At 48.1% G+C, this 70,935-nt stretch overlaps 1 protein-coding gene across 1 annotated transcript; it reads left to right on the forward strand.

Moving 5' to 3' along the window:
• Window positions 1–5,284: 5,284 nt before the first annotated feature.
• ASAH1 (N-acylsphingosine amidohydrolase 1) lies at window positions 5,285–43,800 on the forward strand. Its single transcript, XM_043972484.1, has 14 exons — window positions 5,285–5,482; window positions 13,712–13,758; window positions 29,028–29,118; window positions 33,100–33,186; window positions 35,255–35,333; window positions 37,678–37,752; window positions 38,397–38,442; window positions 38,987–39,131; window positions 39,312–39,366; window positions 39,469–39,550; window positions 40,414–40,545; window positions 40,823–40,946; window positions 42,710–42,766; window positions 43,219–43,800. The coding sequence occupies exons 1-14, from the start codon at window positions 5,396–5,398 to the stop codon at window positions 43,306–43,308; spliced, it is 1,197 nt and encodes a 398-aa protein (XP_043828419.1). The 5' UTR covers window positions 5,285–5,395; the 3' UTR covers window positions 43,309–43,800.
• Window positions 43,801–70,935: the final 27,135 nt, after the last annotated feature.

Genomic DNA, 70,935 nt, shown 5'->3' on the forward strand with positions numbered 1-70,935 from the left:
AGATGCCACACCCTTTCTTCAGTACCACGGACTACTACGTTACTCATGATCTTCTGATATTGGACCAAAGCCTGAAGTCAGCAGGATGTGTTGAAAGGTACTGACGTACCTATGCCAGTTTCTTCTACTTCTCCGCTTTTGTCCCCTTGGGTTGTACAAAGAACAAAGAGGTGACTGGCAGCCAGATAACTGTGCCTCTGGGACAAAGTAATAACCATATAATGGCCGAGATTGCATATGCCGAATGGGACTGTGGGGTGTCAGGCCAGGACGAAGAGGTGGCCAGAAGCCAGCCGGCCTTGGAAGGAGGGAACCACCGAGGAAAGAGGGATCGGGAAGGCCTGCCCCGTGCCAGGGGATCCCGGGCCTGTTCATGTGCAGGTCATGGTGAAGTCCAGACGGTCAAGCCGAGGCCACCCAGACCTTTGCCCCAAGAAAAGGACGGTGCTGGAGTGAACAGAGAATGACAGATTAAAGCTGGGGGCCTATGTTGTTCACACAGTCTCGTTTTCAGAAAATTGAATTCCCCATGTCTCGGCTGTGTGTGTCTTGGGGAGGGGATGTGGATTGACCGGGACCCTCATCCTGGGAGTTTTTTTGAGAAGGCTGATGTAGGCTCTGCCCAAGGCAATTCTCTAAGGGGCTCATCCTTGAAAGTACAGTTATCCCTTCTGCATGTCAACTTTCCTACCTGCGGCATAAGAAATTAAGCGGGAATTGGGGGGATGACACCTGAAAGCCAGCAGATGACACAGAGCGTATGACCAAATACTTAACCCAAATTCTAAAATAAGGTAATGTAAACACCCCATCAAAGAAAAAGGAAACATTCAGACTTCTTCTCTGGTGCAAAGGGAGGGCCAAAAACCTTTGCCTGGATTTTCCAGCTCTCGAGGGCGCTGTGCCCCTCAGCCCCATGATGTGGAAGGGATAACTGTATGATGAAGGCCTCTGGGAGAGCTCTGCTGTTTCCTCTCTGGGGACCTGGGCAAGTCTCTGAGGTCCCTGTCAATGCTGGCTCTCTGATCTTCTGCATAGGTGTATCCTGCTCTCTGTAATAGAGCAGGCATCCCAGCCTCCCCTCCATAGAGCAGCCAGGGACCCTGCCTGAGGGAGAGACGGCAGGCAGCCACCCCACCCCCAACCTTGACCACCATCTCCCCTCAGACCCCGATGGGGGCAGCCCAGGACCCTGAACCCCAGAGCCCCGAGAATAGCCATGCTCTCAGCCAGTGGCTGCAGCCATCGTCCCGGGAAGCAGCCCCTGTGGAAATGCCCCCCAGCCACGGCTAATGAAGTCCTAGGAAGAAAAGTTCTGGCTGCCAGTCCTTGGCCCTGTCGAATGGTTCCATGTCAGAGGGTGACATGATTTTATTATTGGAAATGACATGGAAGAAGAGGCAGGATCATCTGCTTCGCCCCTGCTGCCCAAGGTCCAGGGCACTCTCCCCTCTGGCTGGCAGCCCTAGCCTTCCCTGGGTCTCCCCATTAGAATGGGACTTCCCAGAGAGTTTAACAAATGCTTCTTTCATTCATTTATGCCTGAAAAGGCACGGAAATCAAATTTTGGTTGACTTGACCCTGTTTTGGATGCAGATTTTGTTGGTGTGTGTGTGTGTGTGTGTGTGTGTTACTTAAAGAGACCTATGACTATACCTTCTGTAAACCCAAGACATTGCACAGACTGAATATTTATCTCCTAATTTACCTAATTTTTGCTGGGCTTATGAGAAACCTAGCCACACCTGCTCTAGAAAATGAGCCAATCTAAGGTGGAAATTGTTTGCATGACTTACCAAATATAATGGGTAGCATATTTCAGGTCTTCTCAATGGTGGGGGAGACGGTGGAGGGAAGGAATCGAACTGAACTGAAAATAAAAAACTAAAAGAAAATAGAAAATGAGCTGGTGGCCAGAGTGGCTGCTTGCTCGGTGACAGTACTCCTTCCACTTCTGACTCAGGGATTCTGCATGGGTGTTGGTGGGGAGGTCGCCAGCCAGCCAGCCAAGAACTTCAGCTATTTTGATAGACATCTTGATAACTTAAGCTGACTTTCTTGTTGAACAAACTGATTACCCAAGTGATCACTTGCCTTCTTGTGCAGGTCACTTCTGAACTGCCTTCTCCACTGGGGTTCATTCCAACACCGTGTTTTCTGAAATAGGTCATTCTTCTCCAGCCTGCATCCTGGCCTGGCCCAGCCAGATTCCAAAGGTCTCTTCCCTTCCCCTGGCTTCCAGGGTCTCCACACCTTCTTCACATTTCCAGGGCAATCAGTAATAACAGGTGCACGAGAAGACCTGCTCAAGGCTTTCTGAAAGCTACCAGTTGAGGGTGGTAATTGTAAAGTATCCCAGTCAACACGGCAAACAGAAGAAAAAGCCAGGTGCACCTTTATGGAAATCAGGGTTTGAGCCCAACAGAATGCTTCCATCTGCCCCAACTCATGTGTCTGTGACCAGTGGCTCATCTGGAGGCCAGGGGACTCAGAGCTGTCTCACCAAAGAGGAGGCTGGGCATCCTTCTCTCACAATGCAAGGCCGAGAGATGCCCATGCCGGCCAGGTGCATTAGTGCCTCTCGGACAGCTCTAGGATCATGAAGCCATTTCTTTCCAGCTTCTGTGGACTTGGGTTCAGGCCAAACTGTCACAGCTGGACTTGTCTGTCCAATCCAGGCCTGATGGCACACACGTGTGCGTGTGGGTACAAGCATGAGCGCACCTGTGTGTGTGCTGGTGTGTGAATGAGTCATGTGACACAGAAGTAGATTTTTCAAACGTTCCCATGGTCAGAATTCCTCTATAGAGAAAGCAGCTAATGGAAAGGGAAGAACTTCCCCTCCTCAACACACGCCAGTGGTTATCCTAGATAAGAAATAGCTGTGGCTAAAATGTAGTTTTTGGAGAAAAGAAAAGAGAGTTTTGCTGAAAGAACGGAAACTTCCTCATCCCTTCCGATGTATTTGTTTTCCCTTCCAGGTTCCCTCTTGTCCAAACCGACCACAAGGCCAGTCCAGCATTCCGACAAGTTCACTCAGTCATTCCTGGGCTCTTGCCCTTGGCCTTCCCCTCCTCCACACCCTCCTCCTCTTCTTCCTTCTCTTCCTCCCATTCCCCTCTCCCTCCTGTTCCCCTTTCCCTTCTTCCTCCTCTTCTCTCTCGCTCACCCTGTCTAGCCCCTAGACTGGCACCCAGTGGATATTCAGTGGTTTTTAGTCTATCAAAGGAAGGGTTGATTGTCCCCAGCTTCTGGATCTGACTCATTCCCTGATCCTTAGCATGGGAGGGGGAAGGCTGCTGTTGGCTATCTGAGATTAATGTGCACCATCACCAAAGATAACTAAGGACATTGTCTGACAAAACTGGACTGCTCGGGCCTCAGCTGCCTTTTTCCAGTAGCAGTGGGCCCAAGGAACCTTGACTGGGCTGAGCCTGTGGTCCAGACTTCTCCTTTGCCCTGTTCCTGTGCCCTCTTCCCTTCTCGCCAACTCTCCCCTGCCCCACCCCCACCACAGCTCTTGGGGATCACATTCTGTTTCGTAAGACTTTGTGCCCAGTGCCATCTTGGCTCACATCAGGTGCTCAACGCTTGTGTGTGGAGCTGAATCTTGAAGGCACACAGCCCAGCACACAGCCTGTGACTTTGGGGGAGTCTTCAAAATCAGCTGAGGAGGAAGTAGTGAGGGGGTACATGCCATCACATGCCTCTTCCCTCACCCCCAATAATCTTTCCTCCCACCTCCCCAATCACAGACAGCATCCAGGGCAAGGGGCACTCCTGAATCTCTTGCTCTCTCCTCTTTCTCTGACTCTCCCTGTCTCTGTCTCTCTCCTCTCTCTCTCCCTCTCCCTCTGTCTTTCCTCTCTGTCTGTCTGTCTCTCTGCTCTCCTCCCTCTCTCTCTGTTACTGTCTCTCCCCTCTGTCTCTGTCTCTATTACTGTCTCTCCTGTCTCCTCTCTCTCCCTCTGTCTTTCCTGTCTGTCTCTCTGCTCCCCTCTCTCTGTCTGTCCCTCTCCCTTTCTCTCTCCTTTCTCTGTCTCTGTCTGTCTCCCCCTGCTCATCTGTCTCTGTGTGTCTATTTCTAGCTGTCTTTATCTTTTTTACAAGTCTATTTCCTTCAACTATTTTGACCTATTAAAAGGTCCACATCTCGGTCACTCCTTTAAAAGCTCCTACTCACCTGGATACCCCCTCAAGCTAGTCTCTCTCCACTTCTCTTGGAAAAAGCTGCTTCTATTCGTTGCCGCTCCATGGCCTCACCACCCACTCCCTTCTAACCTTACAAGCTGCTCCCCGCCGCCCCCCACCCCCCTCTCTCGGAGGTTATCGGCGATCTCTGGATTGCTTCATCCAGCCAGCTTGTTCTCATTCCTCATCCTGACCTCACCACAACCTATGATTCTGGTGATTATCCCACCTTTCCCGGGTCCAGTCTCCTCCTCTTTTTGGTTCTCCCCCTTCCTGTTTGACCCCTCCTCAGTCTCCTCCTCACAGTGGGTTCCCGAGGCTCGAGCCCGAGCCCTCAGCTCCCCGAGTGAGCCATGCATTCATTCATTCGTTCACCGGCTCTGGCCTCAGGACTCTGGAGCTGGTAGTAGCTGCCCCCATCCTGTGGGTGTTTGGTTGTGTAGCCCCCGTGCCGGGTGGATCTAAGTTTTCTGTTTAGACCTGTGTTTTCCCTGGTTTGGGGTACTCCCGGCGAGGAAACTGCCTCCCCCAGTGTGGATGAGCCCGTGGTGCAGCTGGAGGTGCCCGGGGCGCCCCGAGATGTCCCCGGAAGGCTCTGAGGGGAGGGATGAACACGAGGAGGGATCACACCAGCTGTCTCCAGCTCCAGCTCGCTCTTCCCCCCTCCCCGTTCCCGTTTGGTGCTCCCTTGCTCAGGCTGCTTCTTTCCGTGGACACAAGGACCAGCTCTGGAGCCGGATTCAGAGGCAGCATCTGAACCCAGGTCCTCAGACTGCGGAGCGCCGGGCAACCCACGAGGCGCCTGGGTCCAGACCAAGTCAGTTTCTCTTCTTTAGCTCCCTCCCTCCCTCCTTCCTTCGGTAGGCGGGGCTCGAGCCTGGATGGTCCAATGACTTCGCGTCACCCCTCTAAAGCCCCGCCCTTCGCGTTAGTCAGGTCAGGGCCGTACCATGGAAGGCGCGATAATGGGGGAGGCGGGCTCCCGTTGGGCGAGCGGAGGGGCCGCTTCCTAGCGGGGATCGGGGCGGGGCACCCCCGCGAGGTTCTCGGGTGGCGCGTCCTGGGGCGGGGCCTTGAGGCGGGCGGGGCGGTCGTAAATTGCAGACCGCAGGGCTGGTGATGCTGTCCAGGAGGCCCGGCAGTGACTGGCGGAAGGACGAAGGGCGAAGGGCGAAGGGCCGGCGGCTGTGGCGAAGGCACCAGCATGCGGTTCCCCGAGCGCTTCTCCTGCGCCCTGCTGGCGGCGGCGGCCATGGCCACGGCCTGCGTGCTGGCCCAGCGAGCGCCCCCGGTGAGGCCCGCGCCGCGGGGGGCGGTGGCCCCAGGGGCTGTGGAGGCTCGGTAGCTGGTCCGGCCTCGCGCGTGGGGCCCTCGCGGCAGGGCGCTGCCACTTTGGGGGGGAGGGGCTTAGGCCGCGGGCAGGGGTAGTCAGGTGGTCATCCGCGGGGGCTGCCCCCCTGCCACAGCACGAGGTCGCTCTCTCCGTGGTGATTGTGGCCCAAGGTCTACCCGGTTCGGGACCCGGACGGGCGCCTCATTCGGGGGTCTCCCCCTCCCCTCTCGGCTGCTGTGTTGGGTCGGGGGAGGTGAGTGGAGGTGGGCAGTGACCAGTAGGGGCAGGTGGCAGGAATCCTTTTTTAATTTTCCGGCGTTTGGGTCTCCCTCCCTAGCTTGCCCAGGCTGCAGACCACTGGCACGCCCGACCCCTGCTGCTCGGCAGGACAGCTCTCCGGGGGCCCCCCTCTTCCCGCCCCCCCCCCCCCGCCAGTCCTCGCCCTCATTGAGCCGGGCCATGCCCCACCACACCCATCCGGGTGAGGATTCTTCTTCGAGGATGGGTCCTAGCACCCTGCACCCTGACCCCATTGGCTGCTGGGGCAACGACCCGACTGGTCCATCAGGGCAGTGCAGGAGACCCGACCCAGAACTGGCCTTTGGGGGAAGATGGGGAACTGGCCAGAATGCTAGACCTCCGTGGGGCTCCAGGATTTGGGATGGGGGAGTGAGGCAGGGTCCCCAGTACTGTCCATGGTCCTGCAGGGACTGGGGCTGATGTGTGCATTGAACAAATTGGGGTCCAAAGAGAGGGTCCTCCCGGGGCCAGCCCCAAGTTCTTCCCCGGGGCAGACTTGTTTTTAGCAATAAGTCTACCCCAGGCCAGTCCTTTGTACTCCTGCGTGTTTTACCATGTGCATTCTGAGCAGGGTAGACCCCACGCAGAGGTCAGGGAAAGGCTAAGCCCCTGCAAGGAGAGCGCTCCGGTGCCCTCCCCAATGCCAAGGCAGAAGGGCCCCGGGGTTGAAGTGCACTTTTAAAAACCGAGGGGAGATTGCAGGCTCACCCTGTGTGGCAGAAAGAACACTGAACTGATCGTTGAAAGGCCTCAGCTGCTTCACATCCAGTTGGCCTTGGGCAGGTCATAGCTCCGGGCCTCAGTTTCCTCCTCTGTAGAAGATGGGGTTTGGCCAGATGCCTCCTCATTCTCTGGGGCTCTTGTCCTACGAATCATGGAGTGGGGCTCATCCTTTAAGTGTCCCTACCATTCCAGGGACACTCACCTTGCTTGTGGGCATGCTTCCATCTTCCTGCTGCCCAACACCAGTGACCCACGGGACATTTCCACCCAGAATCCTGAGAGGATCTCAAACTCATCATGTACAAACATGATCAGCTCTCCCCCCTGCACCTACCCCTCTGGCTAACCTCCCTGCCTCTGTGGGGGGCACTCCCATTCCTCCAGTCAACCTCACCCCACCAGGAACCAATCAGCAGGCTTTTATGACATGCCCACCATATGCTGGATACAAAAGTGAGACGGGGACCTTGTATGCTAATGGGGGAGGACCTTTGTGCATATATGAATATTCAATATGGGTGTATGGACACACATGCGTGCAGGTGGGTGGCATGGGTAGAGAGATATATGATAGCCAGCTCGATGGCAGAGGGGGCACACAGGGCACAGGAAAGCCATGCCCGGGCATTCTGTCCTGTTGTCTCCTTGGCCTCGGGGTTCCATAAGGCACTCAGAAGCAGGGCCACCTTCTCTGACTGCTCTCACAGGGAGGATGGCAGCTTCCTGGTTACACCACAGACATTTTGAGAGCCTCTTGATGACCCTTCTTTTAAACAAGGCAGAGAGGTGGGGAGAGCTGCAGAGGAAACACCAGGTCATTTTTTAATTTAATTTAATTTTTTTTGGTGAGGCAATTGGGGTTAAGTGACTTGCCCAGGGTCACACAGCTAGTAAGTGTTAAGTATCTGAGGCTGGATTTGAACTCAGGTCCTCCTGACTCCAGGGCCGGTGCTCTATCCACTGCGCCATCTAGCTGCCCCATCACCAGGTTATTTTAGGGGGGTTCCACGGGCGAATGCTGAAATAGATCATTGATTCATTGATGGATGGACAAGGCTTTGATGAGATCTCTGGAATAGCCCATCTGAGGGTCTCTTTCTCTCAATCCCACAGCCCCCAGGTCCTCACCAACCTTGTGTCCAGCTCTGTGCTGGGCACTAAAGACACAAAGACAGCACGAATAGCCCTTGTCCTCAAAGGGCTTACTTTTCTCTTTTTAAACTGGAAACATGTTCACATATAAGCAAATACAAGGTAATTGGGTGGGGTGTGAGAGGGGGTGCATCTAGGGGGTGTCTCCTGCAGGAGCTGGTGCTGGAGCTGGGCTCTGAGCGAGGCTCGATCTCCATAAGTGCCCTCATCCTTTGGTCTTGGGGGCCTGCTGCCTCTGGGGAAGGACACTTCAAGGCTGCAGCCTGTGCCGAGGATGGTAGCGAAGCGGCTCAGATCCTTAGCAAAGGGCAGAGGATTTGCAGGCAGGGAGGGCGGTTTGGACTAGGGCAGAGAAAACGGGGCCCTTCTCAGGTACCTGCTGCCCGGGGTCACTGAGAGGACCGCCCTGGGAATGTTGCTTCTTACGGGACCCATAAAGCCCAGGTGTGTGCGCCCCACCTCGGGCCCTGCCTGCATTTGGTAAAGGCAACTTTCCTCTTTTCTTAGGTCTCTGGCCTTCCAAGGTGTGTTTGGAGGGTGCTCTCTCTTGTCAGTTCTTGGTCCTTAACCTAGGTTCCTCAGTAGGACTAGATTTCTGGAAGACACCTTCAGCTGGCTGTGAGGGTCCTGGATACAAAATACATTTGCAGCCCAGGGAAGCCTTCCGCAGCTTGCCCTCTGCCAGGGTCATCTCTGTAGCACGTCGAGGCATCAGAGGGGGCCTTGGTGGGGAACCAGGACCCCCTGACCAGTCTGCCCCTGAAGAGTCCAGGGGGCGGCTCACTACTTCCTCTCATCCACACCCAAGCCATCACCTCTTCCCCGCTGCTCCTTGCTCCCCCCTTCGGGGCCAAGCTGACCAGTCTGTTCTCTCTTCCCTATGATGGCCTTGTAGACTCTTGTCTGTTCCTTCCAGGTGTTCTCTGTTCTAAACATCCCTAGCTCTTGGATGGCGTGTTCCCTCTTCTGACCTGCCATCTTGTCTGGAGTGCCTATGTGGCAGCTGGAGAGGCCACTCCTCTTCAGTGTGACCTTTTCTGGCCATCTAGTGGACACTTCTAAACCCCCTGCCCTGGTGTTTTATGGGAACTGATGTCTCACTGTGGCTCCGCCATCTTGCATTTGTAAAGTAGATTCTTGGGATCCAAGGGTAACATGGTCCCTGTACCCCTCTTAAATTGCGGGGTCTTGAGTCTGAGATCCGGCATCCTTGCTTTCCCACCGAGTTTTATGTCATCTACAAATTTGATAAGTATGTCATTCATGGAGAAAAATGTTGGCTCTTCTCAGTCTTCCCCCATCGACTGGTCCCTATAAAAGCAGGACCGTCCGGTCTGCAGCCACGCTGGCTGTCGCTGATGACTGCTCCCCTTGCTCCCAGCCTCTTTTCTCTTTGTTGAACATGAAGCATCAACTCTTCAGCACTTGGGGCCCCCGACCGTGGCTCAAGAATGCCAACTGCCTCTTCTTTCCACTTGAGGGTGCATTTTGTCCGGTTCCAGTGACTTGAACCCATGGCAGACTGCTTGCTGGTTTCCCAAGTTATTTTGGGGGTCCCTGTCCTGTTAGCTTGGGCAGCTGGGTGGCGCCACAGTGGGTAGAGCATCAGACTTGGAATCAAGAAGACCCTTTTCAAATCCAGCCTCAGATATTTACTAGTTGTATGACCCTGGGCAAGTCACTTCACCCTGCTTACCTCAGTTTCCTCATCTGTAAAGTGAGCTGGAGAAGGAAATGGCTGACCCCTCCGGGACCTCTGCCAAGAAAACCCCAAATGGGGTCACCGTGAGTCAGACAGGAATGAAAAAGGACTGAACGACAGTCCTGTTAGCCAGATCATGAGCTCATTGTCCTCGGAAGGGAAGACACAGAGAGGCCCTCAGGGTTGTTCCTTCATCACAGCCCCATCCACCCTGTCCCTGTCCCGGGCCACATCCTGACAAAGCACTCTTGTCCAAGGCGCCAGGACCCCCACCGGGCTTTATCCCTGAGGGTGCCCCATCCCCCTTGGGAGCTGGGGGCTTCCTTCTCTTTGTCTTCTGAACTCTAACGCGCGGCCTCCACACGAGAGTCCTGGTCAGTTTGTTCCCGGCTCCCCTCTCCTTTCCTATTTGAATCCTATGATGGACCGGTCACTTGCCCTTTCCCTCGCTGCCCTCACTTCTCTTTGGCCGTTTCTTTGGCTGTTCGGTCCTGTGTCGGACTCTCTGTGACCCCATTGGGGCTTTCCTTGGCAGAGACTCTGCAGTGGTTGCCACTTCCTTCTCCAGCTCATCGGACGGATGAGGAGCTGAGCCAAACAGGGTGAAGGGACTTGCCCAGGGTCATCCAGCCAGGAAGGATCTGAGGCCAGATTTGAACTCGAGAAGAGGAGGCTCCCTGACTCCAGGCCCAGCCCTTTATGCACTGGGCTACCTCACTGCCCCTAAGGAATGGATAACTGCCCTTATTTTACAAGATGAAGAAACTGAGGCTGAGAGAAGTGAAAGTCCTTCCTGAGGAGGCTGCTGTGGCAGAGCTGACTCATTCAGGGCTTGGCTGGGGTCACAGGTCCTCAGCCCAGGGCCCAGCACACAAAGCTCTTTTTTTATTGCTTCCGTTTGCTTCTCTGCGTGAGCCCTCCCTTAGCTGGGGCTCTGCCCAGCTCTCTTCCTCTGCCTTTCCCGGGCAACAGTGCACCCCTCCTGACAGGCTGGATCTCTGGGGGGCCTGGCCTGCCTGGCTGGCTGCAGCTTCAGTGAGCAGTCTGGAGACCACACCCACCCCGGGGAAAGAGCTTGGCCCAGGACGGAAATCATTCTGAGCGCACTGCTCTGATAATGGGCTGCCCTAGTGCCTCCCCTTATATAGTAGGCATTGGGAATTTCATCTGAAGCAGCAGCCCCTCAGCCCAAGGCCTTAGGGGAGTACTTTGGGGTGTTGTTGGGTCCCAGGGAGAAGTGACTGACCCTGGAATTGAGGAACTGAGAGATAATAGTTTAGAAGGGTGGAAATCACCAGACTTCCAACCGGGAAAGGGTTGGGTTTAGGGGGACAGAGCAAAGGGAGCAGGGGGTCAGCCGGAACAGGAGCAGCCCTCCTGCAGTGGCTGGTGAAGGAAGGGGTGTCAGCAGGGGGAGGAGAAGTAGGCCTAGGATTCCTCAGTGAAGAGGGAGGATGTGGCGGAGGTCCCGAACTGGCCCCAGTCCGGCTCCCCTAGGATGGTCAGGCTGAGGAGAAATGGGCTGGGGAGGGCCTTGTCCACTGTACCCAAGGGAGGGTGCTTAGAAGCCCGGCCACATTGTAGGCCGAATACGGTGCTTCTGGAGTATTGGTGGGGGGTGTAGGCAGGACTCCTGGCCAATTGTAGCCTGCTCTGGGGCCTCCCAACAGAACATGGCCCTCGGACCTCACTTGCAAGTGCTCATAAATCATACACTATCAGCTCCTTTGTAGGTGACCTCATCCACACTCTCAGGAAAAAACCCCAAACCTTCTCAGATGGAATTGATCCAGGGACTTGTTTTTTGTTCAGTTTTGGGGCGGTCAGCCACTTCCTTCTCCAGCTCATTGGACAGATAAGGAAACTGAGGCAAGCAGGGTGAGTGACTTTCCCAAGGTCACCCAGCCAGAAAGTTTCTGAGGCAGGGTCTGAACTCAGTGTGGTGGAGGGATAAAGACTTGCTGCTTGCTCCTGTGCTGATGGCTGTGCCTTCTTGTTCCACCTCAGCCAAGCTGTTTGTCTAGAGGAAAGAACCTGAGTGTGCGCGCACACACACACACACACACACACACACACACACACACACACACACACGCCTGCCTGTCTGTATACACGTGTGCATGTCTGCGTCTACCTGTGCTCTACGGCCTGGTTGTTACTCTGGAGTGTGTAAATATCTGGCACCTCCCCCGGGGTCTCTGGCTTATTTGGGGCAGCTGGGTGGCTCCATGGATGGAGTGCTGGCCCTGGAGTCAGGAGGACCTGAGTTCAAATGCAGCCTTAGGCACTTCCTAGCTGTGTGACCCTGGGCAAGTCCTTTCACTCTGTTTGCCTCAGTTTCCCCATCTGTCAAATGAGCTGGAGGAGGAAATGGCAAACTGCTCCAGTGTCTCTGCCAAGAAAACCCCCAAAGGTGTCACAAAGAGTCAGACACAACTGAAAAACTGAACACCAACAAAGTAAGGACCCTGAAACTTTGCCCCCGGCCCCAAACATATTTATGGAGCATACGTGTGATGACTTTGGGTAAATCACCTCTCTGGAGTAATAGAATTAGAGCTGAAAGAGACCCTCATCTAGTGTATTCCCTGCTGCCCCCCTCTTCCCTCTCCCCGCCCATTTTACAGGTGAGGAAACAGGCCGATTGTTGCGGGTCACATAAGCGGTCAGGAGCAGAGCCAGGATTCAGGGCCGGGCCTCTGACTCCAAGCCGACTGTTTTTTGGGCTGTAGTGTGCTAGGGCTTTAAAGTTTAAGAAGCACTCGTCATATGTGCTTTCATGCGCTCCTCACAACAGCCAGAGGAATGGTTACAGTCAGGCTTTCCTTGTCCCCATTTCACAGTTGAGTAAAGGCCATGCCAGTGTCACTAAGTGTGAGCTAGAACACAGACCGAGACCTTCTCCAAACCCAGGGCTCTGACCACTGGAATGTATGTGGTAGCATGTGGGCCAGTCTGTTATTCACTAATGCTCAAGACTTCTCAAGTGTCCTCTGAGATTCCCTTTATGGGTCTCGTTCTGAGTTAGAAAGAACCTGGCTGGGTTCGAATCCCACCAGAAGAGAAAAGCACTAGACTTGAGACCCTGCCTGTTTCCTCATCTGCAAAATGGGGCTAATGCCGCCGCTTGGAGGCCTTGGCAGCTCACGGGGCGTGTAAATCACCTTGCCTAAGGCAGACGTCTGCTGTAGGGATTGGGGGGCTCTGGCAGAGCAGAAAGGAGCTTCCTCTCGCAGCTAATAGAATCTGAGGATTCTCAGCCAGAAGGGTCGAAGAGGGAATCGAGGGATCCAGATCTGAACTCAATTCCTGGTCCTCAGGCCACCACAACCGGCCAGAACAGGGACTGGGCTCCCTAACCAGTCCAGTCGGAGAGACCGAAAGCACTTTGTCCTTTTGCACGGCCATATAAAGGAAGGCCAGGGGGGGGGGGGGGCCGGGGGCCCAGCAGGCTTCTGTTGTCATGGGAAGGAGCTGTCTCCTGGACCAAGCCCAGGGAGAGCCGGCTTCCACTCCAGGCTGCCTTCAGAGCCCACCTCTGAGCCCCCTGCCTCTGTGGCTGGCCTCCAGAGAGGAGGGGGCATTTCCTTCTAAGAAGTGAGATAATGGCGAGCGTTGTTAGCAAAGGTGTCGTTGTTGTATCTGTTTCCTGGTTGGCCCAGCCGGGGAAGGTGGGGAGGGGATGTTCTGATACCTTGTTAGAGTCACTTAAGGATCCTTGAAAGAACGTTGATTTTCAGTCGTGTCTGACTCTCTGTGACCCCATTGGCAGACACCGCAGTGGTCTAGCCATTTCCTTCTGCAGCTCATTGACCCGCAAGCACACTGGGGCAGACAGGGTTGGGTCACTTGTCCAGGAGCACATAGCCAATAAGAGTCTGAAGCCAAATTTGAACTCAGGAAAATGGGTCTTCCTGACTCCAGGCCTGGGGCTCCATCCACTGTGGCACCACCAGCCAAAATAAAAAATAACAGTAATAGCAAAGACCGGGTGTTACAAATGCTGTCTCACTTGATCCTCTCAACAACGCTAGGAAATAGGTGCTATTATTGTCCCCATTTTGCAGATAAGTAAACTGAGGCACGCCTGCCTCACAGTTCAGTGACTTGCCCAGGGTCAGCAAGCTAGTAAGTGAGGTGAGATTGGAACTCAGGTCTTCCTGACTCCTATACCGCCCCTCTGTACTTGTTCAGGCGGATCTTGGTAGGAGAAGGGAAGGGCTTCCATTCTGATTAGTGTAGTCTTGGCATCTGTTCGGGAGCCAGTGAGAACTCTGTTCTGAAACAATGTTTTCTTTTGTTTTTAACAGTGGACAGAAGACTGCAGAAAATCAACCTACCCTCCCTCGGGGCCCACGTGAGTAAAGCAATGCTCTTCTGGGTCTGGGCGTGGCCTGCTGTCCTGTGGGCCGTGGTGTCAGGAGGACTGGGGTTCCCAGCCTGTCCCGGACACTTTCTGACCTGTGAAATGAAGGGGTTGGACTCCGGGGTCTCCGAGGTCCATTCCCCCTCACAATCTCTGTTGCTGTGAATTTTAGGATCCTGTCAAGCATCTGTGCCCCCAAGATCTTAGGGAAAGGACAAGATGTTAGCAAGGAACTGCCCATACTTAGGAGTCAGGACCCTTGCGCACGAGTGGGACACCCGAAGGTGCCAAGAATTAGACAAACCCCACGTGATTCTTATTTCCAGGCCTCTCCAGGGCATGGGCAGGCGGAACCCCAGCCAGAGAACCTTGCAGGGCAGGGCAGAAGAGGGCCGTTGGTGGTCAGTAGGTTCAGCAGTGGGGTGGCGGGGGTGGCGGGGTCCAGGCCTCCCTCCCTGGCTGCCCACACAGGTCCGGGAGCCTCCTTCCTTGCCCGTTCCCAGGCTGGTGGATTGCGAGCAATAGGGTGTCATCGTTTCCTTCATCTCTTTCTCTTTTTTTTTCTTTTTTTTTTTTTAATGTATGAGGTATTTTATTTTTTCCGTTACATGTAAAGATAGTTCTCAACTTTTGTTTATACAAGCTTTACAATTTCAGATTTTTCTCCCTCCCTCCCCTCCCTCCCCCCCTCCCCTAGACAGCAGGTAATCTGATATAGGTTATATCTATATATCTCTATACATATACATATAGATATATATACACACACATATATATACACATAATAACATTAATCCTATTTCTGCATTAATCCTGTTACAAGAGAAAGAATCAGAGCAGTGATGCGAAACCTCAAAATAGAAAAAAAAAACAACAGCAGCCAAAACAAAAGAAATAATATGGTTCAATCAGCATCTATACTCCACAGTTCTTTCTTTCTTTTTTTTTCTTGGATTTGGAGATCCTCTTCTATCATGAGTTCCCTGGAACTCTTCTGTACCATTGCATTGGTGAGAAGAATATAGTCCATCACAGTAGGTCAACACTCAATGTTGATGATACTGTGTACAATGTTCTTCTGGTTCTGCTCATCTCACTCATCATCAGGTCACGCAAGACCCTCCAGGTTTCTCTGAACTCCTCCTGCTCATCATTTCTTACAGCACAATAGTATTCCATTGTATTCATATACCACAACTTGTCCAGCCATTCCCCAATGGATGGGCATCCCCTCAACTTCCAATTCCTTGCTACCACGTAAAGAGCAGCTATAAATATTTTTGTACATGTGGGTCCCTTTCCCCCTTCCATGATTTCTTTGGGCAAAAGACCTAAAAGTGGGATTGCTGGGTCAAAGGGTATGCACAGCTTTATCGCCCTTTGGGCATAATTCCAAATTGCTCTCCAGAATGATTGGATCAGCTCACAGCTCCAACAATGCATTAGTGTTCCAATTTTCCCACAGCCTCTCCAACATTTATTATCTTCCTTTTTTGTCATTTTAGCCAATCTGATAGGTGTCAGGTGGTACCTCAGAGTTGTTTTAATTTGCATCTCTCTAATCATTAGAGATTTAGAGCATTTTTTCATATGGGAATAGATAGCTTTGGTTTCTTCATCAGAAAACTGCCTGTTCATATCCTTTGACCATTTCTCAATTGGGGAATGACTTGGATTCTTATAAATTTGATTTAATTCCCCATATATTTTAGAGATGAGGCCTTTATCAGAAGCACTGGCCTCAAAAATTGTTTCCCAGCTTTCTGCCTCCCTTCCAATTTTGGATGCATTGCTTCTGTTTGTGCAAAAATTTTTTAATTTAATATAATCAAAATCATCCATTTTGTATTTTATAATATAATCTATCTCTTGTTTGGTCAAAAACTGTTTTCCTTTCCAAAGATCTGATAGGTAGACTATTCCTTTCTCTCCTAATTTACCTATGGTATCACCTCTTATGTCTAAATCGTGTATCCATTTTGACCTTATTTTAGTATAAGGTGTAAGATGTTGGTCTATGCCTAATTTCTGCCATACTATCTTCCAGTTTTCCCAGCAGTTTTTGTCAAATACTGAGTTCCTATCCCAGAAGCTGGAGTCTTTGGGTTTATCAAACACTACATTACTAGTGTCATTTACTACTGCATTTCCTGAGCCTAGCCTATTCCATTGATCTACCACTCTATTTTTTAGCCAGTACCAAATAGTTTTGATGACTGCCGCTTTATAGTAAAGCTCCAGGTTTGGTACCGCTAACCCACCTTCCTGTGAATTTTTTTTCATTATTTCCCTGGATATTCTTGATTTTTTGTTTTTCCAGATGAATTTTGTTATTATTTTTTCTAGCTGTATAAAATAATTTTTAGGTAGCCTGATTGGTATGGCACTGAATAAGTAAATTAATTTAGGCAGTATTGTCATTTTTATTATATTAGCTCTGCCTATCCATGAGCAATTGATATCTTTCCAATTATTTAGATCTGATTTGATTTGTGTGAAGAGTGTTTGGTAGTTGTGTTCATAGAGTTCCTGGGTTTGTCTTGGCAAGTAGACTCCCAAGTATTTTATATTATCTACCGTTACTTTAAATGGAATTTCTCTTTCTATCTCTTGCTGCTGGACTTTGTTGGTCACGTATAGAAATGCTGATGATTTCTGTGGATTTATTTTATATCCTGCTACTTTGCTAAAGTTGTTAATTGTTTCAAGTAATTTTTGAGTTGATTCTCTAGGATTCTTTAAGTATACCATCATATCATCTGCAAAGAGTGATAGTTTTGTTTCCTCCTTGCCTATTCTAATTCCTTTAATTCCTTTCTCTTCTCTGATTGCTAAAGCTAACATTTCTAGAACAATATTAAATAATAGGGGTGATAATGGACATCCCTGTTTCACCCCTGATCTTATTGGGAAGGCCCCTAATTTATCTCCATTGCATATAATGCTTGCTGATGGCTTTAGGTAGATACTGTTTATTATTCTAAGGAAAGCTCCCCCTATTCCTAAACTCTCTAGTGTTTCTATTAGGAATGGGTGCTGTACTTTGTCAAAAGCTTTCTCTGCATCTATTGAGATAATCATATGATTTTGGTTGGTTTTCTTATTGATGTGGTTGATTATGTTAATAGTTTTTCTAATGTTGAACCAGCCCTGCATTCCTGGTAAAAATCCCACCTGGTCATAGTGTATTATCCTGGTGATCACTTGCTGTAATCTCCTTGCTAATATCTTATTTAAGATTTTAGCATCAATATTCATTAGGGAAATTGGTCTATAATTTTCTTTCTCTGTTTTTGTTTTGCCTGGTTTTGGTATCACCAGCATAGTTGTGTCATAAAACGAATTTGGTAGAACTCCTTCTTCACCTATTTTTTCAAATAATTTGTATAATATTGGAATTAATTGTTCTTTAAATGTTTGGTAAAATTCACCCGTAAACCCATCTGGCCCTGGGGATTTTTTCTTAGGGAGTTCATTAATAGCGTTTCCTTCATCTCTGTAGCCCACTTGGCATACCCTTTGCTAGCAGGGAGGCCTGGTGTGGCCACTGGCAGGCCCTGCTCCGGTAGGAGTGGGAGTGGGTCCGGATCAGCCTTCGTGCACTACAGAGAAATTAAGCACCTCCTGGGCTGCCCACCGTGCAGAAGGAGTCAGTCACCTGTGTGTGCCAGGCCCTGGGGGAGGTTACCTAAGAGAGCCCAACCCCCCAGAACTGTAGCCGCTGATAAGAGCTGGGGAGGCTTGGAAGAGGGTGGCGTGAGGGCTGGGGGGGAGGGGAGTCAGGGGAGCTTCCTGGAGGAGAAGGAGGGGGAAGAGGCCTGGGGACCCCCAGGCAGCTTGTGGTCACCTTATTCTCCCTTCCCTTCGTGTGTCTGGGCTTCCTTGGGCCTCGACATTCCCTGAGTGGCCCCCAAACTGAACAGTTTGTTCATTTGTTTGCTTTTTAATCAGGGGATGGTCACAACCAGGCGGGTATGTGGGGAGAAGTTTTCTATTAACGATATGAAGGATGGGACGAAGGCATTTAGCCCAGTGCCTGGCACCTAGTAGACACAATAAATGTTTATCACCTGAGTGGAGCGGGGAGAGCAGAGGAGAAAAGGCCTCTCCCAGGATGCCGGCTTAGGAAGCCGAGAGGAGGGGATGGACGTGGGAGAGCCAAGGCCGAGGCGGTGGCCCTTGGTAAAACCAGATTCGGTCTGAGAGGGGAGGGGAGCAGAGGAAGAGAGCTCACGCGGGCTCACAGACCCAGAAGGGCCACAGGCAGGAATGGTGACATCAGGAAGGAGGAGCAGGGCTTGGGGGACAGCTTGGTTTGGGTCAGAAAGTGCCTGAGAAACCAACTTTGGTGTTGGCTGAACTGGAGATGGGGGCGCAGTGTGCAGGAGCTGAGGTGCTGAAGGAGAGGCCAGGACAGGCTGGAGAAGCAGCTGGTGGTCCACCATTTTCTCCTCCTCTTCCTCTCCAGTTAGGTGAAGCTCTGGGATTGAATGAGATTGCTGAGGGAGAGTGTAGAAAACCAAGAAGAGCCAGTCTCTTGGGAACCAGCCCTATCTGATAGGGTTTTAAGAACAATACCCACGGGTAACAAAGTGACATGGGTCACTGGCCTCCCTTGGAGGGCGAGCCTGCTTCTTGAGCATTCATTCTCATTAACCTGAGTTTAAGGGTTAGCCAAGGAGTACGTTTAGATATTTTCTCATCAATTGATAAAATTGCAGCCTCTTATTAATCAGTTATTCAGAGCTCTCACTCAGTTTCATCAAATTATTATTATTCATATGACCAAATATTAATATCACCAAATATTAAAGAGAAATCTCTTTCCAATAGTAGTTTCTTATATCTCTCTACACTAAAACCCTTAATTTCCTAGGATTAAATAAATCTTAAAAATTACTGAATATAACTTGTTAACAATGAAATCAATGATAAAACAGACACATTTAATTAATTTTATATTAATTTTGTGTGTGCTTTCTGTGTACTTGCTAATTCCCCTATTTGCATGTAAACTCCTTTGAAATAGAGGCTGATCCACTCTTTCTATTTCTCTCTTCAGTGCCAACACATAATACATACTTAATAAACACACTGATTGAATAAATGATTGATTTCTGAAAAAAAATGATAAAACAGACACAACCGTTGACAATATTTTGACTGTGAGATGAACACAACCAGAGTTACCCCAACCCTCACTGTCAGGGCTTCTTCACTCTTTTTTTTTTTTTTTTAATCATAGCTTTCAGGTAGTCCAATAATTTTCAAATGATCTCTCCTGGATCTCTTTTCCAAGTCAGTTGTTTTTCCAGTGATATATTTCACATTGCCTTCTATTTTTTCATTCTTTTGGGTTTTTTAAATCATAAAAGTATTTTATTATTCTCCAGCTATATGTAAAGATAGTTTTCAACATTTGTTTTCATCAGATTTTTACTTCCAAATTTTTCTCCCTCGCTCCTTTTCCTCCCCCCCTCCTCAGGACAGCAAGTAATCTGATATAGTGCTGGGCACTGTAGAAAGCACTAGAGATGCCCAGACCCCCCAAACAGTGCCTGCTTTCACGGAGCTTACATGCTGTCGAAGGGAAGGGAAGCACAGTGCAGAGTGATTTCCAGGGCGAGGGTCCTGGCCCCTGGGGATGGGGCTGGGTCTCATGGGGCTAAGTCCTGAAGGGAGGCAGAGCCTCAGAGAGGCAGGGGTGAAGAAGGGCGCATTCCAGGTGTGGGGAGCAGTCTCTAAGTGTGTGCAGACGGTAGATGGAATGCTGTATGTGGAGAAAAGCAAGTCAGCTGGTACGGCTAGAACAGGGTGCGGGACAGAGAGGGAGGAACACGTCAGGATGCTGGATGAGGTTGGCAGCACCCAGCTTGGCGAGGCCCATACATGCCAAGCAGATGGGTCTGTGGTGGATCCTGGAGGCCATGGGGAGCCACAGGAGGTTTACTGTACTGTGAAGAGAGCCGGTCCAACCCAGAGAAACCAGCTCTGGCACTGTCCCGGTGGGCAGTGGCCTCCCTCCCTGGGAGTGGAGAAGGGACAGACTTGAGAGACGGTGGTGCCCCCAACACTTAGTGGCTGATGGAGCTGGAAGGAGGATGGAACCAGGAGGTTCTGGAGCCAAGAGGCGTGTTTTGGGGAAAAGAGGAGGCATTCTGCCCTGACCTCTTGGATGTCCCATGTTCCTCACTGGGGCATGGGAGTCTTTGGACTGTGGAGTAAGGAGGGAATGAGTGTGTTCCATGTGGTCCGCGTGGTGGGACGGTCCTCTTGATGTTTGTCTCAGCTGGCCTGGGCTTGACTGGGCCCCCCCACTCCCTCTTCCCCCAGGCCAGAGAGCGGCAGCCACCCACCGTCCTTTGGCCCTTCCCACATCCTTCTCTGACTCAGAACTCTGCCTGCTCTCTACACGGACAAGTGTCGCAGTTTTGTTTGGGGGTGGGATAGGAAGTGCCTACTGGACTTGGGGCTCGTTTCCATCACAGGGCCATGCAGATTTGAGCCCCTCTCTGATGATTCCCAAGTGATGCTCCCAAGGCCCACGGGCAGTAACCATCCAAAGTGGGTTGCAGAGCTGGGAAGGGGGATTCCTCACCTTGCCCCATGCTCCACTGGGGGAGAAAACACGCCTGTGATCATAAATGGATCCATGGATGGAGAGTGAGACTCAGGGCCAGGGAGACCTGAGTTCAAATGCCGCCACGGAATCTCTCAGGGAGGGTCCCCTAAGAGACGAGTGCTTTGTCATGTGGGTCGAGCCTTCTTCCCGTGGAATTGATCCCAGGTCTAGTCCGAAAGGTTTAAACAAAAGACCAGGGAAGTATTGGGGGCAGGCTTTGTGCAGAAGATGCCGCTGGAGTTGTGTTCTGAAGGACCCCACGGCTCCGTGAGGATGACATGAAGATAGAGACCCCAAGCTGGGCTCAGGAGATAGTGGCTGCTGAAGGCCTTCACTGAGGCCAGACTCACCGTCCCCTGGGGAGCACCCCTTGGGAGGAGCATGAGCCGTCTGTGTCTGCCAGCTGACCCATTTGGTTGACAGGCCACTGGCAGCCCTTAGGTGATAAAACCTTTTTGTGTTTGCCTTTGACCCTAGGTCACAGGTAACAGGCTCAGCCACGCTGGGTGTGCCGCTGCCCCTGACCAAGGCGTAATGTCTCCCTTGACAAGCACCAAGAACTAGTCGTGCCGACAGCCGTGTGCACTGGCTCATCGCCACCCCACACAAATGCTGAATTGATATGTGGCAGCACGGTGAAAACTCGGTGTCTCAGAGCTGGGGGCACGGGGAGGAGGAAGCCTCAGAGATGAGGGCGTGGCTTTGGGCACAACAGAGAAGGGAGACAAAGGAGGGACAAGGTTAGAGGGAGAGACCCTGGTCATCTGTGTGAAATGTGAAAACTCTCAACAGGTGACAAGGAGTGGGGACACACCTTCGCCCGTAAGGCTTGGAGGGTAGTGGTGTGGGCTGGACTTAGGGTCAGACTGATTGGGAGTCGTCCCAAAAGAATTAACACTCAGTGACTCAGTTTCCCAAGTTTTATTGCAGTACTGTGAGTGATGTCAGGGAGGTCACCTTGGAGGTGTCTCTCAAATAGGGAAAGAAAAGAGTTGTGTTTCTAGTGTGGATAAACTGCTTATCAGCCTCATTGTAACACTCTCCACCTAAGGGGGGTACAGGGGAGGGCCTGTCCTCATTTGGAGTTCCTGGGGGCTTGAGCCAACCCCCAAAGTGGGTACCTTTTTCCGTGGAGGTGTGTTTTGGGGGTTTACATGGGGACAGATTTGACCTTTTCTGCGCATGTCACCTTTTCATTCCCATGCCTAGTTTCAAAATATTTTTCATTTATTAGTTAGAATTTCTATGCCCTGTCTGTGTATCATTGTTATAGTTAAGGTCTCTGTGACCTGCCTCTTTATGTTCTTGTTATGAGTGCTGATTAATGTGGGTAACAAGAACCTAGGGCCTGCCTTTGTTTCCCAAGTTTTAAGTTATCCATTAATCCCTTTCTGAGCTGGGGTCTGTAAGTTATAGCTCCTCTTGGAGGTCAGATCTAAATTAGAACTTGGCCCTTAGGTCTTTCTTTCTTTCTTTCTTTCTTTCTTTCTTTCTTTCTTTCTTTCTTTCTTTCTTTCTTTCTTTCTTTCTTTCTTTCTTTCTTTCTCTCTTTCTCTCTTTCTCTCTTTCTTTCTTTCTTTTTTTTTCTCTCTCTCTTTCTTTCTTTCTTTCTTTCTTCCTTTCTTTCTTTCTTTCTTTCTTTCTTTCTTTCTTTCTTTCTTTCTTTCTTTCTTTCTTTCTTTCTTTCTTTCTTTCTTTCTTTCTTTCTTTCTTCCTTCCTTCCTTCCTTCCTTCCTTCCTTCCTTCCTTCCTTCCTTCCTTCCTTCCTTTCTTTCTTTCTTTCTTTCTTTCTTTCTTTCTTTCTTTCTTTCTTTCTTTCTTTCTTTCTTTCTTTCTTTCTTTTTTTGCAGGGCAATGAGGGTTAAGTGACTTGCCCAGGGCCAATGTGTCAAATGTCTGAGGCTGAATTTGAACTCAGGTCCTCCTGAATCCAAGGCCGGTGCTTTATCCACTGCTCCACCAAGCTGCCCCTAGGTTTTTCTGTTAACTCCTTTTTTGCCTCTTACATCAGGTAGGACGGGCTTGCTTTATCAGGGCATGCCATCACCCCGGACCCTGTTCTTTGTCATCACCTCAATTCTAGTCCCTTGGCCTCTCAGTTCTCTCCTAGGCTGTCACCCCTGAACAGGCTGCACTCCCCTCCTTTCCCCATCATGACCCCTTGGTGAGCCAGCTCCCTTCTCTACTGTCCTTTTGAATCTGTTTCCTCCTCATCCTATCACTAGTCTTGCCTGCCAAGCCCGAGCCTTGGATCTCTCCCAGCATCCACCCCTTTGCTCCCACCCGTATGCTGCTGAATGAGACTGGAGAAAATCCTGAAAGCAGAATGTCTGGGTCCCCTACACACTCCCTGCAGCCAGGCACCTTGCACACGTCCCCCCTCCCCACGGAGGCATTCCAAACCTCCTCATCTCTCTTCAGGCTCCTGGGGCACTCCCCTAGCTCAGCCTTCCACTGAGGACCCCTCCTCATCCTTCACAAAACCTTCTCCCGTCCTCCTCGGGCGATCCCATGCAGATATTCTCCTTCACAGTGCTCTCCCATGAAGACGTGACCCTTCCCCTGGTCCCTTGGAGCTCACACCCTCCAGCCAATGGGACCTACCTCCTGTCATCTATTCTGTCTTCTCCTGTCCTAGCCTTAATTCTCATTTGATCCAACCACCCCCCCCCATCTCATTCTGCACACAGTCCCCCCACCAAGCTCCTCGAGAAGGCCATTCCCAGGCCTGGCCTCCACTTCCCCTCCTCTCTCCCATTTCTAAACTGAAATGGTGCTTGGGTCCTCTGCAAGCATGGGATCTCTGAACTGCCAAATTGCCTTTCTCTGCTTTCATGCTTCCTGACCTCTCTGCAGCCTTGGACAGTGTCAAACACCTTCTCCCCCCCCCCCTCCCCTTTCCCCCCTCCTCCAGGATACTTTCTCTTTTCTAGTTTTCTCAATGCCTTCTCCTCCTTGTCTGACCACTCCTTAGTCTCCTTTGCTATTTCCTCATCCTCTGCATGCTTTTTGACCTTGGGTGTTTCCCAAGGTTCTGTCTTCATGTTCTAATTCATCTTTTAATTCCATACAGTCTCACTTGGTTATCTTAACCACTCCCATGAGTTCAGTTAGCGTGTCTCTGCAAATGAAGTCCAGATCTGCCCTTCTAATCCTGACATCCAATCCCATATCACCAAGTGCCTCTTGTGACATCTCAGACGGGATGTCCCACAGCCGTGTCAGCCTCAGCTGTCCATAAGTGACCATACCATCTCTCCCCTCCCCCTTTCTAACTTCCTTCTCGCTGTCAAGGGCACCACTACCCTCCTAGTCCCCTAGGCTCACAACCCAGGTGCCATCTTCCTCCCTCACTCTCCTCCCCACCCCTCTATCCAAATCCATTGCCAAATCTTGTTGTCTTTACCTTCCCAATATACACCCCATCTCTCCATTCAAGACTACCAACCTTGTTCAGCGCCTCATTACTTCCCACCTGGACTACTGTGGTACCCTTCCAGTTGAACTGGACTTATGTTTCTCCCCACATTTCTCCCATCCATGTTGTGCTTGGTAAAAGAGACACAAATACCAAAGAAAATAATTTCTTAAAAATCGGAGTTTGTCAAATGATAAAAGAGGTACCAGAAATACTGAAGAAAATAAGTTCTTAAGAAGGAGGAGCGGAGCCAAGATGGTGGAAGAAGGACAGTGACTTGCCTGAGCTCTCCCCAAACACCTTCAAAGAATGCCATAAGACAATTCCTGGAGCAGCAGAACCCACAAAAGGACAGGGCGAAATCATTTTCCCGCCAAATTCAGCTTAGAGGGTTGGCAGGAAAGGTCTGTTGTACTGGGGTGGGGGTGGAGCACAGTTCAGCACAGGCCACATTAGTGCAGATCCAGCCCCAGCAAACCAGGAGCAGGCCTCGGGAACCTCTGGATCAGCAGCAGCAGATGCTTCTGGAACTCTTAGCCCAAAGAAGTAAGGGGGTCGAATAACTGGCCAGAAGGAGATTACGGAGGTCTCTTTGCTAGACTGAGGTAGGATTCTGTTGTTTTGCTCATACTCAGACCCAGGTCACAGTCTTTGGTGGCGATCTCAGGTGGGGGAGGAGGACAGGCACACCAGAGCTTGCAGCCGCATTGGAACAGGACTATGTTCATAGTTCCAGGGCAGGAAATCAGGCCTGTAGTTGCTTACAGACGAGAGCACAGGCCAGCAGAGTAGTAAACATACCTCTCCTTATGTCATACCATCTTGGGAGAACTAAAAACTTACAAATCCCTAGAAGTATCTCTGAAAACAGCTGTACAAATCCCCTGAAGCTTGGGACAGTGTGCCCTCCACTGTGGAAGCAATTGCTCCACTTTAACAAAGAATTAAAAATCAAGATATAGACTGGGAAAATGAGCAAACAAAAAAAAATTCTAACTATAGAAAGTTTCTATGGAAGATCAAAATACATCCTCAGAAGGAGATAACAAAGTAAAAGCCCCTACATCCAAAGCTTCCAAGAAAAATATGAATTGATCTCAGGCCAAAGAAGTGCTCAAAAGGGACTTTGAAAATAAAATAAGAGAGGTAGAGGAAAAAATGGAAAGAGAAATGAGAGTGAAGCAAGAAAATCATTAAAAAAAAAAAGTCAACAGGGGCAGCTAGGTGGCGCAGTGGATAAAGCACCAGCCCTGGATTCAGGAGTACCTGAGTTCAAATCCGGCCTCAGACACTTGACATTTACTAGCTGTGTGACCCTGGGCAAGTCACTTAACCCCCATTGCCCCACCAAAAAAAAAAAAAAGTCAACAGCTTGGTAAAGGAAACACACACACACACACACACACACACACACACACACACACATACAAACTGAAGAAAATAATACCTTAAAAAACAGACTAGGTCAAATGGTAAAAGAGATACAAAAAGCCAATAAGGAAAAGAATACCTTGAAAAACCAAATTGGCCAAATGGAAAAGGAGGTACAAAAGCTCTCTGAAGAAAATAATTCCTTAAAAATTAGGAGTGAGGGGCAGCTAGGTGGCGCAGTGGATAGAGCACTGGCCCTGGAGTCAGGAGGACCTGAGTTCAAATCTGGCCTCAGACACTTAACACTTACTAACTGTGTGACCTTGGGCAAGTCACTTAACCCCAATTGCCTCACCCCCCCAAAAAAAAATTAGGATTGAGCAAATGGAAGCTAGTGACTTTATGAGAAATAAAAAAAAACCAATAAAACAAAACCAAAAGAATGAAAAAATAGAAGGTAATATGAAATATCTCATTGGAAAAACAACTGACCTAGAAAATAGATCCAGGAGAAATAATTTGAAAAGTATTGGACTACCTGAAAGTCATGATCAGAAAAAGAGCCTAGACATCATCTTTCAAGAAATTTTCAGGCAAAATTGCCCTGATATTTTGGAACTAGAAGGCAAAATAGAAATTGAAAGGATCCACCAATCCCCTCCTGAAAGAGATCCCAAAATAAAAACTCCCAGTAATATTATGGCCAGAGCTCCCAGGTCAAGGAGAACACATTACAAGCAGCCAGAAAGAAACAATTCAAGTATTGTGGAGCCATAGTCAGGATAACACAAAATCTAGCAGCTTTTACATTAAAGGATCAGAAGCCTGCTCATCATTTCTTTTTTTTTTATAAAAGTATTTTATTATTTTCCAGTTACGTGTAGAGATAGTTTTCAACATTTGTTTTTATGAGATTTCTAGTTTCACATTTTTCTCCCCACCTCCCCAAGACAGCAAGTAATCTGATATAGGTTATATATGTACAATCACATTAAACATATTTCTACATTAGTCATGCTGTGAAAGAAGAATCAGCTGCTCATCATTTCTTACAGCACAACAGTATTCCATTCCATTCATATACCACAACTTGTTTAGCCATTCCCCTATTGATGGGCATCCCTGCAATTTCCAATTCTTTGCTACCACAAAAAAATCAGCTATGAATATTTTTGTACATGTGGGTCCTTTTCCCTTTTTTATAATCTCTTTTGGGATATAGACCTAGTAGTGGTATTACTGGGTCAAAGGGTATGCACAGTTTTAAAGCCTTTTGGGCATGGTTCCAAATTGCTTTCCAGAATGGTTGGATCAGTTCATAGCTCCAGAAGCAGTGCATTAGTGTTCCAATTTTCCCACATCTTCTCCAACATTTATCATTTCCCTTTTTTGTCATATTAGCCAATTGGATAAGTAAAGTGGTACCTCAGAGTAGTTTTAATTTGCATTTCTCTAATCAGTAGTGATTGAGAGCATTTCTTCATATAGCTGCAGATAGTTTTAATTTCATCATCTGAGAACTGCCTGTTCATATCCTTTGACCATTTCTCAATTGCGAAATGACTTGTATTCTTGTCTATTTGATTCAGTTCTATATATTTTAGATATGAAGCATTTATCAGAAGCATTATCTGTAAAGATTGTTTCCCAGCTTTCTGCTTTGCATTTTGGTTTTTTGGGGTTGTTTTTGCTCAAAAAAAGTCAAAATGATCCACTCCGCATTTCATAATGTTCTCTATTTCATCTTTGGTCACAAATTCTCCCCCTCTCCACAGTTCTGCCAAGTAAACTATTCCTTCCTTTTCTAATTTGACTATGGTATCAGCCTTTATGTCTAAATCTTGTACTCATTTTGACTTTACTTTGGTGTATGGTGTAAGATGTTGGTTTATGCCTAGTCTCTGCCATACTATTTTCCAGTTTTCCCAGCAGTGAAAAATAAAGTTTTAAAAGTATGGTTTGATCTGCATTCAGATTCCATCAGTTCTTTCTCTGGAGGTAAATGGCATTTTTTTTTAAGTGAGGCAATTGGGGTTAAGTGACTTGCCCAGGGTCACACAGCTAGTAAGTGTTAAGTGTCTGAGGCCGGATTTGACTCCAGGGCCTGTGCTCTATCCATTGTGCCACCTAGCTGCCCCTGTAAATGGCATTTTTTATCAGAAGTCCTTTGGAATTGTCATGGTTCATTATATTAATCAAAATAGCTGTCATTCACAGTTGATCATTGTACAACATTGCTATTACATGATCAGTATTTTCTTGGTTCTGTTCACTTCACTTTGCATGAATTCATATGTCTTCCCATGTTTTTCTGAAACCATCCTGCTCATCATTTCTTATAGCACAATCATGTTCTATTACATTCATATACTACACCTGGTTCAGCCATTCCCCAGTGGATGGGCATCCTCTCAATTTCCAATTCTTTGCCACCACAAAAAGAGCTGATATATATATATGTTCTTTTCTTTGCTCTCTTTGGGGTATGGACCTAGTATTGCTAGGTCTGAGGGTATACACAGTTTATAGCCCTTTGGGCATAATTCCAAATTGCCCTTCAGAATGGTTGAACCAGTTCACAACTCCGCCAATGGTACATTGGTATCTCAATTTTCCCACATCCCCTTCACATTTGTCATTTTCCTTTTCTGTTATATTAGCCACTCTGATAGGTGGGAAGCAGTTTCTTAGGGTTGTTTTAATTTTTATTGCTCTAATCATGATTCAGAGTATTGTTTTTTTAATATTACTTTAGACAGCTTTGATTTTTTTCTGAAAACTGCCTGTTCATATCCCTTAACCTTTGATCAATTGGGGAATGACTCATATTCTTATAAATTTAACTCAGTTTTCTATGTATTTCAGAAATAAGGCCTTAGAGAAGCTTGCTGTAAAGAGCTTCCCCCAGTTTCCTGCTTTCCTTTTAATCTTGGTTGCATTGGTTTTGTTTCGACAAAAACTTCTAAATTCAGTGTCATCAGAATGATCCATTTTACATCCTGTAATGACACCCTGGTGCTACAGGCCTCTCCTGCTGATCTCCTAAGTTATCTTGGGCTGGAAAAATGTCCCACCTACACGTTTTGTTGGCTCTACCACTATGGAATTTGAGCTGTGGCCTTATTTTAAAGTTGTTTGGAGGGGAGTATTGGGAGAGTCCTGCTGGGTTGCTGCATCTAACCTGCCATTCTGCCTTTGCCCTCTATGTGCTTTATAACCTGGTAACTTCATGAAGTCCCATTGGTGCAAGTTAACACCTCTGGGCTGCTGACCCTCAGATCTATATCCACCCCTAACCTCTCTCCTGAGACCAGTCCTATGCACCAAAGACATCCCAAACTCAATAGATCCCCAGTGGAACTCATTATTCAGCCCTTCCAACCCACCACCCTTTCAAATGAAGTTCTTTCAAGAGTGACCTCCATCCTTCTGGCTCCTCAAGGTCACAGCCATGGAGTCATCCTCATCTCCTCAGTCCCGCCCCTATACCTGGTCTAGCCTCTATGTCTTGTGCATTCTACCTCCATAACATTGCTCACACTTGTCACCTCTCTTCTGCCCCCATGCTAGCACATGCTTGCCATCGCTTCCTGCTCGACCCCAGGCTCACCGCCTCCTCCATGAGACCCTCCCAGATTCCCTCCGTGTGTGGTGCCTCCCCCCATGACTTAACTAGCGTTTACACGGTATCTGGTTTCTATCTGTGTGCATGTGCACATGTGTATGGTTTCTCCCCAGTAGAGTGTAACACCCCGTGCTTGCCCAGTGCCTGGCACAATGCTGTGGCTATCTGCCAAGCAGGATGCCTCGTTGGCATTGTAAAGAGTGACAAATCTGCTTTCATTACAGGTACAGAGGCCCGGTGCCATGGTATACCATCAATCTTGACTTACCCCCATACAAGCGTTGGCACGAGGTCATAACAGACATGTCACCAGGGGTAAGAGAGAACCTTCCACACTTCTTTTTTTTATCATAATAGTATTTTATTATTTTCCACTTGCATGTAAAGATAGTTTTCAACATTTGTTTTCATAAGATTTCTAGTTCCAAATTTTTCTCCCTCCCTCTCTTCCCTCCTCCCTCCCCAAGACAGCAAGCAATCTGATATAGGTTATATATGTACAATCACATGAAACATATTTCTGCATTAATCATGTTGTGAAAGAAGAATCAGAACATAAGGGGAAAACCTCAAAAAAGAAAAAAAGTAGAAACAGTATGGTTCAATCTGCATTCAGAGTCCACAGTTCTTTTTTCTGGATTTGGAGAGCATTTTCCATCATGAGTCCTTTGGAATTATCTTAGACCATTGTATTGCTGAGAAGAGCCAAGTCTATCACAGTTGATCACCACACAATGTTGTTGATACTGTGTATGATGTTCTCCTGGTTCTGCTCATCTCATTCAGCATCAGTTCAGTTCATATAAGTCTTTCCTGGTTTTTCTGAAATCTGCCTGCTCATCATTTCTTACAGCACAATAGTATTCTATTACATTCATATACTACAACATGTTCAGCCATTGCCCAATTGATGGGCATCCCCTCAATTTCCAATTCTTTGCCACCACAAAGAGAGCTGCTATAAATATTTTTGTACATGTTGGTCCTTTTCCCTTTTCTATGATCTCTTTGGGATATAGACCTAGTAGTGATATTACTGGGTCAAAGGTTATGAACAGTCCCATAGCCCTTTGGGCATAGTTGCAAATTGCTCTCCACAATGGTTGGATCAGTTCACAGCTCCACCAACAATGCATCAGTGTTCCAATTTTTCCGCAGCTTCTCCAACATTTATTGTTTTCTTTTTTTGTCATATTAGCCAATCTGATAGGTGTGAGGTGGTACCTTAGAGTTGTTTTAATTTGCACCTCTCTAATCAAGAGTGATTTACAGCATTTTTTCATATGACAATAGATAGCTTTGATTTCTTCATCAGAAAACTGCCTGTTCATATCCTTTGACCATTTCTCAATTGGGGAATGACTTGGATTCTTATAAATTTGATTTAGTTCCCTATATATTTTAGAAATGAGGCCTTTAGCAGAATTACTGACTATAAAAATTGTTTCCCAGATTTCTGCCTCCCTTCTCATTTTGGCTGCATTGCTTCTGTTTGTATAAAACCTTTTTAATTTAGTGTCATCAAAGTCATCCATCTTGCATTTCACAATATTCTCTATCTCTTGTTTGGCCATAAATTCTTATCCTCTCCATAGATCTGAAAGGTAAACTACTCTCTTCTCTCCTCAATTATCTATGGTTTCATCCTTTATGTCTAAATTATGTACCTATTTTGACCTTATTTAGTATACAGTATAAGATGTTGGTCTGTGCCGAGTTTCTGCCATACCATCTTCCAGTTTTCCCAGAAGTTTTTGTCAAATACTGGGTTCCTATCCCAGAAGATGGAGTCTTTGGGTTTATCAAACAGTAGATTACTATAGTCATTTACTACCATGTCTCCTGTGCCAAACCTACTCCATTGAACCACTATTTTTTAGTCAGTACCAAATAATTTTGATGACTGCTGCTTTATAGTAAAGCTTAAGATTTGGTACAGCTAGCTCACCTTCCTGTACATTTTTTTTTTCATTAGTTCCCTTGATATTCTTGAACTTTTGTTCTTCCAGATGAATTTTGTTATTATTTTTTCTAGCTCTATAAAATAATTTTTAGGTAGTCTGATTGGTATGGCACTGATTAAGTAAATTAATTTAGGCAGAATTGTCATTTTTATTATATTAGCTCAGCCTATCCATGAGTAATTGATAGTTTTCTAATTGTTTAGATCTGATTTTATTTGTTTCATGCTTCTTCTTAACAGAGCTGTTGAGCATTTTTTAAACAAAATGTAACTTTGCATTAACTTGTTTGTTAGATATTTGAAGAATACCCGGGGGTGGGGCATAGTTATGTTGTCTGCTAGACCGTTCCTGATCTGATTTTTCTTTTTCTTTCTTTCTTCCTTTCTTTCTTTCTTTCTTCCTTCCTTTCTTTCTTTCTTTCTTTCTTTCTTTCTTTCTTTCTTTCTTTCTTTCTTTCTTTCTTTCTTTCTTTCTTTCTTTCTTTCTTTCTTTCTTTCTTTCTTTCTTTCTTTCTCCCTTCCTTCCTTCCTTCCTTCCTTCCTTCCTTCCTTCCTTCCTTCCTTCCTTCCTTCCTTCCTTCCTTCCTTCCTTCCTTCCTTCCTTCCTTCCTTCCTTTCTTTCTTTCTTCCTTTCTTTCTTTTAGTGAGGCAACTGGGGTTAAGTGACTTGCCCAGGGTCACACAGCTAGTAAGTGTCAAGTGTCTGAGGCCGGATTTGAACGCAGGTCCTCCTGACTGCAGGGCCGGCGCTCTCTCCCCTGCGCCACCTAGCGGCCCCTGGCCTGATTTTTACATTGGGCTTTCTAGAGGGCCTGGCTCTGCGTCCGTGCCTCAGACCTGGCGAGATACCCAGGGCTGGCAGGCTTGTTGAGGAGTGGGTCGCCTTTACTTTGCGGTTATTAGATCATCGAGTGTTGACTGGCTGTGCCCAGATTAGTGCAAAGAGCTTTCAGAGAAGGGAGAGGGCAGGGGATTGATAGGACTTTGTAGGGAAAATGAATTGGTCATTCCCTGGCTGCATGAGGCCCAGTGGAAAGAGCACCTGATTTGGCATCAGAGACGGACCTGGTTCACGCTTGGCCTTGGTACTTATGACCTGTGTGACTTGGGGCAAGTCCTTGCCTTTCTGGGGACTGCGGGAGCCCTCTGTGCTCGTGCCTGCCTTGGGGCAGGGGAGGGGGACTGTTCATGTCATCACCGTAGATGCCCCTGGGAGGGGTGGGATATTTGCAGACAACGATGCTGGTCTTTCCTCTGTCTCTGATGCTGTCCAGGTCACCCTTGTCCTTTGGATACCTTTCTCTTGCACCCACAGTGCCCTCGAGGGGCAGCCTAGGGTGCCCGCTGGGGCCTAAGCTGGTCTCAACCCTCCCAGTGTCTAGCAGCCTTGACTAGGGGTGTCATGAGACCATTCCATTGTCCTCCAGTTGTTTCAAATATTTGGATAAGGCTCCCTGGTCCAACATCCTCATTTTATACCTGAGGAGACTGAGGGCCCAGAGGGTGAAGGGATGTGCCTGCATTCATGCAGTGAGTCAGGGGCAGTGTGGGCATGGAGCCAGGGGCCCAGACTCCTAGTCAGGGACTCCTTGGGCTAGAGCGCACAGTAGGGCTTCAGGTCCTCTCCTTGGAGCTGGAGGACGCAGGGTTCAAGGCAGGGCTCTGGCCCCTTGGCAACTGTTCTGGGGGGGGGGGTTGTCCCCTCACCTCTGTGGGCTTTCGCTTTCTCCACTGCCCAATCATGGCCTTGCTGGTGCCCAGCCTGCCCACCCTCCCCCGCTGAGTCTGCGGATCCAGTAAAAGAGCTGTGTGAGTAGCTTTGGAGCCTCCAGAGCTCCCAGCCTTCCACTTGGGTTTCCCTCACAGTCCTTAACACTGTGCTAGGCACACAGTGACCACAGACTAGTGTCCCGATGGCCCTGGAGCCCTGAGGAGCCTCGAGGACGTCTTCCCAGAGCCACCCGGCTTCTTGGACGACTCCTCCTGTCTGAGGGGTCCTCAGCCCACAAGGTTGTGTAGATAAAAATAATCCATGAAGTGGAAATTGAATCACCCGGATGGGCTGCCACAAGCTTGTCTGTCACAGGAAACCACCTTGCGATAGGACCGTGCCTCAACCACGGAGAGCGAGCCCTCGGGCTTGCAGCCCAGCTTTGCCGCAGTGAGCCAGTGGCTTCTCCTTCTGAACCTCAGTGGGCCGAGTGCCCTGAGATCCTCCCCAGCCGTGACGCTCTCCCCGGCCCGCGTCCTGGTGGCTGGGAATGCCTCTGGTGTCGGCCTGCACCGATCTCTGCCTCCCCCTTTCTGATCCGCGCCTTTGTCTGTCATCCCAGTTCCGGACCATTGTGCAGAGCGTGAAGGATGTGGTGAATGCTTTCTTCCCTAGTGGAAAAGTCATGAAGATGGTGGACGAAAGCTTGGTAAGCATCTTTATTGTCCACCGTGGTCGTCACGCGTGTACATTTGCGTGTGTGCACACGTGTGCATCCCTGCGCGTGGGGATGAATGGGGAAGGGGAGACTGACCGGGGCGGATGGGGAGGAAGGGGAGGCCATTCTGCGGCCGCCTTATCTCCCAGCGCCCAGGGCATCCCGAGGCGCACAGCGGCTCCCTCTCCACTCCAGCCGTCTTTATTCGAGTGGACTCAAACTTGGCCGCTCAGGGGCCCTCCGGGCCCCGCCCCTTCCCATCCCTCAGCTCCCCTGCCTGCACCTCCACTCCCTCTTCTGCCTCCACGAGAAACGAGTCCTCCACTGCACCGGAGAGAGCCCGCCGCGTGGCGAGCCCTGTCTTCCTCTGCGCTGGGCCCTCGGGCTCCCCATCCCTTCCCCAGGATTGGGCCCTCAGGCTGCCTGGCCCCACCTCCCCTGGCCTCCTGGCTGGACCTCAGCCATGACTCGCTCTAATCTGCTGCTCTACTGCTAGTCACAGGCTGCCAAATAAAGTTGGAGATCATGCCAGTGTGCCGGGAAGGTCCACTGCAAATGGATGGCATCGCCGCCCCCGCACAACAGTCCCTCCCTTAGTCCCCACAGTGGCTGTCCAGACCTTCTCTTCGCCCCTCAGCACCCCAGACTGTCCCTTCACCTTAGTCCTAAATAATGCCCTTGCCTCTTTCTTACTGAGAAAATAGACCATTGGCGGAGAGGGATTTCCTCTCTTCTACGTGTCCAAACCCCTCAGCATCGTCCACCATCTCTCCTTTCCTTCTGTGTCTGATGAAGAAAGAGATGGCCTTCTCCCTGCCCAAGTCACCATTTCCAGGCAGCTCCATGCCCTCCTCACCCCTCCTCTACCAGGTTGTCCCCCCCCTCCAGGTTTTCCCTGTCCCCTTTCACAATTTTTACCCCTTACTTTGCAAAGAAACTTGGAGCTATCCCATAACCAGCCTTTCATTTTCATTTATTCATTTGTTTTGTTTTGTTTTTGTTTTAGTAGTGAGGCAATTGGGGCCAAGCGACTTGCCCAGGGCCACACAGCTAGTAAGTGTTAAGTGTCTGAGGCCGGATTTGAACTCAGGTACTCCTAAATCCAGGGCCGGTGCTTTATCCACTGCACCACCTAGCTGCCCCTCATTTATTCATTTTTATGTAAATAGCATTTTGTTTTTTCCGATTACAATTTTCTCCCTCTCTTCCCTCCCCTCTCCCAAAGCCAGCAAGCAATCTGATAGAGATTATACATTATAATCACATTAAGCATATTTTCACATCAGTCATGTTGTGAGAGAAGAATCAGAAAAGGGAAAAACACACATACAAAAAACACCCAGTGAAAATAGTCGCTTCTATCTGCATTCAGACTTCATAGATTTCTTCTGAATGTGCAGAGCATTTTCCACCACACATCTTTTTTTTTTTTTTTTGGTGGGGCAATGGGTGTTAAGTGACTTGCCCAGGGACACACAGCTTGTAAGTATCAAGTGTCTGAGGCTGGATTTGAACTCAGGTACTCCTGAATCCAGAGTCGGTGCTTTATCCACTGCGCCACCTAGCTGCCCCACACCACACATCTTTTAGCATTGTCTTGGGGCATCGTATTGCTGAGAAGAGCTAAGTCCATCACAGTTGATCATCACACAGTGTTGCTGTTACTGTGTACGATGTCCTCCTGGTTCTGCTCACCTCACTCAGCATCAATCCACTGAAGTCTTTGCAGGTTTCTCTGAACTCCTCCTCATCCTTTCTTACAGCACAATAGTATTCCATGACGTTCATATACCACAACTTGTTCAGCCACTCCCCAGTGGACGGGCCTTTCCCAATTTCTAATTCAAAACCAACATTTCAACAGAAGAATTAGCGGGAGTTTGAGAGCAGCTGAATATCCAGCTTTTTCACCTCCACAGGGACAGTCTCTGTTTTTTGCGCCTGGTGGGAAAAACTCTGCTTTCCCAGTGTTTCCCTTTAAAATCGCGACTGTATTTTATGTGGGGAGAAGCACACGGAGGGAGCGTGACCTCCTAACGTCTCTGCTTTCTGATTGCAGCCCGGCATGCTTGGCGACCTTTCCTGGCCCTTTGAAGAGGAGTTGAAGGGGATTGCAGATGTGTCCGGAATCCCCCTAGGTGACCTCCTTGGGACGCCTGGGTTTGGGGTGGGGGAAAGGGGAATAGGGGAGGCTTCTTCTGGTTCTTTCAATGTTCTAGAAGCCACCATCTGCTAGAGAAGTTTTTACATGATGCTTTGTAAATTAAATAGGATACAAGAAGAATTGTTGGCCAGGAGCCCCATTGTCTACAACATGCCCAGCAAGCGGCAGGCAGGCCTGTCTTCATACCTCCAGTGACAGGGAGCTCAGCACTCTCATGAGCAGCTTTCCTGGCCTCAGGCCTCACTTTGCCTCTGCCTCCCCCCACCATTGCCCTTAGGGTCCAGCAAGTGCAAGTGTGCAAGCTTCCGAGCTTCCACAAGGCCCTCTGGTCTTCTTTCTTCAGCTTACACCCGTCCCTCCGGCACCTTCACTCAGTCCTCTCAGGCGGTGCGGCCTGGGGGCCCTTCGGGCCCTGATCCCCCCTTCTCTGGGGGCTCTCGAGCAGAGTTGGGGACGGGAGATGCCTCAGTTCCTTAGCCCTCGCCACCTCCTCTGAGGCTGCCAAGGTCAGCCGCATGACCCAGGTGCTGCTGTAGCGCAAGGGGTCCCATCTGTGCCCGTCTGACTTTATCAGTGAGATTCTGCACGGGACCTTTTGGGATCTCGGGCGGGTCTGATGGAGCCTGTTCGCTGGCTTCTCCTGCTCTGTGGGTGTCCTCCAAGTCTTTATTGGAGGCACAAGTGCACTTGTCAAACTGGCGCAGGTCCCTGGGGCCTTTCTGTGCATTTCTCTCTGGCTGACATCGAAGCATTAGAGCCGGGTCTTTGGCTTCCTTCCCTCCACCTCTGCCCCTGCTTTCTCTTCCCCACATCTCCCATCCATCCCATCCGAGACTGTCCAAAGACTCGGCTGAAACCCAGCCCCGCTCAGTCTAGGGAGGCAAAGAGGTCTTCAGACACCGGGGCCAGGTCAGGAGCATGTTGTGCACCAGGGAAAGACTGGACACCAGGCAAGAGGAGGTCTCAGACTGATACGGGGGCATCTCCAGACCCACACTAGGACACTGCAACAGGCTCAGGGGTGAACTAGAAGTGGCATTACCTACTACCTAGTTCCAGATCCCAGCTGCGAGGAGGACTGAGAAAGGAACCTGGGCAGGTCCCAGTAGGGAGGCCTTGGGAAAGACGTTCCCAGAAAAGCAGCAGCAGCACCAACATGGCTACAACTCTAGGCACAGAATAGGGTCTTCCTTCCAACATTTGCCTGAACCCACAGAGGAATAACCAGGGTGAGGACCAGAGGGGAGCCCACAATGTGGCCACTCTGACACAGCAGTTTTCCAGCTGACTGGTGGGGCAGAGTCCAGCAGCATCTACTCTTGCTCAGACCCAAACCCAGGTCAGGAACTTGAAGAGATCAGACCAGAGGCCAACGATCAGACTGCCCTGAGTCAGACTCTCAGGAACATCACAAACTTGAAGGTCCCCAGGCTGTCCTGAGAACCTGGAATGGTAACCCAACACTCAGCACCCCAAGAAAGCAGCAACAGGAGCAGCCCAGACCTTCCCTCCAGAAATGTCACAAAGGCCACCCCTCACACCAAGTCCCTACCATCTATAAGCAAAGCCTCAGAGAAAAACAGCATAGATTCTCAACTAGAGTTCTTGGAAAAGATGAAGCAAGCTAAAGTTTTTAAATGTTAAGAAAAGGAATGAGAGTTTGAGAAAAAAGGGGGAAAGAAACAAAAACTATAGAAGGAGGAATTGGAAGGGGAATCAACACTTTAGCACAAGAGATACACAATCTGCCCGAGCAACAAAACTTCCTGAAAAGCAGAGCGGGCCAAACAGAAGCCAAGCCAGTGACTTCCATGAAGCAACAATATTAAAACAAAGTAAAAAAAAAAATAGAAGAAAACAGAAGGCATTTCATAGCAAACACAAATGAACTAAAAAACAGTTCAAGAAGGAAAAAATTGGGGTTAGTTAGGTGGTGCAGTGGATAAAGCACTGGCCCTGGAATCAGGAGGACCTGAGTTCAAATTCGGTCTCAGACACTTGACACTAGCTGTGTGATACTGGGCAAGTCACTTAACCCTCATCACCCCCCCCAAAAAAAAGAAGAAAATTAAGAGTCACTAAACCATATGAATACCGTGACCACAAAAGAGTCTAGACAACCTATTTCAAGACATCTTCAAAGTGCCCGGCTCTCTTAGAACCGGAGGGTGGAGCAGAAACAGTCTGCCCATGTCCCTCTGCCGCTAAAGAGCCTGCTCCTTTATTCTCTGGGACAAGGTGTGGCCCAGGGGTCCGCGGCCTGCGCTCCCTGGGCCCCTGGGCCTGTCACTGACCTGGTGGATGCCTTGTTCCCTCAGGTGAGGTCATTTCCTTCAACATTTTCTATGAGCTCTTCACGGTCTGCACCTCCATCATAGCGGAAGACAAGAAAGGTATGCAGTGTGGCCTGGCTGCGAGGAAGGGGGGGAGGGCGCGGCCTGGCTGCTGGGGGGAGGGCTCGGCCTGGCGCTGGCAGCCCCCCCCCCCCCCCCCCCCCGCCTCCCGAGCTTCACCAACGGTAGACCTTTCGGGCCCTGGCTAAGAGCAGTTATGCCCAGACCTCTGCAGAGCTCCCAGGTGTTTGCGGCAGCCCAGCAGCTTGGCTCTTAGGATCTCGCCAGCCCTGATGTGTCCTGAACCCCCAGGTCCATCTGTCCGGGCCCAGCAACATCAGTGGTCCCTCCCCATTCCAGTCATCTCCCATGGACGACATCCCTTCTTCTTCCTCCCCTAGTCCTAGCCCTGGAGGTTCCAAGGCCCGGACTGGGCTCATCTACCACTTAGTGTGCCACCTCTGCTGCCATCTTGGGCATGGAGAGTGCCAGGTGGGCGATGGTGCCATCTCCTCCCCCTCCCCCTTATAGCTCCCTGGGTCCATGGGCCTGGCTAGGAGACGTGTCCCTGAGCTCAGCAGCTTGGCTGGTGGGACCGGCGCCTGCCCGCACTGGCCAGCCTCGGGCCCTGCCCCTTGCTGTGCACTGGAGCAAAGGGCAGTAGAGAAGCAGGGACTGGCATTTTCCTTCTCTTCTTTCCCGAGGTCATTTGTTCCATGTCAGAAATATGGATTTTGGGGTCTTTCTTGGGTAAGTAAAGAAGGCAGTTCCTGCTCTGGTCTGACCATAGGGCACTGCATTGGTGCCATTTATGCCAAGTTGTGTGCCCAGGGCTCTGATCTGAGGGTGGAAGGCAGACCCGGCCAGACCCTCAAGGTCATGGATGAGGGCACCATATGCTCAGTTAGCCTGAGGCATCAGGGTCCCAGAGACAGGCCTCAGTGGAGGAAGAGAAGTGGGATGAGGGCTAGCTTTGAGGGATGGAGCAGGAGGAAGGTGTAGGTAGAGCAGCAGCCAGGCCCGGCCCCTTCCCAGGCTCACTGCTCCCTAGCCGTTCCCACCAAGAAGTTAGGTGCTGCCCTGGAGGGCCCCCTCCCCCTGTTGTGCTCAGGTCAGTGTGAGTCTCAGATTATCTCAGGGGTAGAGACGTCCTTCCTGCCTCTCAGGAGGGCACCACCTGCTTGGGGTCCTCGAGCCCCGGGGGGGCATACTGCCAGCCTGGCGCCTCCCTTGGCACCTCAGGCCCCTGGCCCTCTGTAGACGTGTCTTCCTGCCTTGGGCCGTGTCTCGGTAGGTGGAACATGAACAACAATTCCTGGACTGTGACGGAAAATCTGAAGCCGCTAACAGTGAATTTGGATTTCCAGAAGAACAATCGGACGGTCTTCAAAGCCACCTCGTTCGCGGGCTACGTGGGCATGTTAACAGGCGTGAAGCCAGTGAGAAGCCAGGGCTGGGGGGGCAGGGGGCAGTGGGGGAGGATGTGGGAAGGACATGAAGCCGCCATTGGCTAGAGGGTGGGCCCGGGCCTGGCACGCAGCCCGGCAGGCCTGGCAGAAGGGACTGGTGGAGGTGGCGCCCACCCTTAGCCCCCACCGTGTTCTGCGTGTTCCTCTTAGGGCATCTTCAGCCTGACCCTGAACGAGCGCTTCAACGCCAACGGCGGCTACCTGGGTGAGCAGCCTACCTGGGCGAGCAGGCTACCTGGGCGCCGGGCGGGGCTCCCAGAGCAGCCCAAGCCAGACCACCCGTGCTAGCCCATGCCCTCTCTTGCAGGCCTCATAGAATGGATGCTGGGCAGAAGAGATGAGAAGTGGATAGGCTTCCTCTTGAGGGCCGTGCTGGAAAACGCCACCAGGTACGCACGTCTGTGCGGGGTGAACGCTCGGAGCCTCAGATTCTGACCCGGCCTGGGTCTGCCTCTGAGGCCCAGGGCGCCCCGAGGACCGTCCTGTGGCAGCGAGCCCAGCTGCTGTGAGGACTTATGGGGGCTCAGCCCCCTCCCCCAGCCCCTCCCTCAGATCCCCCTCCCCCTGCTCCCAGAGACCTCGCACCTTGGAGTGGGGAGGAGGGGCAGGGAAAGCAGCTGCTGGCCCTGTCTTGCAGAGGCCCAGGATGGGATTCAGAGGGGAAGTGCCCAGGAGAGAGGGGGTGGGAGGGTCACGGCCCAAGGCAGGGGCAGAGCCCGGCTTCTCCCATTGCCACTGCGTGAAACCGGCCCCTGGACCCCTCTGTGCCTCAGCTTCCTCTTGTGTAAAATGAGCCTCCTGCCCCAGAGAGGAGGACCCGCATCCTAGGGCTGTGCTGAGGCCCATGTGAGTGCAGTCTGGGGTCTGGGGAGGTGCCTCATTTTTGTATTAATCCAGAAAGGACCCTAGGCCCCAGCATCCACTCTGCAGCAAGCAGGCACCACTCTCGCCCCCAAACTCGCACCAGAGTGGGCTTCCTCCCCATTGGCGGAGTGCCCCCGTCTGAGAAATGCTGAGGGGAGGGCGGCCCTGGGCCCTGGGCCCTGGGCCCGGCTCTCTTCCTTTTCCGTGGGGTGGGCTAACGTGGGAGGGAGGGACGCTTCTGGGGACCCACCATCCTCCCCAGTGATAAAGGCCGTGAAATGGTACAGCCTTCTCCCCGGAGGAGGGGAACCCCTGGAGGGCAGGCACAGAGACAGCACTCAAGGTGTATAGACTGAGCAGGGCTCATTTGCTCCTTCATCCGTGACAGCTATGAAGAGGCCAAGAACCTGCTGACCAAGACCAAAATCATGGCCCCAGCCTACTTCATCCTCGGGGGCAACAAGTCGGGTGACGGCTGCGTGATCACTCGGGACCGGAAGTCTACTGTAGATGTCTATGAGTGAGTGGGGCGGGGGGCGAAGGAAGTGGGTGCTGATTCCCCACCTCACGCGGGGTGTGGGGGTGAGGCTCAGGGCTCTCTGTCTGTCTGTCTGTCTGGGCTCAGGCTCAGGACTCTGTCTGATTGGGTGCAGGCTCAGGGCTCTCTGTCTGTCTGTCTGTCTGGGCTCAGGCTCAGGGCTCTGTCTGATTGTCTGGGTACAGGCTCAGGGCTCTCTGTCTGTCTGTCTGTCTGTCTGGGCTCAGGCTCAAGGCTCTGTCTGTCTGTCTGGGCGCAGGCTCAAGCCCAAGGATGGCAGGTGGTTCTTGGTAGAGACCAATTATGACCGCTGGAAAGCCCCCTTCTTCATCGATGACCGGAGGAAGCCTGCGACCACCTGCTTAAACCAAACCACACAAGAGGTGAGCCTGCAGGGAGGTTTTTATTCCTTCCGGCCAGCCTTTAGTAAGCACCTACTGTATGCTTTGTGCTTTTGGGTTCTGTGTGAAGGGGGCCAGCGGCAGGCGTCAGAGGAGAGCAGGACTGGGGCTCAACATGGAGGTCAGAGGTTGGATTTGGGTGTAGGAACTTGGCAGAATTTGGGAGAAATGGAGGAAAACTTGGAGAATCTCTGGGCACTGATACAGGCCTAGACCCTCCTAGGAAGAAGGTGGGGTGGCTGTGGGAACAGGAGAACAAGAGGCAGGGGGTGGGATGGGATGGGATGGGGAGGAGAGGCGAGGTGCTAAGTGGGGTCTCTGGGCTTGGGCTGAGGCTAGACACACCCAGCGGGTAGTTTCGGAGGAAGAGAGGACACGCTGCCCCCTCCCCACCTGGCCCCTCCTGGGGAGTTTGGGATGAAATTGACTGCAGGAAGTCACTCCTGTCTGTGTTCTTCACCCCCACCCCCGGCCAGGAGGGCACGGGGCCTCACAGAACTGCCCCGGGGAGGAAGTCTCCGGCGGCAGAGGGGATAGAGAGAGAGCCGGAAGCCAGGGAGCCAGGGATGCTGAAGGGTGGCTTATAGAGGATCCGAGGCTCTGGCTGGACAGGAGGAGCGGCCCAGCCTCAGACTATGGATAGTGGGGGGACCCAGAGCCGCCGCTGAGGGCAGAGCAAGGCAAGAAGGGGGGGCGTGCCCTGCCCAGCACTGGTCAGCCCGGTGACATGGCCCAGAGGTCTGCGGTGCCCATATAGGAGACCTCTCTGCTGAGCCACATGGGCCCAAAGGACCCGGAAACTCAGAATTGTGACTGTCGCCCAGGGTACAACCCTCAAGGCCTTGGGGCACCAGCTGCTTCAGGGGCTGCAGAGGAGAAACGCTGTTTGATTAGGGAAGTGCCTCCAGCACTGGCCCGGCAGACCCTGTAGGGGGCTTTCAACTAAGGAGGGAGAAGGGAGAGGCTGGCCCGTCTTGGGACAATGGCAGCTGAGACACCCCAAAGAAAACAGGCCACAGAGTCCAGGGAAGGATCCGGGGCCCTCATAGAGGCGTGACCAAGGTGTGTGGGGCAGGTGGGGGAAGCCGGGAAACAGCGGGCAAGCATGAGGCAGGCGTTCCTGAGGAGGTCAGAGGGTGAAACAAGCCATTTTGTCATTGGCGCACACCGGGCACCACCTGGCCAGAAAGAAAACTGAGCCCTCGCCTGGCAGTCAGGAACAGAGCAATAGTGGGGGCTTCCGTCATCCCGAGGAGCCCTCTCCCAGCTGGGAGGGGCAGGGGGCAGAGGATGGGACTGGAATGTCGTGGGCCACCGGCACCCTGGAGCCTCAGTGTCTGGTGGCCACGATTGCTTTGTGCTCTGGGAGGCTGTGCATGCCTGCAGAAGCTAGCTCCAGTCTAGGAGCGCTCCCCAGGGAGGCAGGGGACTTTCCTCCTTGGCTTGGGTCCGTGGGTGCAGCCTTGCTGCAGACTTCCAGGAAGGCCCCATTCTGAAAGGCCGAGATCTGTCCTGCCCGGTAACCCCCCTTGGTGCTGCTTTATCCTGCCTGGGAGGATGGTGCCAGCCTCCGGGTGCCAGCCTCCTCCCAACTGAGCCCCTCTGGCCTGCATGGACGCGCAGGGAGGGTCTGACGGGCTGATCTGAGGGGTAACCGTGGGCTCTAAGCTTCCCACGTCCCCAGGGCCGGGGCAGCCGCTGCCTCCCGCGTCAGTCTCACCAAACGTGCTGTCTTTCTTTCCTAGAACATCTCGCTGGCCTCTTCCTACGACATCCTGTCAACGAAGCCGATTCTCAACAAGGTAATTCTGGGCTGGGGGCTGGGCCCTTCCCCGGGGATGGTCTGAGCTGAACAAGCAGCTCCCTTCTGTGTGACGGAGAGGCCAGGGACCCCAAACCAGGGCTGGCCCACCCGAGGCCGGCACAGCACCCTGGGTGGCTGGGGAAGGGCTGAGGAAGCCCCCGGAACTGGGGCTCTTTGAGGCTTCTTCCCACAGAGCGCCATATTCTGGGTTCTCATGAGGCAGCTTGGTGCGGCGTGTACAGTCGGGAGATCATGGTTGTGTGACCCTGGACAGGTCACTTACCTCTGCCCGGGGAGGGGGTTTCTGTGAACCCATAAGGTCAGGGTGGGGGCTGTCCTCCCTGCCCCAAGTCCTAAGGCACCTCATTCAGGGGGGTGAGGGGGCAGGTCGCCCGTGCTGGGGCTGGGAGCTGACCAACCTGCTCAAGGCACGAGTGGTGTTTCTTCCAGCTCACGGTGTACACCACACTGATAGATGTGCCCGGTGACGTGTATGAATCGTACCTGCGAGACTGCCCGGACCCCTGTATCGGCTGGTGAGGAGCAGGTATCTGGGCTGCAGCAGGATCTCGAGGCTCTTCTGCCCTGCGAGCGGGGGAGCTCTGTGCAGGCAGGTCCCAGGACCCAGCTTCAGAAGGTGGCTAGGGCCCCAGGCTTGTCCTCGGTTCCTCGTGCTTGTCGACAATCCAGGGAGTCTGCTTTACCGCTAATCCTTTGTGATTCTTTCTGAACTTGCCAGTAATCGCTAGGAAAATGAAGCAGTCCTTGGGAGTCAGAGTCGCCGGCCTCTCCCAAATGTGTGCGGGGCTTTATTCTCAGATTAGGGACCTCCGGTCCCCTTGACTGATGGAGGGGGGTCCCATGGGCCAGGCCCATCCCGCAGCCCTGCAGGACCCTGCTCAGCCCACGGCCACCTGTGGTCTGGACCATCCTGTGGGCAGCCGAAAGAGATGGATGGTTCTTGGCTTTGCTCTCGGCCGAGTGACCACGGCTTCTTTTTCTCCCTGTTAAAATAAACATGCTGTTGTGCAATGCTGCCTTCTGTGGTCTTGGGATGGCGGAGGTGGGTGCATCCCCAGGTGTGACCCTGCCTGCTGTTTCTGTGGTGTCCTCAGTAGAGGAGGAGGGAACTTGGCATTGTGGGGGGTCCCCACCTGCGGGGGCTGCCTGTTAGATGCTGCTCAGTAGGCAAGATCCTTTTATTCCGAACCTAGATCTAGCTTTCAGTATTAATGAGAAATGCCTGTGCCCACAGAGTGACTTCCTCAGATCCTGCATCTGTTTGATACAGTTCAGTCAGTGTGGACACTAGTCGTGTGTGAGTGTGCACGTGCCTGTCTCGTGGATCGATGCGGATCTGCTTTAGGTCTGGAGCAAGGCGCTGAGGACCTTCCCAGGGAGAGTTCACAAATGAGCATGACAGTGACAGGCCAGCCCCCACCCCACCCATGCCCCGGCATCGCCCTCCAGAGAAGGTGACGGGTGTCTGCCCATTAGACATGCGTCCATGTCCACAGTTGGCACATCTCTCTCTGGAGACCCCAGACACTGTGCTGACGGCACAGAGACGAGGAGGCCCGGTGGTGACCAACTCCGTTTTGGTGCCTGCGCCCAGGGCAGCCATGTGTCTGGCCCAGGGCCCTGGGGAGTGACCGGCCGGGCTCTCGTGCTTGTGCTGAAGCGATGCTGACACGCTGAGGGCCGCCGCTCACCGGGCCTCTCTGCAGCAGTGGCTGTGCTGCTGGGCCATTGCCGTGCAGGACCAGGCGCTGCCCTGGACGGCACCAGGGCAGCTTGTTCTCCACTGAGCAGGAACAGAAGGGAAAGGGCTTCTCCTCCCATGGGGCCCAAGCTTCCTACTGAGGACCACCCAGTAATGGGAACTGCCCCAGCACAGTTGCTCTTAGTGGTCTAAGACAGCTGTTCCCTTGGAGGGGTGTGATGAACCAGAAAGAGGAGAGCCAGAAGTGGCCTGAGGCCTCGTGGCCTGTGCCCTGTGTCACTTCCACAGCCTCCTGACTGGCCTCCCTGTCTCCGGCCTCTCCCCTCCCCAGTCTGTCCTCCATGAGGCCCCGGAATGATCTCCCAAAAGCACAGGCCCACACTAGTGCTCACCAGTTCCAGCGGCGACCTCTCACCCGGAGATCGAACACAAACCTCTCGTTGGCTTTTTGAAATAGATCTATACGAACCCCTCCTCTTTCTATGCCTCCATTTCTCTTTGCCTTCCTCTCTTCTCACCACTACCTCCCAGAAAGCCATCCCTTATACAAAGAATAAAAGAGAAGGAGGGAGAAATTCAACAAAACCAATGGACACCCGCCCCCTGCCAAAACTCTGATATTCTACACGGTTGTTCCGTGGAGCCCCAGCTCTGCAGAGGAGTGGGGAGTAGGGGTCATCTCACGGCTTCTTGGGGGCCAAGCTCAGCCCTTTCATTTCTCATCATTTAGCTTCAGATACGCCACGTGGTTTTGTCCAGCTACACTGTAGTCATTGGGGATATTCTTTTGACAAACACAACTGACTGAGAACTGACTAAACTCCTTTTAATTTTGTTCTCAGGTCAATGAATTGCCTGGGGCTCACCCAACATTATATTCCAGCTTCTGATTATTTTGTAAAACCCCCAGCTCTCCTCTTCCTGGATTTCCCCAAGCTTTCTTCCAGAACCTTAGCTTATTATGCAAGAGAACCTATCTGTGAGAAACTTACTCTTCCCAAAGGCAAGCTCGGTCTCTCTCTGTCCTGTCCCCAGTTCCCACCTTCAGGTGTACTGGCTACAGTGGTATCATGAGCTTCAACTCCTCTGCCCCAATTAAAGACCTTAGGTCGACACTTTCCTTGGCTCCACTGACTCCACTTTGCATCAGTTCATGTCAATCTCTCCATGCTTCTCTTTATTCATCACGTCATTTCTTTTGTTGTTGTTGTTGTTTTTTTTTTTTACGGGGCAATGGGGTTAAGTGACTTGCCCAGGGTCACACAGCTAGTAAGTGTCAAGTGTCTGAGGCCGGATTTGAACTCAGGAACTCCTGAATCCAGGGCCGGTGCTTTATCCACTGAACCACCTAGCCGCCCCGCATCACGTCATTTCTTGCGTGCCATGACATTCACTGACATTGTTTGCTTCCACACAAAAAAGTGCTGCTATAAATATTTTGGTATTTCTAGAGCTTCTCTTTTGGTCAGTGTCCTCCCTGGAGTAAATGCCTTGTAAATGAAGTCTCTAGGACAAGTATGACTATTTCAGTCACTTTCTTTACATAACTAGAAATTACTTATTCACATAATTGTGTTATGGGGAAATAGGGGGTTTGGGATAGGGGTTCTTAGGAATTCCTCTTTAAAGAATTACATCCTCTTGCACACAAATCCAATTAGAATAAATTAATAGTTTATTTAGGTGCTAGGGAAAAGAAACCAAGAGAGAAGGCATAGCACAGAGGCATGGCTCTGAGATACCTATCTCCTCCAGCAGGAGACAGGCAGGTACTTTTATAGAGGACTGATGGTGGTCCGATGAGGTGATTGTCTGACTGTGGAAAGTTCCCTTATGGGGGAGGACCATACTCCAATAGGTGGTGGTTAGGGGAAGTCAGATGAGGGGCAGCTCTGGATCTCTCAAGCCATCTCTCTCCCCCTCAGGCCACAAAGGCAGCAGCCACGGATCTAATCTTATCTCCCCAAGGGGTAGGGAAGACTGGTTAGGTGCCACTGTCTTTTGGTTTAGTTTCTCCAGAAGAAGGTTTTTCTGATTTACCCCAGAAACTTCTGGGGTGCAGGCCCATAACATTTGAGAATTAATTCACAGCTCCACCAGTAATGCATCAGCACACTTGCCATCCCACAACCCCTCCAACATTGCATATTCCCATCTTTTGGCATCTTTTAATTTAATTTAATTTAATTTTTTTTTTTTAGTGAGGCAATTGGGGTTAAGTGACTTGCCCAGGATCACCCAGCTAGTAAGTGTTAAGTGTCTGAGGCCGGATTTGAACTCAGGTCCTCCTGACTCCAGGGCCAGTGCTCTATCCACTGCACCACCTGGCTGCCCCCTTTTGGCATCTTTTACGATTTGTTGGACATGAGGTGAAACCTCAGGGGACTTTTCATTTGTCTTCCTTTTGTTAATGATTTGTGGCATTCATTCCTATGATTATTAATGGTTATAATTCTTTGTAGCATTATGTTCATATTCTTTAATCACATCAATTGGGGAATGGCTTTTGGTTTTGCATATTTCTATTCAGTTCTATATATCTTGGATAACAAACCCTTATTAGAGATGTTTAATGCCAAGTTCCGCTCCTCCCCCAACGTATCTTAGAAGTGTTCGTTTTTCTTGTACAAAAGCTTTTGCATCGCATGTGATCAAAACTATTGGTCGTCCCTTTTGTGATTGCTTCTCGCTCTTTTTTAGTGAAGAATTCACTTTCTTACTTACCCCTACCTGCATGCCATTTGCTTCTCTCCTAATTTTCTAATATTTTCTTCAATATGCCGATCACATCCATTTTCAATCTATTGTGAAAGACAGTATCAAATGTTATTCCAAACCTAGTTCCTGCCAGACTGCTATGGAATTAAAAAAAAAAAAAGATTGGCGAGACATACTTTCTTTTTTCTTTTTTTCCTAAGGAATATATGTTTGATGATTTATTGAACCTCCAGTTACTGAGTACAGTTATTTCTGATTCTTCCTAATCTACTCTGGATCTACTTTTCTATTTTTTTTTTTTTAGTGAGGCAATTGGGGTTAAGCGACTTGCCCAGGGTCACACAGCTAGTGTTAAGTGTCTGAGGCCGGATTTGAACTCAGGTACTCCTGATTCCAGGGCTGGTGCTCTATCCACTGTGCCACCTAGCTGCCCCACTTTTCTATTTTTTAAAAACTAGGTATTTAGCTATTTTTTAATTATTTAACTATAGTTTTTAATATTTGACTACTTTAAAACTATTACCAAATTACTTTGATGACTATTGTTTTATAATATAGCTGAAGGTCTGGAAGGTCTAATGTCCCTCTTTATTTCCTTATATCCTCTGATACACTAAATCTTTTGTTCCTATAAATGAATTTTGTTATGATTTTGTCTAGTTCTGTAAAGTTTGCCTTTGGCACTTTAATTAAAAATACATTAAATCTGCCAATTAATTTTGGTTGTGTTATTTTTATTGTATTAGCATGACCTAGTTACATGTAAAGATAGTTTTCAATATTTGGTGGGGGGGGGTGCAGGGCAATGAGGGTTAAGTGACTTACCTGAGGTCACACGGCTAGTAAGTGTCAAGTGTCTGAGGCTAGATTTGAACTCAGGTCCTCCTGACTCCAGGGCCAGTGCTTTATCCACTGCACCACCTAGCTGCCCCAACATTTGGGGTTTTTTTATAACATTTAATTCCAAATTTCTCTCCCTCTCTCCCTTTCCTCTGCCCTCTCCAAGACAGAAAGCAATCTAATATAGGTTATACATGTACAATCTTAGTAATACTTTTGAAAGATGGTAGAGTGAGAGGAAACACAACACCTTAGCTCAGAGGCATCTGGTGGCCCAGTGGAGAGAATGCTGTACCTGGAGTCCCAAACATCTTGTCATGGGAGAAAGTGGTTGGTGTGGGGGTCCTTAGGTATTCCTCTCGCACACAAATCCAATTAGAATAAAATAATATCTTATTTAGGCACTAGATCAAGGACACCTTGAGAAGAATCTCAAGGGGAGATAGTCCGAGAGATGTGGTTCTCTGAGACACCTATCTCCCCAAACAGGAGAAAAGTCATAGCTTTTATAGATGGTAAATGGGGGTCATCACCTGAGAGTGGAATGTCCTTTACTGGGGGGTGGGCTGGGAGAAGTCAGGTGAGGGGCAGTTGTTAGAGCTGTCCTTTGGTTTAGCTTTTCAAGGAGAGTTATCCCAGACCCGTGTCCTTTAGTTCAGCTGGCCAGTTTCCTAACGCCAAAACAGTCTTAACTCAAATCTGGCCTTATACGCTTCTAGCTGTGTGACCTCCAGGCAAGTCACCTAACCTTTGTTTGCCTCAGTTTCCCCAACTATAAAGTGGGGATAATAACAACTCCTTCCTCCCAGAATTGTTGTAAGAAAGTCTTTAGCACGGTACCTGACACTTCCTTGGTGCTCTATAAATGTGTATTCCCTCCTCTTCTCACAACTATTCTAGCAAGGATTTAAGAGCACCAGACAGAAATAATCGAGTAAACCCAGGACAGGAGATATTTTTATTGTATTTTGATGATCTTAAGGGGGGAAGGAATACATTTAAGTAGAAAGAGGAAGGAAGGGGATGACATAATTTTCAATTTATGTGGAAATCTCACACAAATGGGGTCATTCACAAGATTACAAACAGGGAGGAAGAGATGGGGAAGTGAGTTATATATGAACCTCATTTTCATCTAAATCAGGAGAGATGACTATACACACACACACACACACACACACACACACACACACACACAGAAAACTCAGTGTGTAATAACTCAGCAAGGAACCAGACAAGGAGAAAGAACATGAGGATTAAGAGAGGAGGGTAGGTTCAAGGTAGGATTAATCTTAAGCAAAACACACTCCATTTTTGGACGTCAGCAGCATGAAGGGGGTGGGGCAGAGAATCAAAGAAAGAAAGGTCAAAAATCTATGATCTATGTCTAGGTGAGGGGAAGAACAGCAGATTGAAATATAATAGAATCGGGGACAGCTAGGTGGCGCAGTGGATAGAGCACCGTTCCCGGAATCAGGAGGACCTGAGTTCAAATCTGGCCTCAGACGCTTGACACTTACTAGCTGTGTGACCCTGGGCAAGTCACTTAACCCCCATTGCCTCACTAAAAAAAAAATAAATAAATAAAAATAATAGAAGCACATTGCATCAAATATAGATCTCTAAAGAGAAGCAGCATCTTTCAACATCCTCTTCTTTATAAACGGCGGTAGGCGTGGGGAGGGCAAAAAGAGGAAATGAGATGAACTCACCCCTAGGACAAAGGAGGGTAGCAGAATGAATTAGGAAGTGGGATCAAACATTTTTATAAAAATATACTTGAAACATATTCAGAGTTAAAAGTAAGGTCTCAGGCAAAATGTACTGCTTCAAGTAAAATCAGAGAAACGAGTACCAACTGTGTTCTTAGATAAAGTGACAATTGAAAAAGAGAAACTACATTATGCTTAAAAGCACCATAGAAAATATCAATACATATGCAATATGTGTGTGTATTGAAGGGCACAGCAACCAAATATTAGAGGAAAAGTTAATTATATCAGAGGGGAAAATAGTAAAATTTTAAAAGTTGGACACCTTAATATACCTCTCTCAGATCTACACAAATCTTACCAAAAGATAAAGAAGAAAGAAATAATTGATCTGAATAGCTTTCTAGAAAAGTTAGATATGAAAAAAGCTGGCAATTACTGAATGTGAGTGAAAGAGAGTTTACGTCCCATCCAGTAGTGCACCTTTACAACCATTGACCATATATGAAGGCAGAATAACCTCACAAACAAGTGCAAAGAGCAGAAATATTTAATGGAATACAATTATGTTCAATAAAAAACCTTTAAAGAGTAAAGATAAAAAGACTGGAGTCTAAATAAGTTAATCCTAAAGAATTTGTGTCAAAAACAAAGTGTGGAAGTAATAGAAAATTTTATCAAAGAAAATGAAAACAATGAGACAACATGCCAAAACTTTAGGGATATAGCTAGGGCAGAGGGTAAAATTTGTATGTAAAAACATTCTTCAACAAAAAGAGAAATGAAATTAATTTGGCATACAAGTCAAAAAACCCCAACAAATTATTATTTATTATTTATTTATTTATTTAGTGTGGTAATGAGGGTTAAATGACTTGCCCAGGGTCACACACCTAGTAAGTGTCAAGTGTCTGAGGCAGGACTTGAACTCAGGTCCTCCTGAATCCAAGATCAGAGCTTTATCCACTGCGCCACCTAGCTGCCCCTTATTTAATTATTTATTATTATTATTATTGCGGAAAAAGCCCAACAAATTAAAACATCCCAACTGAATGCCAAAATGGAACTTCTCAAATGAGAGATTAACAAAATTGAAAGCAAAGAACCTGCCCATTGAACTGATATGTAAAATCAGAATCTGTTTTTAAAAACCCAATAAAATATTTGCTAATGTGATTTAAAAAAAAAAGACAGGAAAACCAAATTGTCAGAATCAAAAAAATTTTTAAGAATAAATCATAACAAAGGAAGAAATACAGAAAATCATCAGAAACTAGTTTACCCAATTATATACCAACAAAGCCAACAATTTAAATGAAATTAATGAATGTCTACAAAAGCATGATACCTAGATTACCAGAAGAAACAGAGAGTTTAAATAACTCAATCTCAGAAAAATAAACTGAATAAGCCATGAGTGAACTCTGAAAGGAAAAAAACAAAACAAAACAAAACCCAGGGCCAGATAGATTTATTAGTGAATTATATCAAGCATTAAAGAACAATTCTGGTATAACATAAATTGTTTTGAAAAAAAGAATTCCTTTTATGATACAAATATGGTCTTGATACTTAAACCAGAGAGAGATGAATCAGGGAAAGAAAGCTATAGACCAATAAAAAGAGTTCAATAAAATATTAGCCAAAAGGCAAGATACCAATGAGATTGTATATTATAACCTTGTAGCATTTTGCAGGACACACAGAGGGAATTCTTTCTAAAGAGCAGAGCTGCCAGAAAGGAATGGTAGTTATGGAAAGAGGACAGACGCCAACAGAGGATGGCATGGTGGTGTAACTTCCATTGCTCCTTGCTCCGCAGTCAGGCTGATGATTCAGATATAGAGCAAGATGCACACTCCTGTGCAAGGTTCCCAACCAATTTAGGGCTAAAAGATCGGGTTTTAGACAAAGAGCCAAGATGGCACCAATAGGCAATGGCCCCATCATCTATTAAGCTTAGCAACTATCTTAGGAGTCTAGATAGACCTGTGGCTCGCCAACCACGGCCCAAGCCAAATCCTTCCACCACCTGTTTTTGTTTGGCCTGTGAGCTAAGAATAGTTCTTTTACATTTTTTTTTGTTGTTTTTGTTTTTGTTTGTTTTTGTTTTTAGTGAGGCAATTGGGGTTAAGTGACTTTCCCAGGGTCACACAGCTAGTAAATGTTAAGTGTCTGAGGCCGGATTTGAACTCAGGTCCTCCTGACTCCAGGGCCGGTGCTCTATCCACTGCGCCACCTAGCTGCCCTGTTCTTTTACATTTTAAAGTACAATAAAACTACTTTAAAATGTAAAAAAAGCCCCAAAACCCAAAAAACACATTTTTAGCTTGCAGACCAGACAAAAACAGGTGACAAACTGTGTTTGGGCTGCCAGCTTTAGTTTGTCCAGAGTACTGAAATCATATTATAAAGGGCAGAGGCCCAGGAAACTTAACTTTAACTATGCTACAGCAGGCAAGTGACCAGGGTGTGGGACAATGCTGGGTGTCTGGGTGGGTTAAACCCTAGAGTACATACATCCTCAGGGTTGGGAGTGTAACAATCAAGTCAGTTTTCACCATCTTACAATCTACTCCTCCAGTTCCAGCACCCCCCTTCATAGAGACCAAAAGCTCTCTGCTTTTTATTAGCTCACCAAATCATACCAAAAGTTGGGGGTTGGCTTACTATTAGGAAATCTATAAGAATAATGAACCACATTAATAGCAAAAACCATCAAAATCATAACTCTATTAATAGAAGCAGAAACAGCTTGACAAAATACAATAGTCATTTGCATTAAAATCATAGGATATAGTTATTATGAAGTTAAACAGCATAGGAATAAGTGAACCTTTCCTTAATATTTGTATTTCCTTAGTATTCGTCATTTCCATAATATGGCAGAATATAGAGTCTATCCAAAACCTGGAGCCAGCTTTATATGTAATGGAGGCCAACCAGAGGCTTGCCCAATCAGAGGTCAAGCAAAGATGTCTATCATTACCACTATCGTTTAGTAAAGTGCTAGATGGAGCAAAGACAAAGAAGCAGAAATAAAGGTAAGAAGCATAGGGGGCAAATTGCTTTTTCCAGAGAACTCGATGGTCTACGCATATTGAGATAATTTAATATTCCTTGGAAGACGTAACAGGAGTAACCCCATTAAGTTACGTCCCTAGGAGAAGGAACATTAGGCAAGGCATGGAACAAGGAGATAGATAGATGCCCACCATTGCAATGGACGAGATGTGAAACAGAGACCAGATGCTGAGGTTCCCTGGGGATTGTGAGGTCCTTTGGAAGCTTCTATTTGCAGAAGACACCGTGTTGAAGGCATCAACTCCTAAGGCATTGCAGAGCCTCCTGGAAGAGATCTATAATTTCTCAAAGGAGTTTGGCCTGTCTGTCCATGCACACATGAAAGACAGACCAAATGTCTGAAGAATGTCTTTTCCCCGGATTTCAACATGCATCTGAAAAGACACTCTCTAGAGAAAGTTTTTTAATTGGTGGTCTGTAGACTTATTTTAAAAATATTTTAAAATGGTATTTCAATGTATTTCTTTTCCTTTGTAATTCTTTGTATTTTATTTTACACATTTAAAAAATATTATTCTGGGGGCAGCTAGGTGGCGCAGTGGATAGAGCACTGGCCCTGGAGTCAGGAGGACCTGAGCCTCAGACACTTAACACTTACTAGCTGTGTGACCCTGGGCAAGTCACTTAACCCCAATTGCCTCACCAAAAAAAAAGAAATTATTCTGAGGAAGGCTGTAGGCTGCCAAAAGACTGTCTCCCCAAAAGGAATGAATCCACACTATACAGCTCTTCTTGTGATGGCAAAGAAATGGAAACTGAGGGGACATCCATCCATTGGGGAATGGCTGAACAAGTTGTGGTGTATGGTCGTGAGGGGATACAACTGTGCTCTAAGGAACAATGAGAGGGATGGCTTCAGAAGTGGTGGACAGCACACAGAAGAAAGTGACCGTAATGACAGTGTTCGATAAACCCAAAAGTCTAAGCACATAAGGTTTAGCATGGGGCCTAGCACATAGTAGGCACTTAATTAATGATTGTTTCCTTCTCTTCCCCTATTCCTTCATTCCTGGCTAAGACGTTTAACTTCTCAGTACTCTGGGACAAAGGTGTCAAACATGGGGCCCACAACACTCCATGTGCAGCAGGAAGCAGATTAAAATGTGATTGGGAAGGGGCAGCTAGGTGGCACAGTGGATAAAGCACCAGCCCTGGATTCAGGAGTTCCTGAGTTCAAATCTGGCCTCAGACACTTGACATTTACTAGCTGTGTGACCTTGGGCAAGTCACTTAAGCCCCATTGCCCTAAAAAAAAAATGTGATTGGGAAACATTTAACAAAATAACTGTAATAAAGCATAGATCATATTATGGGTTTGGGGGGGCGGGGCAATGAGGGTTAAGTGACTTGCCCAAGCTCACACAGCTAGTAACCATCAAGTGTCTGAGGCTAGATTTGAACTCAGGTCCTCCTGAATCCAGGGCCAGTGCTTTATCCACTGTGCCACCTAGCTACCTCCAATCATATCATGTTTTAAACCTAAGTTAATATGCAGGCTTCTTATGTAGGGATTAGTTGCCCCCATTTCTATTTGTTTGGGACCACAAGACAAGGCAACTTCCCAAGAATTTAAACTTCAGAAAAGATTAGAGGGTGTTTCCTTACTACAGAGTTCCCAATTGGAAAGAGAATCCTTTGTTTCTGGAGGTCATTAAAGGAGCTTTTCTGTTGTTCCTTCATTTTTTGTGATCTCCTGGACCACGGCATGCCAGGCCCTTCTCTCCTCCATTAGCTCTTCAAGTTTGTCCAAGCTCATGCGTTGTTTCCGTGACCCTCTCCATCCATCTCCTCCTCTGCCATCTCCTCCTTGTGCCTTCAGTCTTTCCCAGCATCAGGGTCTTTCTCAATGAGTCCCATTTTCTCATGTGGCCAAAGCTTCAGTTTCAGTATTTGACCTTCCAGTGACTAGTCAGAGTTCATTTCTTTAATGACTGATTTGATCCATGTGCTGTCCAAGAGACTCTCAAGCCTTCTCCAGCTCCACAATTCAGAAGTGTCGATGCTGGGGTGCTCAGCTTTCCTTATAGTCCAGCTCTCACAGCTATACGTTGCAACTGGAAAAACCATAGCTTTGTCTATACAGACTTTGTCGGCAAGGTGACGTCTCTGCTTTTCAGCACACTGTCCAGATCGCCATAGCTTTCCTTCCAAGGAGCAAGCATCTCTTAATTTCATGGCTGCACTTGCCGTCTGCAGTGATCTTAGAGCCCAAGAACATAAAATCTTCCATTTCTTCTCTATTTGCCAGGAAGTGATAGGACCAGTTGCCAAGATCTTGGGGGGTTTTTATGTTAAGGCCCAAGCCAGATTTTATACCCTCCTTTTTCACCCTCACCCAGAGGCTTCTTAATTCCTCTTCCCTTTTTGCCATCAGAGTGGTAGCATCTGCAGATCTGAGATTGTTGACATTTCTCCCAGCTACTTTAATCCAGCTTTTTGATTCTTCCAGCCTGGTATCTCACATGATGTACTCTTCATTTAGGTTAAATAAATAAGATGACAATATACAGCCTTGTCATATTCCCTTTCCAGTCTTAAGCTATTCATTCGTTCCATGTTCGGTTCTAACTGTTGCTTCTTGGCCCACAAGCAGGTTCCTTAGGAGACAAGTAAGATCTGGTTCCCTCATCTCTTGGAGGACTTGCCACATTTTGTTGTGATCCACACAGTCAAAGGCTTTACTGTGGTCAGTGAAGCTGAAGGAGGCTCTGGAACTCCCTCGCTTTCTCCACAATCTAGTGAGTGATGGTGGTTTGGTTTCTAGTTCTGCCTCTTTGAAAACCAGCCTGCTCTTCTTGGTCCATATGTTGCTGAAGCCCAGCTTGCAGAATCTTAAGCATAACCTTGTGGTGTGTGAAACGAATGCAGTTGTTCAGTAACTTTCCTTGGCATTGCCCTGCTTTAGGATTGGGACGTAAAGTGATTTTTTCCAATCCTTTGGCCACTGTTGAGTTTTCCAAATTTGCTGGAGTGTTGAGTGCAGCACTTTAACAGCATCATCTTTTGGGGTTTTTAATAACTCAGCTGTAATTCCATTACCTCTAGTGACCTTATTGTTAACACTTGACTTCATTCTCTGACATGTCTGACTCTAGACCAGAAACTACACCATCATGGTTATCAGTGGGGTTAAGATCTTTCCTCTGTATTTCTTTTGTTTACTCTTCCCACCTCTTCTTTTTTGTTTGTTTTGGTTTTGGCCAGGCAACGAGGGTTAAGTGACTTGCCCAGGGGCACACAGCTAGTGTGTGTCAAGTGTCCGAGGCCGGATTTTGAACTCAGGTCCTCCTGAATCCAGGACTGGTGCTTTATCCACTGCGCCACCCAGCTGCCCCATCCCACCTCTTCTTAATCTTTTCTGCTTCTGTTAAGTCCCTACAAGTTTTGTCTTACATTATGCCCATTTTTGCATGAAACATTCCCTTGATATCCCTAATTTTCTTGAAGAGATCTTTTGTCTTTCCCATCCTATCCTTTTCTTCTATTTCTTTGCATTTCTCATTTATGAAAACATGATTGGAGTGTGGGGGTCTCCTGGAATGTTGCTCAATGCCCGTTCTTTTTTTTTTTAAGAAATAGAGAAGCATACATATTTTTTCTATCTAAAAATACTCACTTTTTTAAAGAAAAGAAAAAAAAAACTTTGATTTCATGTTTTATATGAAATACTAACAACAACAAAAAAAACCCAACCCAGTTTTTTGAGTCCTTGACTTGAGGCTACTGATTTCTTATTAAGTTACACTCTGTAATTCTGCATTCAGTTGTGTCTATCTTTCCCTTTCCCCTTTCCTTCTTTCCTCAGCTATTTGTAAAGCCTCATCAGGCCACCATTTTGCTTTCTTGCTCTTCTTTTCCTTTGGAATGTTTTTTATTGCTACCTCCTGCACAATACTGTGAACCTCTGTCCATAGTTCTTCAGGCACTCTGTCTACTACATCTAATCCCTTAAATATATGAATCACCTCTACTTCATATTCATAAGGGATGTTATTTAGGTTATACCTATACGGTCTGATGGTTTTCCCTACTTTCTTCAATTTAAGTCTGAATTTTGCACTAAGAAGGGTATCATCTGATCCACAGTTGGTTCCAGGTCTTGTTTTAACTGACTGTATAGAGATTTTCCACGTATGGCTGAAAACTATAAAATGAATCTGATTTCTATATTGACCATCAGCTGATGTCCCTTGTAGAGGCACCTTTGGGGTTGTTGAAAAAGAATGTTTGTTATGACCAGTGAGTTATCCTGATAAAACTCTATCCGTCTCTGCCCTGCATTACTTTATATATTCCAAGGCCAAACTTGCCTAGTATTCCAATGAACTTTTGATTTCCTACTTTAACATTCCAATCCCTTATGATGAATGTGACATTTTTGGAGGTATTTCTAGAATAGGTTGTAGGTGTTTGTAGAAAGGAGCTTTGCAATTCCCAGAGGCGATTTAGCCTGCCTTGTTCTTCTCGTTTAGTTCTGGGCCCAGTTCCTTGTCCATTGTCCAAGATACTGACGGACAACCATTACAGACTGGTCATTTAAGGATATACCAGAATCTGGAAATACATGTTTTTCATCCACTTGATTTTCCTTATATGGCTAGATGAACTCTTTGGAGCAGTCATAGATCTTATCTAGGAGGTTCTGGGATATTCCAGGGCTTGGAAGCAGCTCAATGTCATCTACAGACTGGAGGGTCTAAAGGACCTCACCATCTCTAGGGAATTCCTCAACTTTGGTCCTGATTGGGTCTCGGATAGCTATGTTTTCTTTGAATCTGTTTTATGCTTCCCTGCTTCTCTCTGTTTTATGAAGCAATACTGCTTATAATTCTCCACTCCCCTCTCTGGGCCCAGGCTTAAGCTCATTTCAGCAGCAGACAGGCTAAAAGCCAAGTAGAGTAGGTGCTCTCATGGTAGGGGTGGGTGGTGGATGTTGTTCATGAGAACAGACCCCAAAGTCTGAAGTTGTTTTAGGGAAATTCATTAGGTCATTTGGTAGAGGAAAGCAAGCCAGAAAATGGGTGTAGCTTCTTCCCATCTAGTGTCTGGAAGGTTTCCATTAAATCAGATTAGACAAGTGTGCTCACAAGCCAAAACATAAGCTAGGGTGGACCCATTACAAGTCCTGAGTGTGGTAACCCAAAACATGGATGCTTTGGGTGGATCCAAGACCTGGGGGAACCCAAAATACCTTGTAGCCTTCTCTGGCATTCCTAGACAGGTACCGGGTTGAGGCAACATTCTGGGTGTGGACAGCTTTTAATCACATAAGATGAGATGGAAATAGCACAATAATTCCTGAACAATAAAATAAATCATTTTTTCCATATGGAGTAGGGAGAAAATTGACTCTCCTTCTATAAAGGGAAAACCCAGAGACTCCCAAGCCTGAAGTTCAGGAGAGAGAAGGAAGAGGATATTCATTCATTTATTTATTTTGTAGAGCAATGAGGGCTAAGTGACTTGCCCAAGATCACATGGCTAGTAAGTGTCAAGTGTCTAAGGCTGGATTTTAATTCAGGTCCTCCTGAATCCAGGGCCAGTGCTTTATCCACTGCCCCATCTAGCTGCCCCTGAAAGAAGATGATAAAAACAGAAGTCTTTCTTTTTTTTTAAGGTTAGAGTAGCCATTTCCTCTTGGCTCACTGGCCAATTCTATGACACAAACCCTACCCCTTGACCAAGGGATTGTTGTCCCATCTTCAAGTAACAAGTCTCTGGACACTGAGACATTTGTTTTCATATATGTTTCATTTCTAAAAATTTCTTTTTCCCCTCTATATGAATTTCTTTCTTTAACATTCATTTTTTTATTTTGATTTCCAAATTCTTTCCCTCCCTCTTGCTCCCCCACCCATTGAAAAGGCAAACAATGATACCCATTATACATGTGAAGGCCTGCAAAACATGTTTCCACTGTGAGAAATGATTCATTTGGATCCCTGCTCTATCCCAATCAGTATTAATCAGTTTGATACTTTACATAAATTATTTAGGGATAATTAGATAAGATAGGTTCTTACAGTGGGCCTCAAACTTTCATGTGATGTTCACTACTTGTTTACCAGTTGTGAGGCTCATTTGCGCAACCACGAGAATGCTAACAGGGATCTCTCTATCCTGTTTTGCTCAAACTCCGTGTCCAAATCAGCATGGTGGGATGCCCTGATGCTTATTTTTGTACCTACAGACCTCTCTCTCTTGTTCAACATGAGCATCTTATGACCACTTGGTCACTGGAGGTGACTCTGGCCTTGCCCATCTTAATTTCTGGCCCTCAAGAGCAAGATCTATTGATCAGTGAGATTCTGTATTTTACCATGCCCCTTGCATATCTGGCTACCAAACCCTATAAAAACCAGGTCGTGGGGATCTGGAGCATCTCATATCATGAGGAAGATCTGAGGTCCGCTTCATTAGAGGGGACTATGGACCCTTTAATAAAGTGCCAGTGGCTCAGAGCTCTGCCTCAGTTTCTATTGTAAGTTGGATATTTTTTAACTTGACACCATATTAGCCAAACTGAAAATAAAATTAAGGAAAGGAAATAACATTTCTAAACAAATCTCCCATCTCCCCTCCCATTTCTTGCAAGTCATGCTGTGCAACAAAGATTTTATTTTTTAACTGGGTATGATTTTTAAAAAGTCAATTTTATTTTCAGTACCAAATTTTCTCCCTTCCTCCACCCCTCCCCCATTGAGAAGTCAAGAAAGACAATACCCATTATATGTGTGTATCTATGTATGTGTATATGTACATATGTGAAATCATGCAAAACATGCCTGACTTAGCTAGGTTCTGAAAAAAAGGCAGTGGGAGAAAAAAATATGCTTTCATTTGTACTCTGCATCCATCAGTTCTCTGTCTGGAGGTGGATATTATGTTTAATGAAGAATCCTTTGGAAATGTGGTGGCTCATCGTGATGATCAGAGTTACTAAGTCTTTCACAGTGGATTCTCTTTACAAAATTGCGGTTACTGTGTACAATGTTCTGCACACTTCACTTTGCATCAGTTCATATAAGTCTTCCTGAAACCATCCTCTTCATTTTTTTCGGCACAATAGAATTGCATCACTATTGTGCTATAAGAAATGATCAGCAGGCTGATTTCAGAAAAACCTGGAAGGAAGCACTTATGTGAAGTGATGCCAAATGGAGTCAGCAGAACCAGGAGAACATTGTACATAGTAACAGCAATATTGTATGATGATCAACTGTGACTTAGCTATTCCCAACAATACGATGATCCAAAAGAATTCCAAAAGACTCCACCTCCAGAGAAAGAACTATGGAGTCTGAATGCAGATTGAGACATACTATTTTCACTTTTTTTTCTTTCTTCTAGTTTTCCCTTTTGTTCTGAGTTTTCTTTCACAATATGAGTTGTGAAATATATTTAACATGATTGTATATGTATAACCTATGCCAGATTACTTGCTATCTTGAGAAGGGGGGAGGAAGGGAGGTAGGGAGAAAAATTTGGAATTCAAAGTCTTACAAAAAGGAATGTTGAAAACCATCTTCATATGTAATTGGGGAAAAAATAAAATACTATTAAGTGAATAAAAATAAAAATAAAAAATGCTATCCACATCCAGAGAAAGAATTGATGGAGTCTGAATGCAGATTGAAGCATATTATTTTTTTGCTTTATTTTTTTGTGTTTTTTTCCCTTTGGATCTGTGTCTTCTTTCATTACATGACTAATATGGAAATGTGTTTTGCATGATTGCACATATCTAACCTATATAAAATTGCTTACCATTTCAGGGAGCAGGAGGTAAGAGAGGGAGGGAGAAAAACTGGAACTTACAATTTTATATAAAAAATGAATGTTAAAAAATTTGTCTTTATGTGTAGTTGGGAAAAAATAAAAATTTCATTAAACAATTTTAAAAATAGCATTCCATCACATTCATATTCCACAGCTTGTTTAGCCATTCCCCAATTGATGGGCATCCCCTCAATTTCCAATTCTTTGCCACCAAGAATAGAGCTGATATATAAAAAGTACAGCTAGATCCTTTTCCTTTGTTCTTTTTAGTGTATAGACTAGTAGTGGTATTGCTGGGTCAAAGGGCATGCACAGCTTTCTTATTCTTTAGACATATATGGCTCCACATCATTCTTTAGAATGATCATCCCAGTTCACAATGTCACCAACAGTGCACTAATGTCCCAATTTTTCCACATTCCCTCCAGCATTTGTAATTTTCCTTTTCTGTTATCTTTAGCCAATCTGATAGGTACAAGGTAGTACTTCAGAGATGTTTTAATTTAATTTCTCTAATTTTTAGTGATTTCTCTGAAAACTGCCTGTTCATATTTTTTGACCATTTATCATTTGGGGAGTGGCTCCCATTTTTATAAATTTGGTTCAGTTCCCTATATAGTTGAAAAATGAGATCTTTATCAGAGAAACTCACTGCAAAGATTTCCCCCCTCTGTTTCCTGCTTTCCTTTGGTTATGAGCTCAGTCCCTTCTTTTTTTTGGGGGGGGGCAATGGAGGTTAAGTGACTTGCCCAGGGTCACACAGCTAGTAAGTGTCAAGTGTCTGAGGCTGGATCTGAACTCAGGTACTCCTGAATCCAGGGCCGGTGCTTTATCCACTGCACCACCTAGCCGCCCCCTCCCTTCATTTTTTAAAGCAATTTGGAGGTGGGCTGACAGAATTACAAAACTGTGATCCACTAGTAAGCCTATATGCCCAAATAGCTCAAAGAGGTAAAAGTCCCATATGTATCTGTAGCAGTTCTTTTTGTTATAGCAAAGTACAGGAAACAAAATGGGTCCCCAATCAATTCAATCATGGGTCAATCGCAATTTTAATCATTTAACACTATGTACTAAAAGGAATGAAGTTGTTCAACAGGTCTGAAGAGGCCAAAGAAACTTGATTATGCCCCAGGGATTGCCTATCAGGCAAGTGGAGAAGGGATAGACCCTAGCAACTAGAGCAAGGGGGACTGTCCAGGACATAGTTCAGGAGGAAATGCTTGGGGTGAATGTCAAGAGGCCTTCACTTCAGCCTGGTACAGGTCTCTCTTTCTCCCAACCACCCCCATCTCTTCTTGGCTAAAAGAAGACCAGGTGAGCTGGGAAAGGTCTGGAGGATGTTGAATTTCCCGTTCTCCCAGCGATGTCCTAGCAGTGTCCCTAGTTGAAAAGCCAAGGATCTAGGGGTTGGTAGATTCACCACGCTTGAGGGGAATTTCTTGAGAACCCCACGAATGGAAGGAAAGGAATTCCAGAAACCAGTTACCCCAAAGAAAGCCAGGTGTATTCTCTAAGCTTGACTACTCACCCTTGTACTTGTGGGAGAGGGTGGGGAGGGGTGGGGTAGGTTGTGTTATATCACCTGTTGGTATTGTAGCACTGTAGTAATTACCTTTTTCTAAAAGCTACTTAAGGCTGGCTGAAGAAATAATTCTCAACTGATCATGCAGTGTATGTGTGTGTTCGAGAGCACACCAGAGGGACTTGAGCCAATTACTATTGAGAATCACTCCCAACACCCTAGGAGCACCCCTAGAGCCCTAAGAGGGAGGTGTAGCCAGTCTCACTCTGGAATTGTGAGTACAGAGTTTGGGCCACATAATAGAATATTGTTCACTATAAGAAATAGTGAAAGGGGGTGGTTTCAGAGTAACTGGGAAGGGCAGCTCAGTGGCACAGTGGATAGAGCACCGGCCCTGGATTCAGGAGGACCTGCATTCAAATTTGGCCTCAGACACTTGACACTTACTAGCTGTGTGACCCTGGGCAAGTCACTTAACCCCCATAGCCCCGCAAAAAAACAACAAAAAAAACAACCACAGAGTAACTGGGAAGAGGTGGATGAATTGATGCAGAATGAAGTGAGCAGAAGCAGGGGAACAATTGATATAGTAACAAGAACCTTGGAAAGAAAGTCAAGTTTGAAACACTTAGTAACTGATCAATGCAATGATGAAACACAAATCCAGAAGACCTGTGATGGTGCCAGCCACCCTCCTCCTAATAAATACATTCTTGGATAGAGCACATGTGTGGATTCGTTTTGCAGGTCTCATCCCCATTAGACAGTAGCTCTGCTCCCTGCCACCATGGAGCCTTGGGCAAGACGCCTCAGGTCCCTCATCTGTCAAAAAGGCAGTGGGACTCCATGGCCCCAAGGTCTCTCTGAGGTCCTGTGGCCATCACCTCCTCCGGAGATCCCTCCCTCCGGAGATCCCTCCCTGCATCTTCTGTCCCAGTTCTCTTTTCACAGCTCTCCACTAGGGCAGACATGGAAGGACCTGCAAGAGACACCTGGTCTTTATCGCTGGCGTGTGCCAGCCGCTGCCCACGCTGTTTGTCCAGAGGGCAGCGGTTGCAAGCGCAGCCTCTCAGGCTTTGGCTGTTCTGCACCTGATGCTGGTGGGGATGAGCCTCATCACCACCTTTGCACCTGTCCTGACTCCTGCTGACTCCTGTTTCCGTGAAACCAACCTGATCTTGAAAAACAACCCAGGCAAGCCGTGACAGCACCACAGGCCTGAACACAGCTGGCCACTTGGTGACCTCCCATGGGCGGGGCAAATGCCAGCTGAGCCCCAGAGTCGAGCACCAATTATCCCCCATCCTGGAAAGAATGAGGCCAGGCAGGCATGCCATCTTCAAATGCTGCTGACACGACAGGAAGAAGGGAGCGAGAAGTCCCTTGTTTCCATGTGTGAGGCTGAACCAGGACTCATCCCCACCAGGGAGCATATGGCGGGCAATCCACCAGCCGTCCGAGCCCCGGGGCTGGCCTTCGATCACCCAAGCAGGGCACGGTGAGGCAAAGAAGGGTAGTGGTTAGAGACCTGGCCTGCTCTGGACACACACCGGCTGTGCGCCCTTGGGACAGTCGCCTCTCTGGGCCTCAGGTTCCTGCTCTGTCAGTGAGGGGTGGGGGGAGTAGACAGCCTCAGAGCTCCACTTCGAGAGTGTTCTTTCTACCCTGCCCCGTGCTGGCCGCACCTTCACTCTCGTCCTCTGCTCACTAGGCTCCTCATTGCCCCCTCCAGGTTCTCCTTCATGCTCTTCATCTCCACCACCCAATCAGAGTCCTCGCGACTACTGTCTACAGACTCTCCTCCCTTCCTTAATGAGCTCGGTACTTGGCTCACAGTTCTGGACCTTGCCATCCCTCCCAGACGCCACCTCCAAGCCCAAGAACGCTGAGATCTCCTCATCCAGCCATCATTTCTTGGCTTTTCACCTCTCCCTCTGTCTCCTTCTCCTGCCCTCAAGGAGCTTAGGGTGACATCATGATGATGATGATAATAATAATAATATGGTGACGAAATTGGGGTTAAGTGACTTGCCCAAGGTCACACAGCTAGTAAGTGTTAAGTGTCTGAGGCTGGATTTGAACTCATGTCCTCCTGACTCCAGGGCCGATGTGCTCTGTGCACTGCGCCACCTAGCTGCCTCTGCCTCCTTCTCATAAGCCTGGGCTTCATCCTTACCGTGACCTCCAATCCCTTCACCCCTCAACTGCCTCCCAGGCCCCCTTTCCTGCTCCAGCCACTCTCCCCTCTTCTCACCTTGACCCATTTCACTCTCCACGGCCCTCCTCAATTCTCCGGGCTCCTTATTCCACTGATTGCTCCCTGACAAGCCTCCACCTTGGATCCCTCCCTTCTGGAGAGCAGGGACTGTCTTTTGCCTCTTTTGTATCCCTAACATTTAGCCCAGTGCCCGGCAAACAGTAGGTGCTCAATAAGTGCTTGCTGGGGGATGGAGCCCTTGGCCTCCTCTGGAGAACACTGGATTAAGAGCCCAAACGCCTAGGCCCAAGCCCTGGCTCTGCCCCCGCGTGGCGGCTTCCTGCTCTGTAAAACAAGGGTTATGATGGGCATCTTTAGACTGCCTTCCCACAGGGCTGTGCGGAAGAGTTTTTTCTTGGTCAGCCTCCCCATCTCCATGGAGACAGAGCCACTGACCCTCCCGTTCAAGAAGGTCAAGCTGCTTCCCCTCCGCCTGATTCCCCCATTAGACCCTCCCTCTTCCACTAGGAAGCGAACAGAGTGGGGAATCTCGGTGCTGGCGGTGGGAGGGCGGAGATCAGCCTCTTTACCCAACTCTGCTCCCCACCTGGAAGTGGCTTTGGGAGAGCCTGTGCCTCAGTTTCCCCCTCTGCCAAACGAGGCTCACTATTTTTCCAGGACTTTCCTGCCTTCCCAGGGAGGAAAGCACTTCAGCAGCTGTAGCTGGGAAAGGAGGTTTCCTCAGGGGCCCTACAGCGCCTAGCTGTGAAAGGCTTCGTTCATCCCCTGCTGGGAGATTCGCCTGTGCCCCTTTGCCCTTCCGGCAGGGCTCCCTTCCCCCAGCTTTCCCAGCTGCGGGGCTGTCTGCCCTGCAGGGACTGGGAGCAAGCCTGTGGTCACTCTGCCCAGCCCAGCGGGCCTGGGGGCCATTGTGCCAGAGAGCAGAAAGAGGGGCGTGGTCTCCGGGAGCCTCCGGAGCGGGGGTCTGCCAGGGGGGGTCTTTCCCTTGTCTTCTGCAGGAGCTGCAGCGGCCTGGAGCTGCCACCAGATAATCGGAGCCTCCCCCAGGTCCTTGGCAATGAAAGCAGTCTTCTCTGGGACGCTTCCCCTTGGGGCTGCTGGCTCCTGTTCTGTGGGGGTCCCAGGTGAGGACTGAGTGTGGACCTTGTCCCGGACTAACTCTCTCGGTGGGGGTGAGGAGCCAGACTGAGGCTAAATGGTGGGATGGGCATACTAGGGAATGGTATAGCACAGGACACCAAAAGAGCCCCATTCAAACCTTAGCTCCCCCACTGAACGGCCGTGTGACTGTGTAGGAACGAGGCAATCTCTCTGGGTCACTGCCTTCTGAAGGCAGACAGCTGGCACAAATAGATAGAGTCCTGGACCTGGAGTCAGAAAGAGCCAAGTTCAAATCCAGACTCAGATACTTACTAGGCAAGTCGCATCATCATCATGGGCCTCCATTTCTTCATCTGCAAAGTAAGGAAATCGGACTCAATAACCTGTAAGGTCCCTTCCAAGTCCAGACCTAAGGAAGGGCATGAGGACAGTTGGGCTGGGCCACAGGGTGCATGGAGACTGGGAAGGAAGGCAGCAGCAGGGCAGGTTGTGAGGAGCTTTGAATGGTCTTGGAGGTAACAGGGAGCCACACTGAGGTCTTGATTTAGGAAGATCTTTGGGGGTTGTGTGGAGGACGGATTGGAGAGGGGAGAAATTTAAAGGAGGGAGACTATGTCAGGATTCCAGGTGAAAAGTGAGAAGGGTCTGAATGAGGGTGTTTGGCCGTATGAGTAAAGAGAAGGGGATTCATGGCAGAGATGGAAGGGAAGCTCTGATTGGTCACTGATTTCATGTGGAGGTTGAATAAGAGTAAAGGGCCGAGGATGGCATTGTGACTGTGACCTGAGGTGACTGGAGAGAAGACAAGGGGATCTTCACCTCAGTGAGGATAAATGGAGTCCTCACCCCCATTAGCCATTTAGCTTTTCATTTAAAAGTTTGGACCCTATGCCATTTGGTACATATACGTCCAGTACTGTGTCGTTTGAAAACTTATGGGTGCGTGCTATCTGTGTCCCAAGTTTTAGGGAATTTAGCTGGGGTTTCTGATATATTGCTACTTAGAAATTGGAGGCTATAGCACCATTTGGGGCATTGAGCATTTATTAAAGCATATTAAATATTAGTAAAGAGAGAGCACGTGGCTCAGAAAGGTCAGAAAGGAGCGAGAGCTCAGCACGGCCACCTCCTCCGAGTTCCAGGCCAAGAGAGAGAGAGTGTGAGAGCGTAAGCTCCCTGCAGTCTGGAGCAGAGGTGGCCCTTCCACACCGCTCAAAGCTAATTGGCAGCATCATTCAAATCTATTGGTTTGCTGGACTTGAGGGGGGTCCATGAGCAGTACGTGCTGAGGTCAGAGTACAAAGGACAGACCCCTGGGCGAGGCGGGGGGGGGGGGGAGGCTTTAAGGTAGGTGCAGTTTTAATCTCTATTGTTGCTATTCACAGTCCAAGGCCCAACTTGACTGTGGGCCGTCTTAAAAGTTCAGGCAAGGCTCTCTGGGTTATGCCCTCAAGGGGGGGGCCCTCTGGGTCCCCCAAAACCCAGTTATTTTCTCACAGTACTGATATTCATCATCTGCAGCATCTCTTAGTAAAATGTAGCTTCTCTGTTTCTCTTTTAATTAGACCTATTTTTGCTTTTGGTTTATCTGAGATCATGAATGCCACCCTGGCCTTTTTTTTTTTTAACTTCAGCTAAAGCAGAATAGATTCTGCTCCAGCGTCTTATTTTAATTCTATGTGTATCTTTCTATTTCAAATATATTTCTGTTAAACAATATATTGTTGAACTCTGATTTTTCTCATTTCTTTGTTTTTTATTTAATCATAAAAGCATTTTATTATTTTCTAGTTACATATAAAAATCATTTTCAACATTTATTTCCATAAGATTTTTAGTTGCAAATATTTCTCCCCCTTCCTTTCTTCCCCGCTCCCCGAGACATAAAGCAATTTGATATAGGCTTTATATGTACAATGACATTAATCACATTTCTGCATTAGTCATATTATGAAAGAATCAGAACACAAGGGGAAAACCTTGAAAAAGAGAAAAAAAAAAACGACAAAAAAGTAGGAACAGTATGGTTCAATCTGCATCCAGATTCCACAGTTCTTTTTTCTAGATGTGGAGAACATTTTCCATCATGAGTTCTTTGGAACTGTCTTGGGTCATTGCACCACTGAGAAGAGCCAAGTCTATCACAGTTGATCATCACACAGTGTTGTTGATACTGTGTACAATGTTCTCCTGGTTCTGCTCATCTCACTCAGCATCAGTCCACTTAAGTCTTTGCAGGTTTTTCTGAAATCTGCCTGCTCATTATTTCTTATAACACCATAGTATTCCATTGCATTCATATACCACAACTTGTTTAGCCATTCCCCTATTGATGGGCATTCCCTCAATTTCCAGTTCTTTACCACCACAAATATAGCTGCTATAAATATTTTTGTACATGTGGTTCCTTTTCCCTTTTCTATGATCTCTTTGAGATACAGACCAGTAGTGGTATTACTGGGTCAAAGGGTATGCAGTGTCTCATAAGCCCTTTGGGCATAGTTCCAAATTGCTTGCCAGAATGGTTGGATCAGCTCACTATTCCGCCAACAATGCTTGAGGGTTCTAATTTCTCCACAACTTCTTCAACATTTATTATTTCCCCTTTTTGTCATATTGGCCAATCTGATAGGTGTGAGGTGGTACCTCAGAGTTGTTTAATTTGTATTTCTCTAATCAATAGTGATTTAGAGCATTTTTTCATAAGGCAATAGATAGCTTTGGTTTTTTCATCTGAAAACTGCTTGTTCATATCCTTTGACCATTTCTCAATTGGGAAATGACTTGCATTCTTATAAATTTGTTTTAGTTCCTGATATATTTTAGAAATGAGGCCTTTATCAGAAACACTGTAAAAATTGTTTCCTGGCTTTCTGCTTCCCTTCCAATTTTGGCTGCATTGCTTGTGTTTGTACAAAACCTTTTTAATTTAATGTAATCAAAATCATCCATTTTGCATTTCATAATATTCTCTATCTCTTGTTTGGTCATAAATTCTTCTCCTCTCCATATATCTGATAGGTAAACTATTCCTTCCTCTCCTGATTTACCTGTGGTATCACCCTTTATGTCTAAATCATATACCCATTTTGAACTCTGATTTCTAATCCATTTTTCTATCCTCTTTCATTTTATGAGTGAGTTCATCTCATTCACTTTTTTTTTTTTTTAGCAATAAACATTTATTTTTTCTAGTTACATGTAAGGGTAGTTTTCAACATTCATTTTCATAAGATTTAGAGTTCCAAATTTTTCTCCCTCCCTCCCTCCCTCCCTTTCCTCCCCCCTCCACAAGATTCCATCCAGGTTATATATGTACAATCCACTATCCCATTCACTTCTTTTGTTTGTTTTTTGTTTTGTTTTGTTTTTTGGGTTTTTTTGGTGAGGCAGTTGGGGTTAAGTGACTTGCCCAGCATCACACAGCTAGTAATTGTGAAGTGTCTGAGGCCGGATTTGAACTCAGGTCCTCCTGAATCCAGGGCTGGTGCTCTATCCACTGTGCCACCTAGCTGCCCCAATCCCATTCACTTTTACAGTTATGATTATCAACTGTGTATTTACCTCTATCTTATATTTGTGAGAAAATAATGGGATTTGGCAGATACTCAAAGGCCCCACCTGGAGATTAATCTAAACTGATTGAATTAAGTGAGAGGGATTGACTTTGCTGATTAGCCTACTTCAAGTTAATTAGATTGTAGCCACACCTGGCTGGCCCGTAAGAAGGTAAGGATTTTGAACTCAACTCGAGACCACCTTCAAGTCCAGTGAACCAATGGATTTGGATGACGCTAGCCAATCAGCTTGAAGCACTGTGTAAGGACCGCCTCTGCTCCAGACCTATAAAAAGCTTCCACGTTCAGTTTGCTGGGGCAGTTTATGGTTGAAGCAGACTCGTGGTGGAGGACTTGAGGAAGAACCAGAGCTGGCTGGAACTTTGGGCTAGATAGGCCTTTTCTGAACTTTCTGAACTCCACGTGTTCTCTTTTTACTAATACCTGGTATGCTTTAATAAATGCTTAATGCCCAAGACTGGTGCTAAGGCTTCTAATTTAAGGCGACCACACATTAGATTTTAAACATGACATATTCCTATACTTATCCTTCTCTGTCCCCTCCTCAAGAGTCTGCGTTGCTCTTGACCGCTGCCAACTTTAATCTACCCTCCCTCTTATTCCCCCATCCCCTGATTTCCCTTGAACCTTTACTTCCTACTTCTCTGTTGGGTAACGTGAATGTCTGAACCCAACTATAAATGTATTTATTCTTCCCTCCTTGAACCAGTTCGTGTCCCCAGATTAGCTCTTTGTGGTTGGGTTTTTTGTTGTTTGTTTGCTCATTCTTCCAGCCTACTTACTAACGTTGGGCTCCACTCAGCTGTGGGTGACAAAGGGGAGATGTCTGGCCTGAGCTTCTGCCGCGTTCATGGCTCTGTCTGGGCGCCTGCCTTCTTGGTCTATGCTCTCCAAGTTCCTGGCATGGTTCAGATCCCATGGCTCATGTGCTGTTGGCACAGTCACTGGTAGCTTTCTGGGAGGTTTTGCAGAGTCACAGTGACTGAACTCCTGGCTCCCCTTTGATCTTGTTCTCCTGCCCTGCTTATCCCTTGGCAGACTTGGGTGTGGGGCTAAAGGTTGGGATGGAGTCTCTGCTCTGCTCTTGGGCCCTGAGTCTCACAGCTGGGGTTCTGGCCCTTGTTCCCTGATCCACACATAGCAAGGGCCCCTCGCTTACCTCTCTACCCTACCCTGGAACTGTGACCCATTACTGGGTAAGGGGGGAGGAGGCACACAGCTACCAGCTCTAGACCACTTGTCTCTGTCCTAGATCTGTGACTGGGAGGGAACTGGGTAAAGGTAAAAACTGCCAGATGGTGCCTGTTGCTGCTCCCAGGACTGGCTCAGAGGTCTCCTGGGACCTCCTTTTGCCCTGCTGTCCATTCTCAACCTCCTTCCATCCCTGGAAGCTGGAACACTCCCCACTTGTGTCCTGTTCTCCTCATCCCTTCCATAACATCCACAGACTTCTCTCTCTTTCTAAGCCACCCTGGGCTGGTGATTCTTTCTCAGCTTTCTCGATCAGAATTCAGTCTGGTACATTTTCTGGGTTGTGGTGGGGAGTGTTGGTAGAGCTAGGCAGAAACATTGTCACTCTCTCTGCCATCTTGACTCTACCGGGGTGGGTGGGGATGTTGTTTTGACAGCTGATGGAGTAGGGCAGAGCAGGGGGAGGCTTGGGGCAGGCAGAGCCACCATCAGGCTGTTGTGGTAGATGCGTGAGATGATGAGGACTTGCCCCGGGCTGGGGGCAGTCAGAGGAGAGAAATGGGTGTATGAGGAGAGAGATTACAGAGGTAGAGACAGCAGGGCTCAGAAGCAGATTAGACATAGGGAGGGAGACAGTGAAGAGTTGAGGATAACATAGGTTGTGAGCCTGGGGACCTGGGGAGAGACTGACGCCTTCA

The sequence above is a fragment of the Dromiciops gliroides genome, chromosome 6, assembly GCF_019393635.1.
Source record: "Dromiciops gliroides isolate mDroGli1 chromosome 6, mDroGli1.pri, whole genome shotgun sequence".
Taxonomy (NCBI): Eukaryota; Metazoa; Chordata; class Mammalia; order Microbiotheria; family Microbiotheriidae; genus Dromiciops; species Dromiciops gliroides.

Coding starts and splice junctions, on each gene's coding strand:
- ASAH1 (XM_043972484.1), top strand. CDS start 5,396: ATGCGGTTCCCCGAGCGCTTCTCCTGCGCCCTGCTGGCGGCGGCGGCC. Junction 39,367..39,468: donor CGCCAACGGCGGCTACCTGG/GTGAGCAGCCTA, acceptor CCTCTCTTGCAG/GCCTCATAGAATGGATGCTG. Junction 39,551..40,413: donor GTGCTGGAAAACGCCACCAG/GTACGCACGTCT, acceptor CATCCGTGACAG/CTATGAAGAGGCCAAGAACC.